This window comes from Gymnodraco acuticeps, unplaced genomic scaffold (assembly GCF_902827175.1).
Source record: "Gymnodraco acuticeps unplaced genomic scaffold, fGymAcu1.1, whole genome shotgun sequence".
Lineage (NCBI taxonomy): Eukaryota > Metazoa > Chordata > Actinopteri > Perciformes > Bathydraconidae > Gymnodraco > Gymnodraco acuticeps.
Genome location: NW_022989937.1, coordinates 1098386 through 1170474, shown reverse-complemented (window position 1 = coordinate 1170474; position 72089 = coordinate 1098386). Strand labels below are relative to the sequence as shown.

Here is a 72089-nt window from a genome sequence, read left to right as displayed (position 1 = left end):
TTCGCCCCATTTATTAAATGGTTATAACAGTGAATAATTTGGCATCTCTTTTGGTGGATCATGCTAAATGTTTGTTTGTTACATTTGTTGAATATTCTTTGGCAAAACTCAGTTAAAACTGCATATGATTTAATTATGTTTTGTGCTAGATCGGATTCTATGGAAAATAACGAGAACGTCCATATAAAGAAACTGAAGTCCTGAAACTCGACTATTTTCTTAGCACCTGGTGCCGTGCCTGCAAAATAATAGAACAGAGCCCAAATAGATGTTTGATAATTTATCCAAAAGTGTGTTTAGCGTCAACATTATCTTGGTAGTATGTGTGCATGTGTATCAACAGCTAATCTCACACATTACTGGACACATCAGCCAAATACCGGAAAAGCCTATTTGATAAGTTTGCGGTCTAGACATGATGGTTTGCATTCATTCAATCAAACAAAAGTGACCTTTTAAGACACATCTGGTGGGGATCTGCACTTAACTGGATGAATTATCAAAGTTCATTCAGATTTGATAGTTGTAAAACTACCCAATGACCAGAAAACGTTGATGTTTGATAATTCTTTAAATCCTTCAAATGTAAATGTAAATCTTCTTTCTTTCAAAGAGATCTGCAAACTCCAGAGGCTATTGTAAAGGTTAGAGAAAGTTAACGGTTTTGGCATAAAGATTATGGAACTAGGTTACGTGCTCATTCATCAAACCACCACATCCTTACGTTTGCTTTGAGCTCAAGAATTAACAGTGCATGATGAGAGTTTAGCAGTACACACATCATCCCTGTTGAAAAGAAAAACCTCTTCAGTATCTCAGCAAAACAGCTTTTGTTTTAGCTTGACCACCGTGCATGTTGGACTTCATCCAATGGCTTTGATAGGGTTTTATGCACCCAGAGGTCGCAAAATGTGTCATAAAACACAACACCACAACACAACACAAACATTCAGCCGGAAAAGGGTTCCATTGGCTATTTATTTGCAATGTGTGTTTGTCTATCCAGTGGAGTCAGTTCCCACATGTGTTTGACATTGACATGGTTTAATGATCACCCACCAAAACCGCAATCTAGTGACAGCATCACTTTGAATAATTTGTGAGGTCAAGTTTACTGTAATCACAACTGTGATTATGTTTCACCTTTGCTCGTTCCTGTTGAAGGAAAGCCATTACAATAAGGTGAAGAACTACTTAGTGAAGGTTATCGCGATGGCGACTTCAATCTTTTCATTTAGGCAACAGCTAAATAATAGATCCTAGATTTGAATACCCCATTCACCCAAGTACTGTATTAAAGGCTTGGAGCAAAATGTACATGTCATTTCCATGAAATTATCTATGTTGACATACCCTTCAATAAGAGAGGGGGCTGCACTGAGAGGAAGTAAAGTCAGAAACAATGAAATACATTACAGAAGATTCTTGATGATATCCTCTGGGGAACTATCTGTTGAATTAGTCAAGTAAAGACGTTTTTGGATGATTAGGCTATAAACCGGGTTTTCCGTGCCTATCTAAATCAAAGGAGGACTGCTCCTTGGTTGAAAATTCTGACAACAAATGCAAATGTTCATGTTTTTTCATGCAGATTTCAGGTTTTGATGAGCACATACCAACTGTGTATATATTAATTACGGTTGTTGATGGTGGAGGAAGCAGTGGTATGAATCATAAATGATTGTTTCAATCATCATTATATACTAATACTAGTAGTGTCAATTGATTCAAAAATATAATCAAGTTTGAAATACTAATACTAACTTATTAACGTGTACTTGATAAATCAAATAAGTCTGTAGTAATAAAGAAATGCTTAACAAACTGTTAAGAGAAACCAGAGGTTTTTTTTCCGTCTTATAACATGATTTCTGAATTATTTGTGTGAAGTTCGACAATTTCCTGACACCTAGTTAAATGTTGACAAAACTGCCACCATGGAGAGTCACTGTGATCACCCTTTGTGTAATGTGCACTACCCATTGTTCTTGCTGTCACTACCATATTGCGAGCACTATATATTCTTACGGTGGTGACCCTGTTTGCTATCTCCCGCTCCTGTGCAACTTCCAACAAAATGTCTTTCCTTCGTTTTTACCAAACCTAAAGCCAACGAGTGCAATGACAATTTATCATGGATTAGTCGTACCGTTACATCAAGATAGTGATGGTTCTTTATGATGTCCAGTGTCTCCAGTCAGTGCAATACATGTGCCAAAATTCTCTGCTTTCTTTGCTTTATCACTTCCATGCGTCTTATGGTAAAGAGCTGCGCTGTAATTATCCGAGATTGTTGGGTCAAACTTGGTAATTCCAATTAATTTATGTTATTTTTTCTTTAATGGTTTAAGGGTTCATACCTATCATTGTGTTTTTCTGAATCTAGTAAAATCATTGTTTACTGTTGTTACCGTAGTGAATGCTGTAGCCTGATCTGCCTCTACTAGTAGTATCGAAAAGATTCAAAAGATTACCAGCCATATAAAATAAACACAGTTATTTTTCACTGATGCAATAACTTGAAATGTCACCGCCAGAATTCAAGCGAAGGAGATGACAGTGTTCTATAATGAAACAAGAAAAAAAAAAGGAGAGGTGACAGACTATAATAGGCTATTTTAACATCTTATGAGTAGGACAGTAACTCAGTATGTGGAAGTTTAATACACTGTCAATTTCTCCTACGGTCCAACATATTCCCAATGAACCAGCCTGCCACAGGAGACGGTTCAGGAGAGTGAGAGATAGACTCAAACCAGAGAAGAGCATGCCATTATAAAGGGGCTTTGACCCAGCATGGCCCATAATCCCACATCTGGCTCTTGAACACACCTGATGGGATGTTGTGTGTACTCACAGTAAAACACAGTCCCTCACATCATGTGAATTTTGTTTGGCCAAAAAAAAAAAGGGAAGTTGCACATGCAAGTTAGACTTTCAACACTAAAATGAAAGCTAACTTGATTATGTATCCACTTCAAAACCTTACATGAATACAATATAGTTTGCATTGTCTACAATAACAGTTTTTCTCTGTATTTGTGCTCGAAATAAATTAATACTGCAACATATTGACAAATTAAAAGAGCTAGTGCTATTGTAGAACCCCCTGCCGTCTGACTTCACTATTGAGCTAGAGCTGCCTTCACAAGATCAGTTGTGAAACAGCTCTGCACTGATCTTATAATGGTAAGTTATTCAGGTATTCAAAAGTAAATAAATCAGCAGGCTAATATACAGTATATACACTCACCGGCCACTTTATTAGGTACACCTAGCAAGTACCGGGTTGGACCCACTTTTGTATTCAGAACTGCCTTAATTATTTGTGGCTTAGACTCAACAAGGTCCTGGAATCATTCCTTAGAGATTTTGGTCCATATTGACATGATAGCATCAAGCGGTTGCTGCATATTTTTCTGCTGCACATCCATGAAGCCAATCTCTCGTTCCAACACATGCCAAAGGTGCTCTATAGGATTTAGATCTGGTGACTGTGGAGGCCATTTGAGAACAGTGAACTCATTGTCATGTTCAAGTAACCAGTTGGAGATGACTTGAGCTTTGTGACATTGTGTGTTATCCTGCTGGAAGTAGCCATCAGAAGATGGGTACAATGTGGTCATAAAGGGATGGACATGGTCAGCAACAATACGTAGGCTGTGTAGTTTAAACAATCTTCTACATAATTGGAATACCTCCGCCACACGCACCCACATTCTAGTTTATGTAGTTTTGATGATTCATATTAGCAATTTGCTTGTTGTCTGAACACATATCTGCTGTTATTTGTTAAAACCCATTACATTCAACGTGTTTATAGGCTTGTTAGTTTACAGTAATGAATTAATTCCTACCCATTGTGTTATTAGTAGTAATAACTCGAGTTGTTAAGGAGTTATTTTTGTGTCTGCTCCTGAGGGTTTCCATATTTCATCATAATTAGGTCATTTTGGGAGACCTAAATTGTGCATTTGTTATTTCGGAAGCTGTACCATTGCAGAGGAATAATGAAAACATGTTAGCAGACTCTGGTCCAAGAGTCAAGATTATTAATTTGTCCCTAGGGAAATTTGTCTTGGACATAAACGCTGCTAAATAAAAAATAAATAAAGTTACAGTGCAGTAACTGACATCAATTGCATTACACCGACTGACATAAAGACCATTCGGATACGTGCCCCTCATTTCAAACCGGCCTTGTGTCTGGAATTGAGGATTGAAATGGAGGAATGAAAGATAATTATTTATTTTATACCTATTCAGGCATCTTCTCATGTATTTAATTGGAAGTCTATAATGTCTAGCTGATGGGAGCAGTTTGTATTCTGAATACAGAACATGGACTATAAGAGGATTGTTCATCAGGCCAATACTTCCATTGTTGTGCACCAGTCTGTTTATTTGTCACTTTTGCTTCACATACAAACTCAAGCTGGAATTCTGTACCGTAATACTTGTTATACATCATTACCTTTTGTCTAAGCCTTACCCCTGAGTCTGCGTAAAGTCACTGTCGGGTCCTAGTGCAGAAGTGTTTTCCAAGATAGATCAATTATCAAAGTAACAAAATGCTTCTTCTGCTTTCAAAGCTAAATACAATTTGTAGGTTTAGTATGTGACAGTGTCTAGGCTGGCATATAATCAATAATTTGTAGTGCCTGGTGGTAAAATGTTTAGTTATAGATGGTGATGCTTGAGCTCATAATACATATAATGTCAAGGTGTTCTAAAATAAAGTGAATTATGGGCAGTGTAGCGGCCAAAATCCTATAGAACTAAAACAGCCGCTGAGGCACTAGTTAGCGGATCTTACGCAGGGCAATGATCATCCAAGTCCAGACAAGAACCTCCATTTGTGCATTTTATTCCAATAACAAAGTACAATGAACAGGTTTCCTATATCTCTTTTCCTTTTAGCCGTTCCTATGGCTTTCCTTTGTGTGGCTTGAAACACCCTGGTAAAAAACAGTTTGCCTACTAGTGCTCTGGCTCCCACCACCCACCTGTCTCCGATATATACAATTACACCAGGTGCTCTAATCACAGTGCCCAAACATGCCTTCAAAATAAAAGCATAGAAACTACTTTAACTTATGACACTAACTAAGAATACATTTACAATAAACACTATAAACAGCAAGAGAATAAATGTTGAACTATTAAATAATATAAAGAGATATATAGCTATATATTTATGATCGCATCATTGAAGTAAACCAACAGAATTCCGCCACCAATGTCAGATAGTTCTCCAAAATATAAACTTAAAACCGCCTTGGACCTTTATTTTTAGACATTGTTTCATCTTCTGGGATTTAAGGAGCCTATATAAATTATTCAGATTCAGGTCAGACAACAACGAGGGGCAAATATACATTTCCTGGAAGAAAAGGCCAGGAGACCATGAGATCATGCAGTGGACCAAAGTCTCTAGTCTATATGAGTCCACCTTATAATTAATTTGCTCCTTCCACAGATGGTCTCAGTTGGTTTCAGTTCATGTCTGTAAGGCTGTTTACCATGTATGTTCTCTCACAACCACAATATGAGATGTGGTACATGGTATTCACATGTGCACATAACGCTGCTTGTAAGAATAGGGTACACGATAAATCTATTTATAGAAACATCCAGCAGTGTTTTAAGCTGTCAACATCATACAATGTTAATATGGAAAGTTGCAAGTCTTACCCTAAAACATACTAATTTTAATCTATGTACGTAACATACGTAATTTACCAAACGTACGTACATTACTTAAGTTAGGTACGCAACTCAAACTATGTAACGAATGTACTTACTGTAGTCCAAACCATACGCTTTTCCTAAACCTAGCCAAGTAGTGTTGTTTCCTTTACTTTGTTGGATAATCTTCCCTGCTTGACTGTCACAAATAGCGTGACCTGAGTAAATCAATCGGAGTAAATAAATTACATCTAATTACTTGTGTCCTCCTTGTTGTGGAATATTTTCCAAGGCCCATAACTTTGATCCAGTTTATCAGTTCAAACTGTCCTGACTGAGCACACGCACCTCGTAACCTTGGCTGCTGTGCTCTCAGTGTTCTGTCTCCCTGTTCCTGCCTGTTGGCGTCAGCTGATAGAGGTGTTATGATTCTATGTTCCTGCCTGTTGACGTCAGCTGATAGAGGTGTTGTGATTCTATGTTCCTGCATGTTGGCGTCAGCTGATAGAGGTGTTATGATTCTATGTTCCTGCCTGTTGACGTCAGCTGATAGAGGTGTTATGATTTTATCTTGTTATGCAGCAGTTTGATGATGCTCTCAGAACTAGTTAAATACATGGGTCTGAGGTAGAGTTCTTTAGAATTAACGTGGCAACTCTACCGTGAAGTCAGAACCTCTGGCTCTTGGACTTGTGATGTGAATTCTCCGGCCGTAACTCCAAATAAACCTCCAGTGTTTTGACATCAAAGCTACTGCTCCTACTGTGTCTCCTTCCTGAGTCGGTGACTCCCACTGCATTGCTACACAGAAGTTTCCTTTACACTCCTATTATTTGAGTAATCTTTCTTCAAAGGTTCTCTATACAGAACTGGAAGCATTTCTGATATTGAGGGGAAATGTCTACACAGCTCCCAATCAATCAATCAATCAATCAATGTTTATTTATATAGCCCAATATCACAAATGTTACATTTGTCTCAGTGGACTTTACAGTTTGTACAAAATATCAGTATGACAATACGACACCCTCTGTCCTTAGACCCTCACATCGTACAAGGAAAAACTTCCGGAGAAAACCCACAGTTTAAAGGGAAAAATGGGAGAAACCTCAGGGAGAGCAACAGAGGAGGGATCCCTCTCCCAGGACGGACAGACGTGCAATAGATGCCGTGTGTAAATTGAAAAGATAATACATTTGCAACATAGGTAGTCCAAATGTTTGGAAATGCATGTGTGTATAATAGTAAGATGAATCCACGAGGATATCCATCCAGGACCTATGATCCAGGACCACAGCCACGACTCAAGATCCAGGGCTCGCGATCCAGGACAGAGGAGCGCAGGATCATCCATGACTCCGGATCCCGGCGTATATAGACACCAAAAAGAAAGACATTTGGGGAAGCTGGGTTAATCGGAACATGAGAGTACACAGGTATAGACAGAGAGAAGGAAGAAGTAAGATGTCCCCCGACAAACTAAGCCTATATCAGCAAAACTAGGGGCTGGATCTAATCAGCCCTAACTATAAGCTTTATCAAAAAGGAAGGTCTTAAGCGCACTCTTAAAAACGGATAGGGTGTCTGCCGCCCGAACACAAACTGGAAGCTGATTCCACAAATGTGGAGCTTGATAAGAAAAGGCTCTGGCTCCCATTGTACTTTTAGAGACTCTAGGAACAACCAACAACCCTGCATTCTTGGAACGCAATGCCCTAGTAGGACAGTAGGGTATAATGAGTTCTTTAAGGTAAGATGGCGCCTGCCCATTAAGGGCTTTGTAGGCGAGAAGAAGAATTTTAAATTCTATCCTGTGTTCTATAGGGAGCCAGTGTAAGGCAGCCAGAACAGGAGTAATGTGGTCCCTTTTCCTAACTCTGGTTAGTACACGAGCCGCAGCATTTTGAATCAGCTGAAGCGACTTGACTGACTTCTTGGTACACCCTGATAATAAAGAGTTACAATAATCCAGCCTTGAAGTAACAAATGCATGGACTAGTTTCTCTGCATCGTTTTGAGGCAAGATATGCCTGATTTTTGCAATGTTACGTAGATGGAAGTAGGCGGTCCTTGAAATTGATTTTATGTGGGCGTTAAAGGATAAATCCTGATCAAATATAACACCAAGATTTCTTACAGTCTCACTGGAGGCCAAATTAATGCCATCCATAGTTAGTATATCCTTAGATAATTTGTTTCGTAGATTCTTCGGGCCAAGTACAATAACTTCAGTTTTGGTCGTGTTTAACATCAAAAAGTTTAAGGTCATCCACGTTTTTAAGTCCTTAAGGCAGTCTTGAATTTTATTTAGATGATTAATTTCATCAGGCTTGATTGATAAATATAGTTGAGTATCATCCGCATAACAATGAAAGTTTACAGAATGATTCCTTATAATATTGCCTAACGGAAGCATATATAATGTGAACAAAATAGGTCCGAGCACTGAGCCCTGTGGCACTCCATGGCTAACTTTGGTTTGCGTGGAAGATTCATCATTGACACGTACAAACTGAGAGCGTTCAGATAGATAGGACCTAAACCAGTCTAAAGCAGTTCCCTGTATGCCAACTAAGTGCTCTAGTCTTTGCAATAAGATATCATGGTCGATAGTATCAAATGCAGCACTGAGATCGAGCAAAACAAGAATAGAGACACGTCCCTTGTCAGAGGCTATTAGAATGTCATTTGTGACTTTAACCAGAGCTGTCTCTGTGCTATGATGTGTTCTAAAAGCCAGACTGAAAAGCTTCAAATAAATCATTGTTTTTTAAGTAATCACACAACTGTTTTGCGACCGCTTTCTCAAGAATTTTTGAGAGGAACGGAAGATTAGAAATAGGTCTATAGTTGGCTAAAACCTCTGGATCGAGGTTGTGCTTTTTAAGAAGCGGTTTTATCACTGCTACTTTGAATGATTGTGGAACATAGCCTGATAATAAAGACATATTCATAATATTTAATAAATAAGTGCTAATTAATGGAAAAACTTCCTTCAACAGCTTAGTTGGAATTGGGTCTAACATGCACGTTGATGGTTTAGAAGAGAGAATCATTGAATTTAATTGTTCAAGGTTTATGGCTGAAAAGCATTCTAATTTACTATCTAGTGTAATATTAGAACTTACGTTTCCGGGAGCTGTTGATAACACTATACTGGTCAAAGGCAAGAGGTCATTAATTTTGTTTCTAAGAGTAACAATTTTATCGTTAAAAAAGCACATAAAATCATTACTACTGAGTGCTATGGGAATAGAAGGCTCAATCGAGCTGTGGCTTTCTGTCAGCCTGGCTACAGTGCTGAAAAGAAATCTTGCATTATTTTTATTCTCATCTATTAATGAAGAGTAGTAAGCTGCTCTCGCTTTACGCAATGCTTTCTTATATTCATTGAGAGTAATATGCCAAATTAAACGAGATTCTTCAAGTTTAGTGGAACGCCATATCCTTTCAAGTTGTCTCGACTTTTGCTTTATTTTGCGGGTTTCGGCATTATGCCATGGAGCTAGTCTATGTTGTTTTATTTTCTTCTTTTTCAAAGGAGCAACAGAGTCTAATTTTATTCGCAGTGCATCTGTAGCACTATCAACAACATGATCAATTTGGGGTGGTGTACATTTTGTATACGTTTCCTCCCTTACATGCAGACATGCTATCGAGTTAAGTATTGGTGGAATCTCTTCCTTAAATTTGGCTATAGCACTAACAGATAGGTTTCTGCTGCAGGAGCTTTTGACTAATGCTTTGTAGTCTCGTAACAGTACTTCAAAAGTTACTAAGAAATGGTCGGATAAAGCAGGATTATGCGGTTCGACTAATAGTTGCTCAATTTCAATACCATAAGTCAGAACAAGGTCGAGAGTGTGATTATAGCAGTGGGTTGGTTTATTTACACTCTGACAAAAACCAACAGAATCTAATATAGAGTTAAATGCAACAGTAAGGCTATTTTTATCATCGTCAACATGAATATTAAAGTCACCTACGATAATTACTTTATCTGTTTTAAGAACCAAAGTTGATAAAAACTCAGAGAATTCAGATAAGAATTCTGAATAAGGACCTGGTGCACGGTACACTGTAACAAATAAGATTGGCTGCAAAGTTTTCCAGGTCGGATGCGTAAGACTAAAAACGAGACTTTCAAAGGAGGTATAATTTAATTTTGGTTTAGTATTGATAAGTAAACTTGAGTCAAAGATGGCTGCAACTCCACCTCCTCGGCCCGTGCCTCGGGCAATATGAGTATTGATATGGCTGGGTGGAGTGGCCTCATTTATGCTGACATATTCTTCATGTCTCAACCAAGTTTCAGTGAGACAGCATATATCAATATTATAATCTGATATTAAATCATTTACCAATATTGCTTTAGATGCTAGAGATCTTATGTTTAAGAGACCACATTTAATATTCCTGTTTTGTTGCACTGTAGTAGTTGTTACATTTACTTTGATTAGGTTATTATGTATGACACCTCTATTAGGTTTTACCTTAACTTGTCCTTGGGCAGACACACACACCGCTAATATTGGGTATTTTATTGGGTTCGGGATTCCTATGGATGACTGCCTAGGAGAGAGCGCAGAGAAGCGTGTAAGACTGCGACTCCGCCTCCTGGTCTCAACTCCAGTTTGTCATGGATTAAGTCCACAAAGCCCTGAAATGTTTGCCGAAATGAGATCGGCACCTTCCAAAGTAGGATGAATGCCGTCTCTCTTAATCAGACCAGGTTTTCCCCAGAAGGCTGTCCAATTATTTACGAAGCCCACATTGTTTGCTGGGCACCACCAAGACAACCAGCGCTGAAATGATGACATGCGGCTATACATGTCATCATTGATCAGATTGGGGAGGGGACCAGAGAAGATTACGGTGTCCGACATTGTTTTAGCATAACTACACACCGACTCCACATTAAGTTTGGTGCATTCTGATCGGCGTATACGAACATCATTACCACCGACGTGAATAACAATCCTACTGTATTTACGTTTATTTTTAGCCAGCAGGTTAAGATGCGCCTCAACGTCGCCCGCTCTGGCCCCCGGAATGCATGTGACTGTGGAGGCTTCGGTCTCTAATTTCACGTGTCTCATAATAGAGCTACCAATAACCAGAGTTGGCTTCTCAGCGGGTGTCTCGCTGAGTGGGGAATATCTGTTAGATACGTGAACGGGTTGGTGGGGACCTGCGGGTTTCGCGTTATGCCCCTTCTGAACAGTCACCCAGTCTCCCTGCTGCTCGGGAGTTGCCGGGGGACGGCTAATAGGAGCTACCTTTTGCCGGTCCGCACCGGCTAACATGGGCTTTACTGTAGCTGAGTTTCTTTCTAAGATGCGGAGCCGGGCTTCTATGGCTATGATTCCCGCCTCCAACCTAACAACTATACTACATTTAACACATGTACCGGTACCAGTAAAGGAGGCAGGGAAGTAACCAAACATGAGACAGTTAGAGCAGGAAATAGCACCCGAGGGTGGGGAAAGAGCCATGGCTAGCTATCAAGCTAAAGTAGCTACCGTTAGCAAACCCGAAAAGAGTGTAGGCAACTGTGGAGTTACAGTCGCTAAGAGAAGGAGAGTTGTGAGAGCTTAAGTTATAGTAACGTGTGATTACAACGTCAGGCAGTTGCCGTGATCAAGAGTTTTAAAACGATCGATTAAGTTAAGATAATAAGCTATCAGCAACAGAACGGGCACACGGGATACCCGGAGATGACAACAACCGGAAGTTACAACATGCTTACCGCAATAGTGGTCCAATGTTGCAATGGTTGTGCCGGGAGATAGCAGCTGGCAGTAGCAGCTAAAGGTAGCAGGCAACATTAGCTGGTAATGATGCCTAACAATTCTTTACATAGCAAATATTGGATTGCTGCTATATTAATGCTCTAAATTCTGTACATAGAACCTTAATATGTAAATGCAGTGAGAAGACTACTTGCAGATAGTGACACAATGGCTAAAACCCCAGCCTGATGTGTGTGCTTGATAAATAACCGCATATGTTTATTGGGTAGAATGTGTCCTATTGGTACCTGATCAAAATCAGTTAATCTGTCCCACAGTATTTCAACTTTGACCTTGATTACAGTTAACTTTTTGACAGGCAACCAATAAGATGACACCTGTATGTAGTACCTCAAGCTAGCATAGCATATTATGTCCTGCCTGTTTCCCTGACAAATAAAAGCATCCATGACCCACCAAAACATAATCTGTATCAATTGATCCTCTAAATGTATAATTTATTACCAGAATTTTAGATTCCAAAGTATTGTAAAGCGCTATAAAACCATGACATGCCAGGTCAAGCCCAGCAACAATTATGATGCAGGGTGAACTGTAGTGTATTTTTTGCAATATGCCCCCACCTTCAAGTCACATAACGAAAGAACAGGGTGTGTGTGTGTGTGTGTGTGTGTGTGTGGTGTGTGTGTGTGTGTGTGTGTGTGTGTGTGTGTGTGTGTGTGTGTGTGTGTGTGTGTGTGTGTGTGTGTGTGTGTGTGTGTGTGTGTGTGTTTCTCTTGAAGTCAAGAGTATTATCGACAGGCTGGATTTGGCTGCAAGGCAAAGACAACATTTTATAGGCTTTAGAGTCAAAGTGGTGGCCAGGGTGGGATTTAGGAGAGAGGGCTGATGGGAGGGTTGGAAAGAAAAAAGGATGGAGGATGGTTGGCTGGTGTTTTATACGTCATCTTTAGAGCTGTGGTCAATAGTCAGTCATGAGGACACGAAGAGCGAACACGGGTGAATGTTGGGACTTCTTCCCACATTTCTTGTTTTTCCCTTTGAAGTGGTGCAGGAATGAGTCCTAAAACCCAGATGAGTTAGCATTTTACAACTTACGTTTCCGTCATCTCGGTGTCAACGTTTTTTTAACGTGTTTTTGGTTAAATGCCTGAAATAAGATCTGTGGTTAACAGTGTTGGGCAAGTTACTTCCAAAATGTAATATATTACATATTACTGTCTTTTGAAAGTAATAAGTTACATTACAATATTAATGTCTCTGAAATGTAATGAGTTACACTACTTTGTAGTTACTTTTGAGTGACTTTCACCAAAATAACCGCAAAAGAATGGCTAGGTATTTTAAATTCTAAAATGTAGTTTAGTGCAGCTCATTATACACCCAGTGAAGGGCAATGTGGTATAGCATAACAACTGTGTAGGCCCTTAAGGCTACTAACAACTTGTATTACACAGCTTAGTTGAATACTTGATTCTGATTGTAAACTCTTAACATGTGACACGTTGTTAATACAGCAGTACAGACCACTGTCAAGGACTATAATGAAGGTTGCTAAGGAGGATCAAGAAAGAGAAAGGAAAAGAGGTTAAAAGATGGAGCGCTGGACGTCAGATAGATCACCAGAAGAACGCAGACAGGAAGTAAACAATAACAGGACATGGAATGGGCTCTGTAGTGTGTTTAGTATATGGCCGTGTACAGGCCCGGTTCCAGAACAAAATGACTCAGGGTGCCTCTGAGATTACAGGGGGCGCAGCAGTAGTAGGTTTACATGAGCAATAGTGGCCGGCAACAGCAATGAAAAATAGCATTGATGGTCCCCAATGAACAGATTATGGCATTTGTTATGTTTTGAAACCAAGCAAGTGAGAACATTTCAAGTGAGTTAAAAGTGCAATCCTGAAATATTTCATATAGTCCAAAGTGGACTATGGCAAGGAAAAGCACAAAAGCTTCAAAGCTGTACTGATAAAACAAATGAGAACATATTGTAAATCAAGGCAAATATGATTTGAACCAGCTCATGGTTTGAAATGGCAAACATTGAAAAGCAAAAGTATTATTAAAACCGTGTACTAAATCATCACCTTGGTCCCATCATATACTCTGGGAAGAGAATATTTACTGTGCTTGAAAACTGGTATCACATCATCATGTGAGGTTGACTTTGTGACCTGGAGAACATTTCAGCTGCAACATTAGCTTGTTGATAAACTTGGGATATGAGATCTTTTTGTAGCCATTCGTGGTGAAGGCATCTGTGCTATTGTATGCATTATTTTTGACCCAACATTTCTACAGGCATGGCAGAATATGGCACTATTTTCACATGAATATTCTAGCCATTGTCTATTTTTATGCCACGAGCTGCAAAATGACCGCCTAACCCCACTGTACAGGCGGGTACTTGTTTAGATATACCTGGGCAGGCTCTGTTTTGCCGTGGTATCCTGGCACCTGCGGGCCACAGAGGGGCGGCGCAGTTTCGGGCGACGAAGACTGCTGCTCCGGGGGCGAGGGCGGCGAGTCAGGCGGGAGTAAGCTAGTGTCCACAACGGAGGGTAACGTGATGTCCCCATCTGACCTGTTGCTACTGTCTGCAGTAGATGCAGTGTTACTTGCGTTTAGTGATGGTTGCTTTAACCATTTTCGTATAAATGATTATCCACAGATGGGTGTCACAGCTGTGGAAGCACTTTGGAAATGATGCACGCGCAGCGGAGCAGATCACGCGCACCTGACACAATTTGTTGTTTGTATTTTTCGCTCCGTTCTCTTTTTTTAACAGAGGGTGCATAACATTCAACTGCCCCGAAGATCCCGACGCGAAGCCTGAAGGGTAAACACAACAGGTTTACTAATCTACCAATTTGTCTGGTGTCGGAATGTCTCGCTATGTTAGTACATTCTTAAAAAAAAAAACACCATTTAATTTCGGGTTGAAATGTGTTGTAACTGCGTTACTGAGCATTGAAACGGGTAATATATTACCCACATTTCATTAGTAATGCGTTATATTATTTCGTTACAGCAAAAAGTAATATATTACTGTAACTCCGTTACTTTTGTAACGCGTTACACCCAACACTGGTGGTTAACACAAGCTCACGTTATTTTGTACGACATGAACTACGTCATTTTACTGGTACTAAGCTTCTGTGTCATAAAATCAGTGTGACAGCGATGTATTTATTGTATAGCCTTACATTAAGGAGCTTTTAACTTTTGGCTGTTGCATATAGGGTAAAATGTGGATATTACCCTACTAAACAAAACATGTAGGTATCGTTAACATGTGTTTGCCACAAACCTTATTTTCTGCACTATTCCGAGATCCAATGGATAAAACACCACTGCTTTTAGTCAAGGGACCTTACCTCCAGGTCAGCATACCAAAAAACGTCAACAATGCATGCACCACTCTGTTAAAGCGCTCCATCTCAGCTGCTTCTACCTACAGTATGAACCTCTCGCCCACTACTACTGGGAACTTTGCTTCTTTTGAATATGTAGCCCTTCAGCTGAAATGCTCCTCTCGAGCTCTGTTCCTAAATATCTATAGACCACCCAAATACTGTGCAAGCTTTTTTGATGATTTTACCGAACTGCTGTCTATAGTGTGTATTGACTTTGACCGTCTAGTCATTGTTGGTGATTTTAACATCCATGTTGACAACCCCCAGGACAGAGGGTCAAAAGAACTGTTTTGTGTTCTTGATAGCTATGGACTGACTCAGCATGTGATGGAGCCCACGCACAATAAGGGGCACACTCTGGACTTAATTATCTCAAAGGGTCTGAATATCTCTAAGGTTGTGGTGATTGATGTTGCACTCTGACTATTCCTGTGTTTTCTTTGAGAGCTCTATTTCTGTTCACAAAAATGTTCAAAAAGAGGTAACCACAAAGCGATATTTAACTGAAAATACTAGGGAAATGTTTACTCAGAATTTTTCTTCCACACTTGCCCCTGCTAACATCTCAGTAAATGAGCTAGTAGATCATTTTAATTCAAAAATTAAAAATGTTATAGATGCCATTGCTCCAACTAAGGTAAAGGAAGTGTCTGGCAAGAAAATATCTCCATGGAGAAAGGCCATGACCGTGAAAACAGAAAAAAAAAGAGAATGTCGAAAAGCTGAACGCAGGTGGCGAAAAACAAATCTCCAGATTCACTTTGAAATCCATAAAGAGAGACTTGGCCTTTATAATTTGGAATTGAAAAACGCACGACAATCGTTCTTCTCTGACATCATTACCAAAAACAAAAACAACGCACGTGCCTTGTTTGCTACCGTCGACAGACTAACTAACCCCCCAGTGTCAGTGAGCAGTCAGTGCCTCTGCATCAGGAACAGCAAATGTGTTGTCTCTGTGTCCACTTAACATCAATTCAAACACCATGACACAATTCCATCAGATTAATGATAAAACCTAGAGGACATTATACAACTTCTGAAGTCCTCCTCCTGCTGCCTTGATATTATTCCAACAGGATTTTTCAAAGATGTTTTGCCTTGCATGGCCTCAGATCTACTTCATATAGTAAACAAATCTCTTCACTCAGGTATTTTTCCACAGGCCCTGAAAACTGCAGTCATTAAACCGCTCTTAAAAAATAATAATCTAGATGCTTCAGTAATGAACAATTACAGGCCCATATCAAACCTCCCATTTCTAGGTAAAATCATTGAAAAAGTTGTTTTTCAACAGTTGAGTAATTTCTTGCATTTAAATGATTGTTTCGATGTGTTCCAGTCAGGATTTCGTCCAAACCACAGCACTGAGACTGCTCTTGTAAAGGTCTTTCATGACATCCACATAAACACAGACAGTGGCAGAACTTCAGTGTTAGTATTATTAGATCTCAGTGCTGCGTTTGACACTGTTGACCACAGCATATTACTAGACCGACTGGAAAACTGGGTGGGACTTTCGGAAGCAGTTCTAAATTGGTTTGAATCCTACTTAAAGGACAGAAACAACTTTGTTTCTATAGGTAAATACACATCTGAGTTGACAAATATGACATGTGGGGTACCTCAAGGCTCCATCTTGGGGCCTCTTCTCTTTAACGTCTACATGCTACCACTGGCTCAGATAATGAAGAACAACAAAATAAGTTACCATAGCTATGCAGATGACACACACATTTACGTAACAATTTCACCAGGAGACTATGCTCCAATTCAAACACTGAGTAAGTGCATTGAACAAATCAATGACTGGATGTGTCAGAACTTTCTCCAATTAAACAAAGATAAAATTGAGGTAATGGTTTTTGGAGCCAAGGCAGAACGTATAAAAGTTAGCGCTGAGCTTTAGTCTGCAATGTTCAAAACAACAGATAAAGCCAGAAATCTAGGTGTAGTCATGGACTCTGACCTGAGTTTCAACAGTCACATTAAAACTGTTACTAAATCAGCCTACTATCACCTAAAGAATATATCTAGGATTAAAAGACTAATGTCACAGCAGGATTTGGAAAAACTTGTCCATGCTTTTATCTTCAGTAGACCCAACTACTGCATTTGGTGTCTTCACAGGTCTCACTAAAAAATCTATTAGAAAGCTGCAGCTAATTCAGAACGCTGCTGCTCGAGTCCTCACTAACACTAAGAAAGTGGATCACATCACTCCTGTTCTGAAGTCTTTACACTGGCTTCTTGTGTCAAAGAATATATTTCAAAATACTGCTGCTGGTTTATAAAGCACTGAATGGTTTAGGCCCAAAATACATTTCTGACCTCCTGCTAAATTATGAACCATCCCGATATCTCAGGTCTTCAGGGACTGGTCAGCTTTCTGTCCCCAGAGTCAGAACTAAACATGGTAAAGCATCGTTCAGTTATTATGCTCCAAATATCTGGAACAAACTCCCAGAAACCTGCAGGTCCGCTGCAACTCTGACTACTTTTAAATCCAGGCTGAAGACTTTTCTTTTTGTCGCTGCTTTTAATTGAACTATTCATATCTTAGACTGCACTGTAACCTTTATCCATGTATTTTTTCTCTTAATGTTTATTTTATTAGCTTTTCTTTTTAATGACTGATTTTAAATGCCATTTTCTTAATGTCTTTCATTTTTGTAAAGCACTTTGAATTGCCTTCTGTTGAAAAGTGCTATATAAATAAACTTGCCTTGCCTTGCCTTACTTCAGTATCCATCTGTGGTGTGTCAGTGGGGGGTGGAGGAATGGGTTGTGATTGAGGTCTACCTGCTGTTGCTTTCTTAGCTGCAAAACAAAGCCTCGACATGAAAAATATCACTCCTTGACACCGGTATATTCCCAGGATAAAATGTCATGTTGGATGTGTGAATCGTCTGATTGAAGTACAAAGTATAAAGGTTGAAAAACTCTCTCTAACTTCCTCCTGTTGGAAACACACACACAAACATACACACAATCCTGCCTCTCCCACACAGCAACTCTTTGTGATACTTTTAGAATGTTGGTGCGGGAGAAGTATGAAATTACTGGGACATAAATGAATGATGAAGCACAAACATTGTGTATGACATTAATGTCTTATACAACTGAAATATTTGGTAGATGCCCCACCCCAAAATAATGTATAAAAGAGTCCGTGATTCTATTCCATGTGTGCTTAATTTGTCATTGTTTGAGTCAGAATTTAAAAATATTTAATGGTAGGCTCTGAAGTTTCCTAAAATGTATTTTAGAGGAATTGTTCTAGTAAGGTTACTGTAAGGGTTCCATGTTTATGTGTGGTCATACCTGGTACATGTGGGATTCTGCAGTACTGCATCATCCTAAACAACATAGTACAGTATGTTCTTTGTGACTGCCCTTAGAGGAAATCCATATTAGCATTATGAAATCGGCAATGCCTAATGTCAGTGTCATAGGTAAGTGACAGAAAAAAATCATTGGTGATTATTATGTTATTTTCTGATCTTCCACCATCATGTTAAGGTGAGAGTACATCACGGTTCAAGGGCTACTTGGTTAAGTTAAGAAAAGTTGGCTTATTATCCTAATAATATCACACTTATAAAGTGGTGGAGAAACCAATCTGAACCTCTTAAGTATGTAAGAAGCTTCCTCCACCCTGTTATATTTGGTTAAGCCAGATAATTATGCTATGGGATACGATGTGCATTCCTGGATTCAAACCATCTTGGCCGCTCCCTTTCATAACAAAAAAAACAAGTGAGACAAATGGTCAAATGTAAACAAGTCAACTTAAAATACCGATTTGTATTGTTCTACCCCCCAAAAAATACTGTATATGGCTTGTAAAAAATAAATCCCCAAAAAAGTGCTCTCCCTCACGGTTTGAGTGGCAGTTAGTACTTGTAAAGTAAATGGATTAGAAAAATGAAGGAGAATGCACTATTCTACTGTAGATGTATTTCACAGGCCAGTTAACTCATTCTCTCCTCCACGGTGCCAGTTTTTAAGGTATGTGTGATGAAAATGAAAACGTCTGGTAGGCCATAGCATCAAGAGGCGCGTTCACACCGCAGTACTTTTCCCACTTTAGTTCCGATATAGTTCCGAAATGTTGCGTTCACACCAAAAAGAGCCGGAACTAAAATTAGTTCATGAGAACCTTTTCACCCCCTTTTCCGGGGAGAAAAAGGTTCCTATGTCTGATTGGCTGGGCGGATTGCAAACCACGCCCCGTCAAACTCCCAAAAAGTTTTGTGAAGCCGCCATTTTATTATCCTAGCATTAGCATTAGCCCAGCGCAGAAACGCAGAGAGACTAATTTATGGCACAAAAACATGGGAGCGGTGGAAATGAGGAGGTGTCGGCCTTCTGGCGATTTACCCGGAAGCAGGGACGTGCACAAACATTTGGAGGGGCTATTGCTCTAAACTGGAAAAAGGGCCTCCCCCCGGAAAAAAACATAATACCTTTTGAAAATTGTAACTTGTTTTTAACTTGTAAAGGAAACCAAACGATTATTACATCAACTAAATTGAACAGTAATTCACATCTCATAACAAAATAAGCTAAGGTGACTACTTGCATTCGGTGACTTGATTTTTAAAATGTTTTGTGGTCCATATCTCATTAAAATATCTAATGTTAGTAACTATTAAAGACAAAATGGGGACAATTCTGTTCTAATAGTTTGACCATTGTAACTGCTGTGCAGACATACTGATAAAATAGGGCATCTAACTAATTACCTTAAATAAACTCACTAATTAATGAAACCAGTTCAATACGCATTATTCTTATCATTCTTTATGAGCGCAGTAACGGTAAGGTATCTAATTACTTATTTATTTAGTATTCCATAACTTAGTAACAGAGATGGTCAAACTAAAGTGGTAGAGACATGGCATAAATCCTACAATGAAGCAGGACATTAGGCGCATTCACACCGCAGTACTTTTCCCACAAAGGTTCATGAGAACTCTTTTGTCGCGTTCACACCAAAAAGAGCCGGTACTAAAATTAGTTCATGAGAACCTTTTTACCCCCACGAAAGTCCCTGCTAGAGAGCAGGGACTTTCGTGCGGCTCTCTTGTGAGAAAATAGCTATATTTCTGATTGGCATGGGCGGATTGCAAACCACGCCCCGTAAAACTCCCAAAAAGTTTTGTGAAGCCGCCATTTTATTATCCTCGCATTAGCATTATTAGCATTAGCATTAGCCCAGTGCAGAAACGCAGAGAGACTAACTTATGGCAACACAAAATAAAACATGGGAGCGGTGGAGATGAGGAGGTGTCGGCGTTCTGGCGATTTACTCGGAAGGCTTCAGTAGAAGCTGCTGGGAGTCCCAGCAGCTTCTACTGAAGCCAGTCCCCAACTCCGGGGACTTCCGGCCGGGGACTTCCGGCCGGGGACTTTGGGCGGCAGTATACGGCGTGAAGTGGTTTGCGGCCTGCCAGTAAACCCAAAGCAGAAGAAGAAGAAGTGACGTCAGCGGCTTCATTTGCATAATCCTCCCCCAGGGACTTATTCCGGTGTGAACGCGATCTGTACTTAGTTCATGAGAACTAAAGAGTTCTCATGAACCTTTGTGGGAAAAGTACTGCGGTGTGAATGCGCCTAATGTCCATTGGTTCCAGCCCAGTCAAATGTGTTCACCGGTTCAATGACATTACAGGGTGTCCGCGTGGTCTTAAAAAGTATTAAAAGTTGATAAATCAATTTAGCAAAGATTAAGGCTATTAAAAAGTATTAAAAAGTATTAAACGGCATTTTCCAAGGTATTAAGAAGGTCCACAGCAACGACAACATGAAACACCCTTTACTTTACTGAAACAACATGTCAGGAAACCCCCTCAAGGTGGCCGCATGCATAGCGTGCGGCTGCGTGCCATAAAATGCTGCTTCTTATTTTAAGTTCCGTTGCCTTGCTCCGCTCTGTGGAGGGGGGGTTATCTGCTGGTGGACTACCTGAGAGATATACAGCAGGAGAACACGCCGTCCACCGCGGAGAATAAACAGAAGGACAACCATGACAACCATGCTCCGGGGTCTTCTTCGCTGCTTTTGGTGTATTTTGTGGCGGCAGCAGAGCCACTTACAGGCCTGGCATATGTACTACAGCGTTTCCAGCATTTCCAGCGGTCTAGTGTGAACGGACACGTTAATGAATCGAATGCGTGTGAACGGAAGACTTTTTTGCGTTTGCGTATGCGTTTTACTGTATGCGTCCTCGTGGGGCCGGGGTCTAAGCCAAACTATATCCAGTCACAGATATCTGCTAATTTAAAGTAAGGTCAACACATATTGACCCTAAATATAGTCTATATTAAGAACGAGAAAAGTCTTAACATATTAGGGCTTAACGATATACTGTGTCATGGCGATAACCGCGATATGCGCATGTGCGATATTCACATCGCAGGGACGTGCGGTTTTATTCATTTAAAAAAAAAAAAATGCTAACGCACTTTAGCACAGAATTCAAAATAAAGATAGGCCTACCCTTATTACTTATCGAAACTGCACATTGTAGTGCCAGGAAAAGGGAGTCGGAGGCGGTGTATTAAGAACAGAGTTCCAATCTTTATTAGCCATTAATAACAGAGAGGTTATCGCATGAACTGCTCTGCTTGACGAGCTAGCAGGAATGGAAGCTAACGCTACAGGTGTTCCCACTAAAGGGTCCGTGTGGCAACACAATACGAGAGGTGAATTATGTCCAATAACGTGTCACCACACAAGCCCCCCCAGAATTCACGTGTAAACAAAATCCGTATGGCGGGGAGGAACAATCCGCCTGCCCCCACGAGACCTGCGCACCGGAGTCGGTACAGCGACCTCCGCCCGTGCGGCCCCTGACAGAGGAGGGACCGGAACAACAGGTCCACACTCCCTGACAGGAATCAAAGCCGGGGAACGGCCCCGTCTCGGCGGCCGAGCTAGCACCACCGGCCGGTCCACGTCCAAGTGAGCAGCCTTCACCCGGTCAACCGAGACGTGCTCAGCCTTACCGCCCATGTCAACCACCAGGTGTTTTTCACCGTGTTCCAAAACCCGGAAAGGTCCATCGTAAGAGGGCTGCAGGGGGCCTCTGTGTGCGTTGTGACGAATGAAGACGTGCCCAGCCGAGCGTAGCTCCGCAGGAACTTGAGACCCTGGCGCACCGTGCTGAGTAGTCGGGACTGGAGTGAAAGCCTCTGCCGCGTCACGCAGAAAAACTCGCTGGGCCATGGCAGACCAGGGAGCTGATCTGAACACTGCAGATCTTCCTTAGGTGCGGTCCTCAGGCCCAGCATCACCCAGGGCAGCTTGTCGACCTAGTTACCGTCCGTAAGGCCGGCCTTGAGGGCCGCCTTCATGGAGCGATGAAAGCGCTCGCAGAGGCCATTAGCCTGAGGGTGGTAAGCAGTAGTCCTGTGCAGCTTAACCCCCAAACCGCCTGCCACAGCGTTCCAGAGCTCGGACGTGAACTGAGAGCCCCTGTCTGAGGAAATGTCTGACGGGGTGCCAAAACGACACACCCACGTTGCAATGAAGGCCCGGGCAACGTCTGCGGCTGATGTCGAAACGAGCGGAACCGCCTCAGGCCAACGGGTCGTTCTGTCCACCATGGTGAGGAGGTAGGAAAACCCCTGAGACGAAGGCAACGGACCAACCAGGTCAATGTTGACGTGATCAAACCTCCTCTCAGGCACCAGGAAACGCTCCAACGGGGCCTTTGTGTGGTGGTGCACCTTAGCGCGTTGACAAGCCACGCACTCCCTGGCCCAAGTCCTCACGTCCCTTTTCAGTCCTTGCCAAACGAACTTCGCCGCTACCAAACGCACCGAAGGTTTAACGCCGGGGTGTGACAGGCCGTGCACAGCCTGGAACACAGGACGCCTCCAGCTTGCAGGGACGACAGGCCGCGCCAGGCCCGTAGAGACGTCACACAGGAGAGTAATGCCCACGTCGCCGAACACCACGTCCTCCAAGCGCAGCCCCGCGCTCTCCACCTTCAGAGCCTGGACGCCGGGATCTGTGACCTGGTCCGCCGCCATGCGAGTATAGTCCAGGCCCAACTGGACGGCACCGATGACGACCCTGGAGAGGCAATCAGCAACCAGGTTCGACTTGCCAGCCACGTGCTTAATGTCCGTAGTGAACTCCGATATGTAGGACAGCTGCCGCTGCTGACGTGCCGACCAAGGCTCCGCCACTTTTGACATGGCGAAGGTGAGCGGCTTGTGGTCGACAAACGCCGTAAATTCACGGCCTGCCAGCATGAAACGGAAGTGCCGCACGGCCAAATAAAGTCCGAGGAGCTCCCGGTCAAAGGCGCTGTATTTGCGTTCTCTAGGTGTCAGCTGGCGGCTGAAAAAGGCGAGCGGCTGCCAAGCGCCCTCCACCCACTGCTCGTGCACTGCGCCGACCGCGTAGTCCGACGCGTCCGTGGTGATGGAGATGGGAGCCGTAGATGATGGGTGTGCCAGCAAAGCCGCCTGAGCCAACGCGGTCTTGACCTCAGCAAAAGCGTCGTCCGCCTCTGCTGTCCAGTCGATCTCCTGGACGGGGGTCTTGCCTTTCAACGCTTCATACAGCGGCCGCATGATGTGTGTGGCCCGGGCGATGAAACGGTGGTAGAAAGTCACCATCCCCAGAAACTCACGGAGCGACCGGGCTGTGAGCGGGCGAGGAAAAGCCGCAACAGCCTTCACCTTCGCTGGCAGAGGTGTCGCACCGCCCTTGGTGACGCGGTGCCCCAGGAATTCGATGTCCGACACCCCGAACTGGCACTTTGCAGGATTGATGATTCATCCGTGTTCGTTGAGCCGTGTGAAAAGGGCTCGGAGGTGGGATAGGTGCTCTTGCACTGAAGTACTGGCGACGAGTATGTCGTTGAGGTAGACAAACACAAACGGTAGGTCCCGCAGCACCGAATCCATCAGGCGCTGGAACGTCTGAGCGGCATTCTTGAGTCCAAAAGGCATCCGCAGGAACTCAAAAAGTCCAAAAGGCGTTATCACTGCTGTCTTGGGAATGTCCAGGGGGTGCATGGGCACCTGGTGGTATCCACGCACCAGGTCCACCTTGGAAAACACCCCCGTACCGGCCAGATGCGCCGAAAAGTCCTGAATGTGCGGCACCGGATAGCGGTCAGGCATAGTGGCGTCGTTGAGTCGGCGGTAATCCCCACACGGGCGGAACCCGCCGTTCGGTTTGGGAACGACGTGCAGGGGGGAAGCCCAAGGACTGTCGGAGCGGCGGACAATGCCCAGGCGCCCCATGGTTGCGAACTCCGCCCTCGCTACAGCCAGCTTAGAAGGGTTCAACCGCCGGACCCTGGCATAGACAGGAGGCCCCCCGGTAGTGACGTGGTGTTCCACGCCATGCTTAGTGGTAAGCGCAGAGAAGGTGGGTAGCGACAGGTCTGGAAACTCGGCCAACAGTCTGAGAAACGTGTCTGCCCCTGACAGCGAGCCTGACAGCCCGTCATACGCTGCGCTGCCAAGTGTGCACACGAGGGAAGAAAACGTTAAGGCATCAACCAAACGCCTATTCTTAACGTCCACTAAGAGTCCATGAGCACACAAAAAATCCGCTCCGAGGAGGGGAAAATAAATGTCCGCTGTCACGAAATCCCAGCTGAAACGCTGTCCTCCGATGCACAGACACATAGGCCTCACGCTGTATGTGCGAATGGGACGGCCGTTAGCCGTCGTCAATCGCGGTCCGTGCCCCCCACGGGCGACGTCTTCACTCGACGCTGGAACTACGCTCCGTTGAGCGCCCGTGTCACACAGAAACAGGCTCCCCGAAACGCTGTCGCTGACGAAGAGGAGCCTGCACGTGCCGCCGACGCTCAGAGCCACTACTGAGCGCCGGCCCCTCCGTTTCCCGGGGGTTTGTAGCTGCACGGAGCGATGCATCTCTTCGCCCTTGTCCCGAAACGTGCGTGTTAAACGCACTCTCCGGCGTCTCCACGCCGGCTCGCCACAGCCGTGTCCGGCCTCCGCCACGCTTTCTTGACTGCAGGTGGGCCGCTGAGCGTCGCGGCTAACGTTTCTGCACCGGGCTGTTGTGTAGCCAGGAAAAAACGATCCGCTTCCTCAGCCAAAGCACGGGGCTCCGTGACAGGCGTGTTGGCCAACGCCGTCTGTACCCGGGGAGGCAAGTGACGCAGGAAAATCTCGGTGAATAAAATCCGGGGATCTTCCCCCCCTAGCAGATTTAGCATTTTCTCCATTAGCTGGGATGGCTTGCTGTCTCCTAGGCCTTGAATGTCAAGTATCTGGCGGGCCCTCTCCTTAGCAGATAAGCTAAATGTCTTAAGGAGAAGGGCCTTAATCGCCTCATATTTGCCATGATGTGGGGGGGCTGCGATGAATCCCACCAACCTGGACGACGCAGAGCTGCCCAGCGCTGCTACCACATGGTAGTATTTCAGGTCCCCATCACGGACCTGTCGGCAGGCGAAGTGCGCCTCCACATGTGCGAACCATGCCTCCGCGGCGTGCTCCCAGAATTCCGGCAGCTTTACGAACACATCGCGTTCAGCCATGCTCGTTAATTTCCCGGAAACTTTCTCGGAAAAGTCAAGGTCACCAGTGTAGTGCCAGGAAAAGGGAGTCGGAGGTGGTGTATTAAGAACAGAGTTCCAATCTTTATTAGCCATTAATAACAGAGAGGTTATCGCATGAACTGCTCTGCTTGACGAGCTAGCAGGAATGGAAGCTAACGCTACAGGTGTTCCCACTAAAGGGTCCGTGTGGCAACACAATACGAGAGGTGAATTATGTCCAATAACGTGTCACCACAACATACAATATATCCGATTAAAGCTGAGACTCCACAGATTATTTAAGTATAGTATCTAAGCGATCCGATCTCGCAACAGGGGAAGCAAACACAGACATCACAACACGTACCTTTTACGGAGCTTTTACGGGAGATCGTCTCACCGTAGCTGTCAATCTGATCAAAAGACGTGTTCAATGGCATTAAAACGAGAAAAAACGCGGCTGAATCGGTTGATCCATAGGTTGATAATGTATCTGTGGCTTTGAAGCAATTGTTTATAATCCATAATATATTTTTATGTAAAAATCGGACCACAAAAGTTAGCTGCTAATGGTAGTCACCAGAGTGTATGCAGCTTCCGGTTTTGGCTACGCGTCACTCTCACTCCTTATTTGGTAATGTGTGTGTGTTAGACTGCGCTGGACTGCCGCATAGCCAAGACTAGGGCTGCAACAAACGACTAATTTGATAATCGATTAATCTATCGATTAATTAAACGATTAATCGATTAATCGGATCGTTAAGGTTTTAACTGTACTACTACTTATATCGGTACTGCTTATCGATCCGGTCCTTTTAACGATAGTAGGCTATTAACGGTTCTTTTGACAAGAAATAAGGTAAACTAACTAAACAAATTGTGAACAAAACTAACATTGCTTTTTATTTTAATTAAATGCATAATATTTCACATCAAAAGAAACAACAATGTTTTAACAAATTATATTAAATAATGTGATGACAGAACTGTAAACAGAATAGCTGAAACTTTAACAAAATAAATAACTCTGTTACCTCTAATCATTAACCCATGTTTTTATAACTGAGTTAACTCTGTGTGTTGCTGCTAGCATACATAACACCTGACGTGGAAACGTTACCCTTACATGATAAACTGTTATTGCACTTTTGGTAACGAGCATTGTCCACATCGAGACGGCTAAAGTTTAACCACACTTCGGAGCGCGTTCTCTCCGCCATCTCCTCCGTGTGTGTGTGTTGCAAGTATGGAAAGCCTAAAGTGCCACTATTCGCCCGTTTAAAACGCGCGATTTTTGTAAAAAAACACGGGTTTTACGCGCGTTCTTGACATGTAAAAAAACGCGCGTTTTTTTAATATGATAATGAGCCTCACCTTCTGTTTTGCATAGCCAGTACTTTTAAAGTGTGTGCAACCAATCAGTGAAGAGTTAAGCCAGACTAAAGCAATCTGTTGATGAAAAGTTCCTGTAACCTACCCCATTGTGAGATTTAGATAGAAAGAATAATCACAATAATTAAATCTAAATTAAACATTTACAGTAAATAATATAAAGTATAAACATATCTACAGTCACAATTTCATTATTGTTATTCATACTTTCTGTTATGTAGTTTATTAATGTTCCCGTGCTTTCAGTTTCCATCCAGTAATATAATCACAATGCTATTTTGAAGGTGGGTTCAAAACAATCTATGTAATGCAACTTGCTGTACGTACTGCTACACCTACTATTGGGGAATCTGATGTATGTTGTAATGTTTGTGCCAGAGCCGCTTCATCCAAAACAGTACTCCGGTTAGAGAGATGACACCTGACGGGAAATACAGTCTCAATTGGTACACACTGTGATTATGAGTGGGAAAAATGAGTGTAATAAATGCTTTTTAGACAATAAGAAATATAAAGTTAACTCAACTAGTTGCTCAGTATTTTTGTATTATCAATACGATTACTGCATAACTAATATCTCACATCTGAAGGTTTAAAGAAAAGGCACCTTAAAATAAAGATTGGTCTTTCAATACATTAGCTGGTTGATTTTGTCTTTTCAATTGTTTATCTAAAATCAAGTAGCTATAACTGGTACTTATCGTTTGAAGATAGTCTGGTTATAATGCTGTTTGAAGGAGGCACACAGGTAAGAGCACTAACTAGCTAATGTATCTTAGCTTGAATTAAATGTATTTAACGTATAATGAAGTGACTGCAAATAAATGTATCACACTTTATAAAAACTTTTATTTCAGTCCACAAATACACAGAATAAAGAATACATTCAGGTCAATGTAGAAAAATAAGAAATACTTTAGTCCCCTCGGTCTTCCTCTCATCAGTAGAGGAAAAGTGTGTGTGTACAAGATAGATATTAACTTTACTCCACAATTTCCTACCGTATTATTAAATAAGTCTGCACAGCTGAGGGGACACCTGTAACTCAATTCATGTGATTTTTGGGTGATTTATTCAATAAAAACCTCTGTATTTTCAGAGTTAATCAAATGACAGCCACATTGTTATCTAAAGTGTCTCAAACACGTTTAAGGAGTGCAATGCAACTGAAAGGTACACTAATAAAAGTAAAACTTTGTACCAACAAAAAAATATTAGAGTAATCAATCACACGAAATATTTTACATTGACTCAATGAAAGTCCATTTCTTCAGATCAATCTGTATATTTTAACACCAGAGCACATTTATTTGAATGAAAACCAAGTTGTTCACACAACCAGCTTTGGCCTCTGAGGCAGCCATTACCTGATCTTAGACATGTTAATAAGTACCACAGTTAAAATGCAGTAATATGTGGGCCGCTTCCAAACATCAAACTCTTAGAAAAAAGACTTGTCCTTATTATCCACTGCACACTTTTTTAAAGCAACACTGACAACTTGCGCCTGTGAGACATGTAATCTCTGAAAATGATTAGACATGCATAACTTCTACAGTGAAAATCGGTCATACTGTAAGTGCAACTTCTGAACACAACACTTTTTCGCAAATGTTTTACAATGCATAATTATTATAAAACCTTGGTTTTAGAAACCTTACCATGTAACAATGGTAACTGTGAGTGAGTGCAACAAAGTGTCTAACAGCTGGGTTCTCAGTCTATTCACTTTTGGGCTCATCTTTTTCCCCTCCATCAGGACTTTTTGCACAACTTCAAAAGTGGATTGCAGTTATTTCTGATATCTTAAGTTCAGTCAGACAACTCACGTGTTCCTTTAACATGTTTATTAGAAGCAGCATATAGTTGAGTTTGGCGACTAGGCTCGGGCCTCATCACTCCATAGATATACATAGCACGATGAGTGATGATCAAATAACTAACCCCCGAGCCTACAGGTGGAAGCTGGGGTGGTGGTGGGGAAGCGAGCAGCAGCGACGTAGAGGTAGCTGCGGCAATAGCAGCAGCAAGCAATGCATAGAGAGAGATCTGGCAGGTTAAATAGAGCGGCTTATTAAGGAGACTCTGTTTGGTTGGTTGTAGAGTGGCAAGGGGGCGTTATGTATGAATGCAGCATAAGTGCTCGAGTTGACTGCCTGAACTAGCTCGCAGGCTTCGCCCCATTTCAGTGCGTAATATGAGCCCGAAGAGCATGGCAAAAGCTGTCGCAACCGAGGGCAAGCCGCTGAGGACCTCTGTTCCTTCGATGAGAACCTTGACGTCTTTGGGTCGATGAAACTGATCCTCTTTCCCAGTGACAAAGGTTTCCATTGTTGCCTGCTCCAGTTCTCCAGCCTCAGCGTCCTGCAGATCATGCAAAAAAAAGGGGAATGGATGAGGACCACAGAGTGTAGTTCAACAGGCCTGAGGCGTCAGTTCAGTCGGCCCAAGAGGAAAGCTCAGGAGGTCATCACAAATGACTATCTTTCTAACCAAGCAGTTATTTGCATGCAGTACAAATATGTTTTCTTTTATGAACAAACTTCTTGTGAGTGGGAGGTCTTACCTGGAATTCTTTGATGAGATGGTCAACAGGTTCACCCAGGTAGATCATTAGAGATTTGAGGATGCATTCTCTTCTGATGGCGATGTCCACAGTCTGAGTAAGAACAGAGATATATATATATAATAAATCAAATTTTAAAAAAAAGGACGATTCAGCCACTGATCCCACAGATAAAAAACTCATTCATAGATACCTCATCCAAAACCTGCAAGATCCCGGTGGTCTTCTGTTTCACAACTCCTCCCCTGCTCCTGATGACCTGCAGTAGTTTGGTGGAGTGTTTGTCCAACTGCGCCAAGAACTTTGTCTCCAATGGAAATGTTGTTATGCGCATGAACTCAGCATTTACCTAGAAAATATAAGCAGCATAGAAAACAAAAAATACTGAGAATTTATAATACACATGTTTTTTATAAAGAGCCAACGGTTTGATTAAAAGTACTCCAAGTCAGCTTGTATGAATGTATTATTTAAATTAATTAATCCACATATTTATTGAAAACCACCACCAAATAAAGACACTAAGAGTAATAGATGTAAAGCTTATATTGTGATATATATTAAAAAATAAACGTCAACATATTTGCCTAGGCTGTCTATAGTTGTTAGTAAGTTGGGCCCTCAATTCTTCTCCACTACAGGCTTACAATCAAGGGTTTCATCAAAAATAATTACCTCTTCCATGTGAAAAAGTGCAGGCCACCGCTCCAAGAGGCCTTCAATGCTTGGCCTCTGATGCACTATTTCTTGTCTTCGGTATCCAAACGCCTTCGCCATCTTTTCTTTTATTGATTGCCGATTGTTTATTTTCTGTTGTTCTGCCAAAAGGGAAATTGTCTCTTGCTCCATGCTTTCTGGAGTCTCACCAATCGGCAAGGATGGAAAATGGTTGGCCTCAGCTCGCCTGGCTCTCTTTAAAATTCTTCGCAGGGTAGGACTCTTCTTGAGACTTGGTCTTCAACGAGTTCACAGCAAGCTCTGCAGATGATTTGAGCTTGGTGTCAGTCTAGATTGGTTCTTTGTGTACTCTGCATTTCCTCTCTGTAATTGACATTCTGTGTCATAGGAGAAGACCGGGATTGGAAACACTTTAGGCCACTGCTGTGTTCTTAATGATTCTGAGGAAGAGCCGCTAAGTAGTACTGTGTCATCTGTATTCACAGATCCAGAGGAGTCTTCACTGTACAGTCCACTTGTAAGGGTACTATTTAATGGTATCTCAACTGGGTACAAGACCACAGTTGTAGAATCGGGGTCTAATTCGACAACTTTGATCACTGTTAAATCTTTAATCGCATGTGTAGATGTAAGATTAACAAATGTGTTCCAAAAATCAGTGTCTTTATACTGTAGCCTTATGTAACCTTCTAATCCACATGAATTCTTGACCTCCTCAATGAGCTCTTCCATTGAGTTGGGAATCCCATTTCGAAGCTCCAGTCTGACGCTGTTGTGGTCGTTCAAGATGATCAGCAATCGAATAGGTGGTTCAATATCAGCCATGGCGCTCTAAGAGAAAGAGAGAAATAGAGATGTGAAGAGGGAATTAATGAAATGCAGGTGTACACTCAATACATTCTTTCTTTTCAAATTGCATTGTGTTGTACTTTACAAAGTATTACATACAAAGTTGATATATATATATATATATATATTAGGGCTGTCAAACGATTACATTTTTTAAATCAGATTAATCACAGCTTAAAAATGAATTAATCATGATTAATCACCATTCGAACTATGTCCAAAATATGCCATTTATTTATGTATATTGTTGTGGGAATGGAAAGATAAATGAAAGAAGGCGGATATATCCATTTAACATACAGTATGTATGTTTATTATAACATTGTTCTGTGTGTCAAAATGAAAGACAGCCCACTAAAATTCGTTACTCAAAGCCTATACTTTATTTTAGGACAGTGGTCAACATTTTGGTGATGTAAAAATATATAACACGATGTTGTAAACTAAAGTTACATTTACAATATCTTTATCAATTGAACTTGAAAATTAAAATATAAGTCGCTCGTCAATATGAAAGAAACACATTACTCTGTCCTTAAATTGACGTTTAACACCAGAATTTCTACTCTGGTAATAAATACAAATTCATAGTCTTATCTATTTATTTACAATAGAAAACACGCAGCCCGCCTGTTCATACTGTTTACAGGCCACCAAGCCTCAGTTAAGAAAAGGTAAAGTTAATATACTTAATGTTTGTCTGAATATATTTACCGTTGAATCTGGCCATGACTCATGCTGGTAGACCGCTAACGCTAGCATGCTTTATTCAGACATTGACTTTAGCCTGTAGTCGAATTGGAGTCATGGGTGGGTAGTGTTTTTACAGTCCACTAGCTCAGTTAAGAACATTTAACGTTACAGTTAATGTTGTGTTGAGAAATATATGCTCTGCGGAGTGTTCTTCACTGGATAATGCGTGGTCTGAATAAAGCATGCTAAACGTTAGCGCATGCTAAACATTAGCACAAGCTAAACGTTAGCGCATGCTAAACATTAGCGCAAGCTTTTACGGCCTACTCAGTCAGAGTCACGGCCAGACACACGTAGGCTAACGTTTTCCATAAATAACGTTACATTTTCTTAAATGAGCTACCGGACTGTAGTAACGTTAGCCACCCATAAATCCAAGCGCGCTAAAGGCTAATGTCTGAATAAAGCATGCTAGCGTTAGCTTATAAGGGCTATCAACAGCCGGTAAGACCCACAGCCAGAGTCAACGGAAGATATACTCAGACAAGCGTTAACGTTTCGGTATGTGAAATTATATTAATATATATATATATATATATATATATATATATTAACATTAGTTTATCCTTACCAGTATCACATGTGCTCGTTTTCCAAGTGTCAAAGACTGGATAGAGGCGGATGAAGACTGCTGGTTACGACGATTACCTCTGTCACTACCGATCTGCCCACATGATCTGCCCGATCTGTCTTCTTCTTCTTCTTCTTCAATTTAATGGTGAATCGCTTCCACTTGGAGCATATATCGCCACCTACTGTTGAGTTATTAAATGTTCATATTAAATCCTTGTCCTCAAACCAGTGCTTTTGAGGAATTTGAAGATCAGCTTGTTTGCTTCATTTCTTGATTTACTTTCATATATTGATTTGAAATCCATGTCCTTGATGTTGAGTTGTTCCAGTGCAGTTTTCAGAATGAGTCTTTGCCTTGTATATTCCGGGCAGCTAAAAAATACATGATGTATTGTCTCTGGTTGTTGGCAACCATCACAATTGCCATTTGGATGTTTCCCAATCAGATGCAGTGATGAGTTTAATCCAGAGTGTCCCAATTTTATCCTGCTGTTAATGCTCTGTTCTCTTCTACTACTCCCCCAAGTGCTTCCTGTTCCTACTTCCCTTTGTATCTGGTATAAATGTCTTCCTTTGATGTTACTGTCCCATAGTTGTTGCCATTGTTGCTTGATAACCACTTTTGTAACAGATTTGACTTCTGATCGACTGATGGGTACAATTATATCAATCTGGTTTGCTTTCAAACCACATTTTGCCAGTTGATCCACTACTTCATTCCCTCTAATACCCACATGCGCTGGAACCCACACAAATTGAACAACAATTCCCAGATGAACTAACCTAAACATGATGTGTAAAATTTCATGTAAAATATCCTGACGACATTCTGAAGAGAAGTTGTTTATGCTCTCCAGAGCTGCACTGGAGTCAGAGCAAATGACCACTCGCATTGGCTGTATTTCCTCTACCCACTGAAGTGCTAGTGAGATAGCCATCATCTCTACTGTATATACTGCAATGTGATCACTCGTACGCTTTCCCACTTTTACTTTTAATTCAGGAACATAAAATGCACAACTAGTTTGACCATTTTCTGGATCTTTGGATCCATCAGTAAATATTTGTATAAACTGCCCATATTGTTCATGTAGAACAGTGTTCACATAAGCCTGTACATTGATTTTGTTTTTCATTGAATGTAATCGTTTCAATAGTGATACATCTACTATAGGTTGAGGTAGCAACCATGGTGGAACAGCTGATAACACCACCGTCGGACTAATACTCCATTCTTTAACTTTGAATTCCTTACATATTTCCGAAACACAAACACAAAAACTTTCTTTTTTTATTTTGTTACTTTCCCAACTTGTTTGTACAGTTTGTTTGGTAGGGTGAGTATCTTTATGGCCCTGAAGATTTGCCCAGTAATGAACAATTAACTGTTTTCTCCTCAAAGAAATTGGTATTTCTCCGACCTCTACCTGAAGTGCAGACACTGGTGTAGATCTGACTGCCCCACAGCATATCCTTAGTGCTTGTGCCTGGACTCTATCTAATTTTTGAAGAGAAGAATATGCAGCTGAACCATACACTATTAGTCCGTATTCTATGACTGATCTAATTAAGGCTGTGTATACGTTCCTCAAAGCAGCTTTATCAGCCCCCCACTTAGTGCCTGCCAAGCACCTCATAACATTTAAAACCCTTTTACATTTATCCACTACTTTATCAATGTGCGTACTCCATGTGACTCTCTCGTCCAACCATATTCCCAGAAATTTAAATGTCTTCACTTTCTTTAGATCTTGTCCATAAAGTTTTAACCTAACCTCCTCACTTATCCTTTTCCTCGTAAAAAATAAAGTTTCAGTTTTTTCCACCGACAATCTAAACCCCCATGTCAGAGACCAGCTTTCAATTTCCGTAATGGCTTCCTGAATCTTAGCTACAATATATTTTACATTTCTGCCCCTTTTCCAAATAGCTCCATCATCTGCAAAAAGTGACTTACCAATATCAGATCCTACTTGTGTGTATATATCATTTATCATGATAGAAAACAAAAGAGGACTAATTACACTCCCCTGCGGGGTTCCATTTTCAACGTCATGCCTTCGAGAATATGAATTGCCAACTCGGACTCTGATGGCACGGCCAAACAAAAAATCCATAATCCAATTACCTCCCAGACCCATAATGTCCAGTTTTATTAATAATCCTTCCTTCCACATCATATCGTAAGCTTTTTCCACATCAAAGAATACGGCTACAACACACTCCTTATTCGCTTGTGCTTTCCTGACTTCAGACTCCAGGCACAGCAATGGATCTAAAGTACTCCGCCCTCTTCTAAACCCACTCTGATAAGGAGTCATTAGTTCATTTTTCTCAATGTAGTATGTCAGCCTTTCTGTTATCATTCTTTCCATAACTTTACACAAGTGCGATGTCAGAGCTATAGGTCTATAACTGCCTGGACTGGTTGGATCTTTCCCAGGTTTTCTAATAGGAATAATGACAGACTCTTTCCATATTATTGGCAGCTTCCCTTTCTCCCAAATCTTATTGTACATCTCCAGCAGCTTTTCTAATGCAAAATCACTTAATTTGGTCAACATTATATAGCATACATTATATTTCCCAGGAGCAGTCATTTTACACTTACTTAATGCTCTTCTCACCTCTTGAATAGAAAAAGGTATATTTACAACACTCTGCGACGAATGTCTATCTTCATATACATTAGGATGTTCATCTAACACTTCCTGCCTCCTGATCTTACCTTCTTCTGTCAAATTTTCCGAAGAATGAACTTTGACAAAATTCTTAGCTAGAATTTCTGCCTTCTCCATAGCACCGGTGGCAATTTCCCCTCCATTCTCTAACACTGGCAGGTTACTCTGCTGTCTTATTCCCCTCATCTTCTTAACCATTCCCCATACTTTATCTAATGGTGTAGTTCTCCCAATACTTGAACAGAATCCTCTCCAACACTCCCTTTTTGCTCTTTTAACAATGTTCCTTACCTGAGCCTGTGCCTTTTTATATTCTAATAAATTGTGTAATGAATGTGTCTTTCTTAGCTTTCCAAACAGCCTGATTTTGTTTCGAATTGCATCATTACATTCTTTGTTCCACCACGGTACCATCTTAACACATTTACTAAGTTTACCAGTTTTATTCCCAATAGTTTGATTAGCGCTTTTAATTATATTTGAAGTAAATTGTTCATTTATTTCATCAATACTTCCTGCCATATCAATCTGATCAAATTCTTTATCACACAATTTAGCAAACATCTCCCAATTTGCTTTAGAAAAGGTCCATCTCATGATACCATCTAGCTCAACCACATTACTAATATCAAACTTGATTATAATCGGAAGATGATCACTCCCAATACTGTTATTTGCCAATACTTCCCAACTGCTACCCGAAGCTAATTCACTTGTTACAAGAGTTAGGTCGATCGCAGACTCTGTTCCATCTCTAAAATTGAGTCTTGTACCTTGCCCATTATTTAAACAAACAAATTCCTTTGCCTCCATTAAGTCTTCCACCACCTGTCCGTTGTAATCTGTTGATCTCCCTCCCCACATTGTATTATGTGCATTAAAATCACCACACCATATTATTTCATTTCCTTGGCAAAGACTGTCTAATTCCTCTATTTTGAGTTTATTACATGGATTATAAAAATTCAGGACACTAATTTTCCTTTTATTAATCCAAACTTCTACACCCACTATTTCTAAATCATGACTGTTCTTAAATATTAGCCTACTATAAGACATTACTTCTCTGATAAAGATTGCACATCCCCCTCCCTGGCCATCATTTCTATCTTGTCTTATAGCAGTATATCCCCCAATTATGAAGTCCAAATGAGTCTTCAGCCATGTTTCTTGAATACAAATAACATCTGGTTTTTCTTTTAACTGATATATATAAGTCTTGAATTCTTGTCCATTTGCAATAAGGCTTCTAGCATTCCACTGAAGAATGAGAAAAACCATTCATCTACTCACTAATCTGTGAATCATCATTATTGGGGGCTAGCATATCATGCATCATTTCAACGGTTATATCCTTTATCCCCAAAAATTCACCTGCTGCTTCCACTATTGTTTTCAGTCTTGACCTCTTTTTTGTTTGTTGCAAAGCAACATTCACCACTTTCCCAATAAAGGCCACACATTTGTACTTATTAACAATCAATGCATCCTCTCCTATCACACATTTATGTGAACACTTTGTGAAGCTTTCCTTTGCCTGTGTGAGTTTGGGAAAATCTTTTGAAGAGAATATACTTGCTGCTACTTGGGATTTCCTAGCTATGTTTAGGGAAACCTTTTCTGTTGCTTCAGCATATGAGACTTTATTTTGCACTTTGAATCTCTGCACCTCCTTGGCCTTTTTCTGCACTTCGCAGCCCTGATACGCAGCACTATGTTCCCCACCACAGTTACAACATTTCACCTTAGCACCTGCAGCACAACTACCATATTCATGTTCCCCCGCACATGTTGGACACCTGGGCTTAGTTGCTTTGCACTTGTCTGCCACATGCCCAAACCTTTGGCATTTAAAGCACCGCAGAAGTTTAGGGATGAATTCTCTTACTGGAAAGCTCATGCAACCGATCATTATCTTCTGTTGAATTGTTTCTTCAAACTGAAGAAGAACAGACAAACTATCCACTATCTTACCCTGATACCTAGTAGGAAGACGCTTAACTACAGACACTTTCCCCCCTTTAATTTCTTTCTTGAGCTCTTCTATGCCGATTTCTATGGGAACTCCACTGATAACTCCAAGTATTTTCCGATTTGCTCCAGGAACATGGCATTTAATTCGAACTTCATTCAGGGTCTTCATTTTCAGTAACTTTTCCTGTTGTTTTGCATTCATCAATTCAATCAACATCCGTCCTTTGCTCAGGAATCTTGCTTGCTTTATCGATCCAATTTCTTTGTGAATTGCTTTAGTCAGGGCCACTGGATGTAGCTTAGCTGCGGTTTGCTCACCAAACTCCACAATCACTTTCCAATCTTCATTCTCATTCTTTTTCTTTACTCTCTTCAACTCATTCCGTGAATCAGATTCACTAAGACTGTCACTTGACATGTCTATCTTCTTTCTTGAAGTCTTTTTCCTTACTTCACTCCATCCTCCTTCTCCTTCAGATGCACTTTCCATATCCTCTTCTCCAGGACTCAAAGACGCCATTCCACTCCGTCGCACGACTATCCTATCCAGTGACTTGCTCTCCTGGTGAAGGTCCCTGGTTTTTGCACTTTTTAAATGAAGTTGTTGACCTGGTCCTGGTGAAGGTCCCTGGTTTTTGCACTTTTTAAATGAAGTTGTTGAGCTGCCCGATCTGTACTGCGCATGTGCGAGATGGTCTGCTCCATACGGCAACCCAAATGGGACCCTTGACACAGTGGTCTTTGGCAAAGCAGAAAAAGAACACCCGACAATATTAATCTGAACGAGAGAGATTAGTTAGTTAGTTAGATTAGTTATTGTTATTACAACGTGACTTCATATTACAACGTGACTTCTCTATTATTTAACAACTCTTTTTATTGGGTTCTTTTATTTTGGGTTAAGTAGATTGTCAGAATAAGTGAGAAATGGATTTAACTTCTGTGAGACAGCTATCATACTGAATAAATATTTACTGTGAATGTATGCAAACATATATGGCATTAATAATGTATAAACTAATTACATTAACTGTGAATGTTTCATTTTATTTAAAATGAAATAAAATTACATGAAAAAGTTGATTCAAGAACAAATCTGTTATTAGATCAGTACTTTTCTTATATGACTATTATTGCTACATTTGAAAGGTCTTTACCAGCTTTGGAATTATATATATATAGCACCTTCTTCCATCCCATCTCTACTGACAATCATTAACACTTAGATTTTATATATATATTCACTGTTGGATGCTGGACCTAAGATTTTCAACGACATAATTACTCTGTTGCTATAGTTTGACAATAAAGAACCTTGAACCTTGTGATATCGTCACCCTTTTCAGTGATTGACTTGAACACTGAGAATGTTTTTATGAACTTTAGACATTTTCAAATACAAATGTGATCATACACCAACACACTTTTTAGGGATCTACATTTTTCACACACAACACACAACCATTTACTAAATTACACCAAATCCCATCATAATACGAGCAAATAAAAAGGCACAATAAATATGTGTGTGTGTGTGTGTGTGTGTGTGTGTGTGTGTGTGTGTGTGTGTGTGTGTGTGTGTGTGCGTGTAGGGCAGCACTAGCCAGCGTCCAGCCACAAGAGAGTGTGTGTGTGTGCGTGCGTGTGTGTGTAGGGCGGCACTAGCCAGCGTCCAGCCATGATAGCGTGTGTGTGTGTGTGTGCGTGTAGGGCGGCACTAGCCAGCGTCCAGCCACAAGAGAGTGTGTGTGTGTGTGCGTGTGTGTGTAGGGCGGCACTAGCCAGCGTCCAGCCATGATAGCGTGTATGTGTGTGTGTGCGTGTAGGGCGGCACTAGCCAGCGTCCAGCCACAAGAGAGGGTGCATGTGTGTGTGTGTGTGTGTGTGTGTGTGTGTGTGTAGGGCGGCACTAGCCAGCGTCCAGCCACAAATGTGTAAATGGATGGAGAAGATGACATATAGACATGTCTTAGAACAAAGAGGGTTGCTGAGTAATTTCCAGACTGGTTTTCACAAAGGAAGATCCACAATGCTTTGGTTAGAGTGATCAATGAGGTGGGAATACAGTGAAGACACTGAAAATGAAAGAGGTTATGGCAATAGTATATATTGACATTGATAAGGCTTATGACTCTATGTGGAGGGATGGGTTACTCATCAAATTAAGTGACAGGTGACAGTAACAGGTAACAGTAACAGGATCATGGCTCAGACAGGAAATTCAGAGTTCAAGTAGGGGCAGAGGTTTCGAAAGACTTCAATATAGAAAATGGTATTCCCCAAGGGAGTTCAATCAGCCTGATATTATTTAACATTATGATAAATGACATATTGACTAAGTTGGACGGATGCATCAAATCTGCGTTGTATGCAGATGACGGGGACATATGGATAAGGGGAAGAAATGTTCCAGAAGTGGTCATACAACTGGGGTTTCAAACTGTCAGCAAGCACATCTTGCTTCATGACATTTACAAATAAACGCAAGATGGAGACTGAGAAGCTTACATCATATGGAAAGCCGATGAATGAGGTCAATGCATTTAAATATCTATATGGTTAGATAGTAAATGTACATGGAAAACCCATATTAAACATTTGGAAACAAAATCCCAAAAAGTTGTTAACCTATTAAGAGCAGTGGCTGGATGAGACTGGGGGCAGACAAACAGGCACTAATTGACATCTATAGGGCAATTATGAGGACAACTCTGGATTACGGGTGTATAATATATATGCAGCAGCAGCAAAAATGTCATTACTAAAAATGGATAGATTACAATATAAAGCGTTACGGTTGTGTATAGGTGCAATCAACAATTAATCAATCATTATCACAATTACCTCAAAATATACACAGATAGATTCAACTTATTGTCATTACACAGTACAGGTACCGTGTAACGAAACGGTTTCTCTGCATTTGACCCATCCTAGTGTTAGGAGCAGTGGGCTGCCATTATGTACGGCGCCCGGGGAGCAGTGTGGAACGGTGCTTTGCTCAGGGACAACTCGGTAGCACTTGGTCTTTCCGGGACTTGAACTGGTGACCTTCCAGTTGCCAAGCCAAGTCCCTATGGACTTCGCCACCACCGCCCGATGGTTCTAAGAACAAGGAAGAGTGTCTTGGAGTTGGTATATATATCCCAGACTTTAAAATATCAATTTCAAAAAGAGCGTCAGATCAATTATCAGTGTGCAACAGAAATGCTGGCTGTAATAATAGGATTACAGTGGGTTGAAGAGGTCAGACCAGATAGGGTGGTGATATGCACAGATTCATTATCCATTTTAAAAAGTATACAGTCAACAACAACTGTCAGAGAAGAATTACTCATAGAACTTAATCTAGGAAATCATGATAGCTAGACTCAGACTGGATCACACAGCATTGAATGTTACTCTATGTCATAGGAACTGTGGAGTTAAAGAAAATGTGGAACATTTCATATTACACTGCAACATGTACAAAACAGAGAAGGAAAAACTAAGAGACAGGGAGAGTGGAACCTGATGGGGATACTGGGAACAGAAGGTGAGGGGGTAAGAGCTACCAGGAAGGCCATTCTTAAGTATTTGAGTGAAAAAGGATTGATTGGAAGAATTGAAAACAACGTAAACACAGTGGTATAATTCCACAAGTGCTGACAGGATGATATGTTGATACACGCTCTTGTACAGTAGGGGGCGGTATGCACCTTAAAGTTGTTTGCAATCCGCCAAAAAAACCGAGAGAAGAAGAAGAACGATTATACATCCATGGAACGACCAGACACATGGCAGCAACGTTCCCATCTGCTTCATTAATTTCTCCTGTTCAACAGGTTAGTAGTGTGGACACAGATTATGTCATATTTCGATCAAAGAAGTGTGTTTGAAACTGTTTTATGTGTAGTTTAATGTCATTCTGTGAGCTACGCCACTAGCGTGTGGCTAATGGCGTCCGCTTGCTTCTTTAGCGCAGGCTGTTGCTCCCTGAATAATGTAGGGCTCTACCATGTTACCATGTGTATGACTCCCTTGCACTAGTTTGGCTTACATTTCAAGTTTATTCTGTTTGTATAAATATGTGAAATGCTGGTCTGAGGTCATAATTGTTCATATTATTTAAATGCTAAAGCGCTAATGCTATGCTAATAGTGTGCCTGTACAACATAGCAATGTTAAAGTGAGTACAGTCGACCGGGTTGTGTGTGTTATCTGTAATCACTGTATTATATACTGTAAATGAAAAGGGCTTTAATCCTTCATCAAAGTCATAATATGGCATCTGGATTTATGTCCATTTTTGATTAGAGACACATATGTCATACGGTTATTTTGATTTGCTAAATGTATGTTTACATTCTCAGTTAGCTTCAGGCCTCACTGAGGCGAAGTATTGAGGTAGAAAGCTGGTGAAGCCATTTCCTGCTGTCATTATATTCTGTTTGCACAGATAATAAACCTGGTTGACAAGAAGGAAGTCGTTTTCATTCGACACAACGCAGAGATACATGTGGCGTCAATCCAGACCGGTTACACAAAGAATGATTTAGATAAATAGAGAAAACAGATATAATTTGTAAGTGAATTTATTAATTTGTTTAATACATTCTGGCTAGAACGACCACACAAACGGCAGCAACTTTCCCTCTGCTTCATTCTTTTCTCCTGATCAACAGGCTTATTATCTGATTACCAGCTCTGCACAGCGGACTTGTAACACTAGCAGCAGTGGAGATGGAGCATCAGAACCTGGAGGCTTCTACTCTCCTGAAGAAGAAGAATACAGCAACAAGGATCCATTTGAAGATAGGTAAATATTACAGTAATAGTGTACTTGCATTGTGTGGGTGTAAGGGTGTAACTTTGGTTTGAGAAGTGGGGGGGACACAAAACAGGGGGCAATGAAACATTTTCTCAATTTAATTCCATTTCCTGCCTTTCTACAAATATATTAGGGACTATAGTGTTAACAAATCCAAGAAAAATGTGTAGTGTATATAATGAGTGTGCACACTTATCTAGTATCCTATCCATGTGAACCTGTTTTATTTGTGATGACCTCACATCCTCTAGGGGGGTACTAGTATATATTTCAATCATTAAAAATCCTGCTTGCTCACAAGCAATAACACATATTTGATCAACTCCTCTCTCCTATCTTTATTTTACCTAGTCTGCATTCTTTCTTTTTATTTATGCATATTTTACTAATCACTCCCCTTTCAAATTGTATTTTTTATTTTGTACTGACCTATTGCACACAGTGGAATGATTTATTAACTCATTTTATATACAACTAATATTACATAGATGGAAATGATGACCAAATCCCTGAGCTGACGTTATCTCTCTCAGTCCCACATGAGAGCTCTCCCTCTCCTTATTGTTGAAACGGCTTCTAATCTCCGTTAGCTCCGAGCTAGCACCAAATACTAACAACGTCTCTCTTTCTATCTCTCACACGCTCCTCCTCCTCCTCCTCCTCCTCCTCCTGAGAGAGAATTTTATTTTGAGTTGTGCATTGTTATTTGTGCTTGAGAAACATTCCACTTGAACTTTATTTTAACAAACTTAGTAGTAATTATTGTCCTATATTTTTTTTCAGATTTCACAGCTGTCTGGGCCTAGCAGCAAGAACCTCCATCTGTCCCTGCCCCCAGGTCAAGATCTACCGTGGCTCAAGGGCCTTCACCGCCAAGGACCAGAGGACCATCATCACTACAGTGGCCTCCATCTCCATCTGCCACAAGATTAAGATACACCTCGGGACAAAGGCCTCCACCACAGCCATCACGATCAACCCAGCCAGCAAAGAAGTCTCGCCTAGCAGACGTACCTCCCACACGGCCACCAGCATCAACCTGGGACAATCACACCTACCTCCCTCCGACACAGCCACCAGAAGCCCATGCACCATCACCTACACAGCAGCCAGACCCCTTGTCCTGGAAGACAGACAAAGACCATGACACTGCTCCAAAAAATAGATGAGATGAGTAAATGTGTTTTCACAAGAGTTTTGAGGTTTTCCAAAAATCGGATTTCTCATTTGCAGCTAAGTATCTCATAAGACAGTGCTCTAAGGTGAGTGACTTGCATCTCTAGCAAGACCAGAGTGTCCTGAATATTTTCATAAGTAACATATGGGGTGCTATGTTATACACTCTTAAAACTACTGGGTTAAAAAATAACCCAATCATAACCCAGCTGCTGAGTCACTATAGGACAGAACACGCGCTGGGTTGTCTTAACCCATATGCTGGGCTGGATCATTTTAACCCATACATTGGGTTGTTTATTTGACCCAAGCTAGTGATTGAAATTAACTACATCACTGGGTTAAATTAATATAAACCATATATTGGGTTGTTTATTTGACCCAAGCTAGTGATTGAAATTAACTATATTGTTGGGCTAAATATAATATAATAATAATGTATAATAGTGTAATGAATAATCTCCAAACACACCGTATATATATATAAAAATGCATTTATTCATAATTTGAACATCTTTGGCAAATCGTCAACATTCAGGCCACTATAAAAGAACAATGCAAACAATACAAATTCAACCCCCCCCCCCCCAAAAAAACAAAGAACCTTAAAACAAATGATATATTACAAAGTGCTGTTATCTGGACCAACTTCTCTTTCAGGTTTAAATAACATGAACATGTTTAAATATAGAGATAAAACATTTCTCTGCCCAGCAGAAACTATATACAGACACAAACATTACAAGGTAAATACATAAATGAAGTAAATTAAATAAGTAAATAATAAGTAAATTAAATCACGTAAAGTAAGAATGAATTAACAGGAATAGTAGGTACTGTAAACGCAGGTCAATGTTTTGACACCATTTAAGTGTGTGCCTACTGTCTTCTGCAATCATGTTTTGTGTCAATCATATTTTTAGAGAGCAGCTGTCAACTTGTTTGACACACATCACTAAAAGGCTACTTCTCTCTGTGTACCTTTAGGCCAAAGCTACAATTGATGTCCTCATAAATTTGACATTTGAGGATTCATGTCCATCAATGTTATATGCTGCCTGTTGGATAAACTCCCAGGTGGGGAGACACTGCTTTGTGTAATTGAGGTCAAACACAAAGAAAGCCTTAAAACAAAGATCTACTGCACCCAGCAAAGTGTCCGTTTCAATGGCGTTGTCTGACACAATGGTGAAGGTCTGGCATGTTGTCATGTCATCACCAAGACACAAGATGTGCGGGAAGGGTTGAGTTCTCTCTGCTGTCTGTAGGTACTGTACCATGTTGGTGCCCACCTGTTAATTACACAACAGTTACTTGCAATATAACCTGCCATTTAAGTTAAGCATGTTGTTTTTATTATCTTTTTTATTGAAGTATGAAAATGCTAGTATATAAACACAGAAACACCCACCATTATTGAAGTAGAAAAACAAAAGTAAAACTTACTGGTTGGATATTAATGAAGGACTTGCAGGACTCCTCTATGGTGGGTCTGTGGACTTTTCCTCCAATCCTGTAGACCGATGGAGGAAGCAGAATCGGCAGGACTTTCAAAGCTCGGTCTACGCAATATAAGAAAAATACATATTAACATCAACATTTAAATAGTATATAAAGATTGATATTTCTGAACCAATATTGACTTTTCTGCCCTGGTGTTGAATGGTAAAAACAAGGCGTGAATTGTATAGCCTATTATAATCACAGGAAGTGTTGTGACATCTTATCAGAATCTGAATCGTTATTGTCACATCACAGGTTTACAGGTGTAAAACAGTGGGTGACATTTGTTTTTGTGCAAGCTCCATCGTTTTGATTGTTTCCAGAAAGAGAAAGAAAAGGAAGGGGGGGAGCAGGAATCACAGAAAGACAAAAGGTATCTAATGAAGTGGTTCACAAACTTGTTCATGTATTTGTCAACAGACTCCCATCCGAAAACATGTTGTGCAAGGGACCCCATACAGATGATTGTTAAAATATAAAAAAAATTGCAGATCCACAAGCTCACAACGAGTCTCATTGGGACGCAATACAAGCATGTAGATCTGCTATTTTCAAAGAACCGGTGTGTGTGTGTGTGTGTTGCATAGTAAGAAATAGCTTACCTGGTGTCATGTCATCAAACACCAAGGGCAGTTTTCCCTCTCGCTGGGCATATGTAAGGATTTGGTCACTCATAGTAGCCCAGTTCTGAAACAGTTTTCCTACTGCCTCTGGATGAAGCTGCTGGAAGTCTTGTGATATCTGATACATTTTGAAAATAAACAATAGAACAGTGTTTAAAGAAATGATATGGGCTTGTAGTACCTGTTAGGAAAAGGGTTAGGGGACAATTTGACAGCCAGTGTCACTTCAACAGGTAAATTATTACAAAGTATATACTGTAGGGTCTAAGTGGTTAAACATAAACTTGTAGTGCATTGCAGAGTATCAGTCAAATTGTCACGATCTGTCTGTGTTGTGTTTTGTCTTGTCTAGATCTGTTTTTGGTTTCCTGTTTTATTTTGAAAAGTGTTCACCCCCCCCTGTCTTGTCTGTTGCTTCCTGTCTCTGTGTTCCCTCCTGCCTGATAACCCAATTGTGTTCACCTTGTGCCCCTGTGTTTTCTCCTCCCTCCTCACCTGTGTCTTTTCTTCCTTCCTGTGTTTTCCCTCCTGTGTCTGATTGTGTTCACCTATTGCCTTTGTGTTTCTGCATTCCCTCCCTGTGTCTTGCCCTGTGATTACCCCTCTTTGTATTTAGTCAATCAATCAATCTATCAATGAATGTTTATTTATATAGCCCAATATCACAAATGTTACATTTGTCTCAGTGGACTTCACAATTTGTACAAAATATCAGTATGACAATACAATTTAGTCTCGTCTTCCCCTGTGTTCCTTGTCGGTTCATTGTCTTTCCTGTCACCCTCCATGTTTGTCACTGTCGTTTTTGGCTGGATGCTACCTTGTGCTACCTGTTTATGGATTCATGGTTTTGTTTTGTTTTTTCATTGTCAACAACCTTTTGTAATTAAAGCTCGCCTTTTGTTACACTTTGAAACCCGCTTTTCCTCAATCTGCATTTGGGCCCTGCCTTACCTCAAATCCTAACACAAATAGAGTATCATTCAAATAGACAAAACCGCAATAGAAAAATAATTTCTTACCATGCCAGGATTGTCTAAAAGCCTAGGGAACTCAGTCAAGATTTCCGGGAGGCTTTTAGATCCATTGCTGCGAATCCACTTGCCTCTATGTAGAGCTGTTTGATTCATGTAGTCCTCAACTTGGGACACTGGATACCGATTGACCTTCATCCATTCAACCATTTCTAGAAGTTTTTCAGGAGGCACATCATATTCTGTTGAATGATAAGTACAGAGGTCCTCAGATTCATTATAGCTGATTTCAAACATTTGGGGTTCTGGCCTACTTGGAGAGTGTGTGAAAAGTCGCCAATCGGTCCAGCGGTGCCTGAGACTAGCTTTTAGAAGATGGATGGACAGAAGAGTCATGGGACCTAAAATATAATCCCTTGCATTTGTCTATTCTAGCCTGGCGGGGATAATTAATATTGGTTATTAGTATTACCTGGTGTACTAGGGACGGTCTGTTCCTTCTGTTGTTCTTGGTGGCGTGGTCGTTTCAGCATTCTCATGCGCTTCCTGACGTTCCTCAAGCGCTCCTCCAGGAAACCTGTAGCAGGTTTGTGATTTCGGCCAGGTGTGTACCAAGCTCCCTGTAAAAGAGAAAATTAGATTCAGATTAAATTGGCCTGGCGTAAACCATGAAGATGGTTACATGGGATTTTAAGGAGCAATCCAAAAATGTGCGTGTGACTGTGCACTAGGAAAAACGTTTGAGCACATTTCTTTTAGGTGTGTGTGTATGGAGTGTTCTCCTTTATGTGTTGATTGATTAACTTACATAGCCACTGCCTGTACCATCCAAAAGGCAAGGGAATTCATACACCAATGCCACGGCAAGGGCTTTCTTTGTGTCTGTGGATGGCCTGTTAAAATAGACAGTAGTAGTTTGTCAAAGAACGATGAGATGAGACAGTAATCATTGTTACAAATATATGACGATTCAAATCCATGAATTAAACACTGAATTGTGATGCGGTTTTAAAGTGCATTTGAGTTCTGCTGTTCACCGCATGCACTCCTTGGTTGTTGTTGAAGGTGTGTGATAGCCAGTGTTGGACAGCAACATCGTACATTTACTTTACTGACATTTCTTATCTCATCTGTTTGAAAGTGTATGTTCACAGAATAATTCATATGCGGCTCACTCACGTTTCACCATTGGTTTCCAGCAGGTGAGATACACGTAGTCTTACAAGTTGCTTTCTCTGCTTGCTGATGATGGAGCACTTTTCTTCTAAACTCTGTACTATTTCTTTCCCCTGAGTAGTGCCTTGAAGAATCTGGCGAATTGCCTATAAAACATAGAATGAATCACAATGAAAAACTGACACAACTTTGGGAGGACATTTTTCCCTCAAATGTTTAGGTTCGTTGGTTCAGGATTTGTAGTGCCAGTTATTACACTGGCCAGGGGCGCAGTCCGCAGAAAGAGAAAAGAAAGATGAGAGAAAAGACAGAACTCAAGTCACACTGTCAGTCAGTCACAACAGGAGGGAGTAGAAACTAAACACACACAACCCACGAACACAAAAACAGCAAGTGAGCCTAGGAGTATGTTTTAGTACAAAACATCTCATCAAATAACTTGACAATTGTGTAAATACATGTTAAATTAACAAATCGTTGAATACATTAAAATTCAGTATCATTAGGATTGCATTTTCACTTGGATTTCTTTAGTCAATACTTACAAATGATGGTTGCAGGTTCAAAGTCTCAGTCAGGAGATTACTTGATGTGGATTCCTCCATTGAAGTGTCTACAGAACTTGGAGAACCCACTGCAAAACTTGGTGCGTTAGTGGCAATGGCAGTCTGTAGAGAATCGGTTAAGGGATGATTCCAAAGACTTCTTAAACCATATAGATGATAGAACGGTCAACTTCAGAATTCTGTCAACTGTATTTACAGAGACGGGATCAGGCAATGCCATCACAAATGTCCTAAATCAATCCTACCCATATGTGAGCAGCTAATCATCAGCACAGCTGGACCGATAAGTGTGAAACTTTGCACGCACACTCCCAGTAGGCTAAGGAAGAACCTCTGCCCCACACTTTTCAAATCGCCTCATGGTGGCAACAGCCCACTTCCATGTTTTGGCCTATAACTCTTGAACCCTTGGTCGTACAGGCTCATGACTCAACTCCCCATATAAGTCATGACCATTTGTGCTGGACTATATTTTCCACCAGTGTGCATTTTCTCCAAAACACACTTTTTGCTGCTACTTCTACAGATTTTGAACAAAACTCATACAAATGGTACACATCTCTGCAGCCATGTGATCAAGATGTATCATTCAGATTTATCATATTCCATTCCAGTTGACTCTAATTTCCTTTTAAGTTCCTACCGTGGAAGAACTTGTTAGTGATCCCACGTGATCAGTCTGGCAATGCCAGGCTAAGCCAATCTGGCCTGGCGGAGATCATTTCTAATTTCTCTCTACACCAAATATCTTTGCAGCCAATAGCCAATCTACAAGCTCTCAATGCTTTGTGTTGCTTTTTTTGGCAAATATCCCCCCCCCCCAGAATTTGGATGCAGTGGTTAAAATACTCTGTATCTAAGTGAAACGTATGAGTAATTGTCATCATCTCTGTAGGACTTCACTGCATGGAGACCGTGATAGTCCTGGAGGTAACTCTGATCAACAGCAAACACATTAGTGGTTGCCTCAACACCATAGGCAAAACAAATGCCTATCCAATCCTACTGTATCCCACTTTTGGACAACAAGCTTGACTGAGTGATCCAAGACTAGAATATTTTTCACTAGGCCAAACTGGGGGTCTCCATCAGCAGCGTAAGACAGAAATACTGTCACGCCAGGTCTGTATTGTGTACCATTAACCTTTACCCAAGTTGGCAAAAAGGTTTCAGTAGAGGGTGGGATATCTTCAAGACCACTTTGTACCTCACCAAAACCATCCATTACAGCCAGCAGGGTGCTGTGACCTGGACCAATTTCAGTTTCCGGTTTGAATACATCACCAGCGAGGAGGGAGTAGCACAGAGTCATCTGATGCCTAAATGCCATTGTCTTGCAAATATTTCTGAAGTTGCAGGTGATGTGGCAGATGCGTTTAAAAAAGGCATGTTTCGCTTCAAAACGCATTGCCCAGAACTGAATCAGGGGTCCCAACTTCAGTATTGCACCTGGATAGTGCACCATTAAGTGATGCTTTGGAATAAGGTGCTTGTGGGGGTACAGCTCAAGGAACAGAGAGTGGTGCTCTTCAATGATGGCGGCTAAATAAACGGTAACTTCTGGTGTCAGAGATGGAGAGAAAACAATTTCCATGCATTCCAGAAGGAGGAGCAAGAGCTCCCAGTGTTTATTCTCTTCCGGTATGAGGTCCCCAATCATACACGGAACATGCCTGAGAAGACACCATGTTTGGGATGCAGACTGACGCATTGCCCTTTCTGGAATTTTAAGTTCCTGCTTCCCAATCACAGTTGGCTTGTTCTTGACATCAGAAAAGCCATAATCAAAACTGGTGATTCTGAAGTTGAGCATGTCAAGGGTAAGGTGTTTGTCCTCAATCAAGGAGGCGAGAACCAACTTCAGTTCAAATGGACCTACCCCTTCCAACAAGTCATGCATAATATCCAAAACCTTGTTGTGTGTCACATTAAAGTTGGATAAATTATTCAGAATACTGTCTCTCTTGACACCAGTATCTGACAGGCTATTACGACTAACAACTGCAGCATAATTTGCCACATTTCTGATCAGGGATGCATCCTCTTTTGTCTGTGTCTTTGTTGTGGTCTTGTGTGCCTTGCAGATGCGACAAAAATAATTACTGGAGAAGCACTCAGTAAATCCAAGAATGGCATTCAAGCCGAGATTGTCCCCACACAACTGGGCAACTGAAAATCTCATTTCACCCTTAAAGTGAGGTGTGTCGAGAGAGATCCCATTGACCTCAAGATCCTTCAGTTCCTCTATGACTGGGCGCAGAACACTATCAATCCCATAGGTTTTGGCATCATCCACTTTGTAAACTGCCACCAGAAAGTGTGATGAGAGTTTTGATAAAAACGCTGGGGGCAAACTCTTGATGACCAAGTAAATGAACCCCAACTTGTGCACTGCAACCTTTGATCCCAGTGGGTTGACTGTTTCACAGTCATCGTTGTACAACAGAAGTGGAACAGACACTTCCCTGGAGAAGAGAGGATGCTGCTTACAGTATTCCCCATCATAGAAGTCTGAAAGGACTCCATCTTCTCTTTGCTGCCAGGCAAAGATGGCATCCAAAATGCCAGGGATCTCAAGCACTTTAAGCAAGAGAGGTTTCAGGGGGACACGATAAAACGTATCTTGCATTAAAACCTGTCTAACTGTCCCAGTAGCAGAGGCCCTTCTCTGCACAAAGGACTCTCCAGTGAACGCCTCCTCTACAGGATCAATGAAGTTGCCTGACTTGACAAAATACTGCATCTGTTTGAATTCTGATTCAAACCCTTCGAATGGATTAGCTGCTGCCTCAAAATCATGGGCCAGTTCCTTTACCCCGGGTTCATCACTATGACCAAATTTCTCAAACAGATACATTGTCTTCCTCTGGAGTGAACTGACAATGTCCGAAACCAAACTAGATGTTTGTTGCACAACAAAACGTACTGTACTGTAGGTCTGTGCCGATTTAGCCTTAAGGGTTGCCAAAAACAGAGCTATTCGCTCGGTTATGGTTTCTGGTTCCAAGTCATCCCAGTAACCATCATGTTCATTTTGGACCTCTACAGGATTAGAATTGTCTACATTCATGGGAACTGAAATGGATGGTCTTGAGGCCCCCCTGGAATGCTGTTCAGTGCCATGATAATGGTCTGGGACATAATGCTGCACAAGGTGTCTTCTGAAAGACCGCACATACCCAAAAGAACGCCTGCAACCATGTTCGTGGCACTGCCAGAATGTTGAAGCACTATTCATGCCATGCACTGCCCTCAAATGAACAAACAGACCCTTAGCTTCACCGGGTATCACTTGTCTGCAGCGGAAGCATGTATATGCCATCATTAACTACTGTAGCTGACACTTCTTAAAGGGCAAGGCAAGGTGTGAAACAAATAAGTGGATGGAGCAGAGAAGAAAACTTATCTGCCACTTCAGATAAAAACAAACCCTTTACTCACAAGTTCCTTGTGACATTTCTGGAATTTGACACGGTGTCCAATTTTCGGTATTAGCGAGGCAATGGCAATGGCATCCAGCAGGCGGAAACTTTCCTCATCAACTTCCTGGTCTGAAATTCAAAAATGAAAATCATAAAGATTGTAAATGTGGTTACAATTGTGGGACCAGATGTAGGCCAGATTGATGCTTTTAACTTCAATATTTAAAAAAAAAATCTTCCCGGGGGTACATGCCCCCGGACCCCCCTAGAGGAGGTGAGGTCCCCCCCCCACTTAAATCATGTTCACATGGATAGGATACTAAATACATTTGGATTGGTTGCTTTTTCTTTGCACAGCATGAAAGAAAGGCCAAATGAATGGGCTGTGATTTTAGTTTTTTTAAGCAAAGGTTGAGTTCAATAATTTGTACGGCCCTCGGAGGATGTTGTAAAAATTTAAAGGAAAAAGGTTCCCCACCCCTGCTGTAAATAATAATAAAAGCCCTTGATTTTTAACTTAACATCTCTGTCTCCTATTGATCTGAGTATATTATAAAGAATAGCCAGTTAATTGAAGCATTATAGCACAGGCCTTTGTCAGATGGTATATTACGCTGTTTTTTTCCTGCTTCGAATAGTTCTCTCTTTTTTCACCACCTGTGTTTGCATCACTGTAACCAATGAGCACCTACGTATGAGAATGGCCCTGACTCCATTTCAGCCCAGATTTACAAACTCCTGGCAGGACAAGCTCCAGCTCAATTCTCGCACTGAATTTAAAAAAAGTGAGTGAGGGACTGCAATATAAGAGGGAAAGAAAAAGAAACTTTAAAACTGTTCTATTGTTATGATGTGTAAAGACTGATATTGTTCTATAATCGGCTGAAACTGTTAAGTCATGATGTGAAACGGTTAACAAAGAAAAAGAGAAACTCAAGCTGCTGCTACACTTTATTTTATTTATCTAAAATTAAGCACTTTAAGATGCACATATTTTCAAAAGCTATTTTATTTATTAGAGGAAACTGAGTTATTTAGTTTGTTAAAGTTTCACCTATTCTGTTTACAGTTCTGTCATCACATTATTTAATACCATTTGTTAAAACACTGTTGTTTCTTTTGATGTGAAATATTATTTATTTAATTTAAATTAAAAGCAATGTTAATTTTGTTCAAAATGTGTTTAGTTAATTTAATAATATATGTATTTTTGAATCAAGTATTCATCTTTATTGTCTTGTTAGTTTCCACATGCCTAAAACAAGCTCAAGCTACATCTAAAAGTTGATGGCTAAATAAGAGCGTTTGAAAAATTGTGCAAAGCATACAGTAATAGTCCGAATAGTCGATTAATCGTTGAATTAATCGATAGATTAATCGATTATCAAATTAGTTGTTTGTTGCAGCCCTACCTTGCTCTTTTTAATATATAACAAAAATATTTAATAGTAACATCTCAACATTGTCTCAATAAAAATTAACTTACCTTTAAATGTGTCAATCAAGTTCTCAAGCTGCCATGCAGTCAACGTCTCTGTGACAAAACGTGTCCATGGTGAAACCCTCTACTAGAATCAAATCAGATTAAGTACATTAGAATTTCACAAAACTGTGCAATGTTTTAACATTTATTGTAAGGTACCAAGCTACTAATGTACAGTTACTACAGGGGGTCTGCCAAATCTCTCCATGAAGACATTTTAATCATTCACGAATTATTATTATTTGCCCCTGACACGACCTAGCTAGCTAGCTGGTTGGTGTGCTATGCTAAGCTAAGCTAACCTATGGTAACACGTCGATGGCAGGGAACTAAAATGTTACATTATGTGGTTCGGTGACTCCGGTCACTCACTCCTAAAAATAACTTCAAAAGTTGCTAACTTTAATGATTAATGTAATTAATAAATAACTCTAGTAACCTAAACTTACCTACATCAATGAGCTTCTTTGTCGTCTGTCTGTCCGTGTGTGTGAAAGCCCGCGCCCGAGCTGCATGCTGGGAAAGAGAGTTGTGACGTAAAAGCCATCTGATTTATACTGCCTTATTGTACATCTAATACTTTTGCACACAAATCCAAAGCTATAGTTCAGACCCATTTATAGCTACTAGTAGAACACACGTCACACATAATAATTCATAGCATCACAACGTAAATTCAAGGCTCTTTCACTCATTGACAGAAATGTAAAACATTTGTAGCCGACGTTAACTGCTAATGTTCTTTGCACAGTCTGTTAAATGCCTAAAGATCCCTATTGAACTGTTATCACAACTCATTAAAAAAATATAGGTTACAGAATTGTATAATTATATAAATATAGGTAAAATATAGGTTACATACCTTGTGTTTTGAAAAAGATGATTCCAGAATGATTCAGAAGTGGGAAAATGAATAAAGCAACCTCTGGGTTAAAAATAACCCAGGCGGGTGTTCAACTGCAATTGAAGCCCTAATAACCCCTTTGACCCAGCATGAACAACCCACCAGTGTGTTTACAGTACCCAAATAACCCATAATTATGACCCAGCCAAATCAACCCAGCAATGTGTTTATAGAAATAACCCAGCATTTTTAAGAGTGTAAGAAGTACATTTAAAAGTTGATTTAAGGAGAGAGAAAATATCCTTATACTCCAGAGGGTTAAGGAAAAGGGTAAGGCAATTGTATTTTTTATATATATATTTTATATTGTTTGATTTATTGATTATATTCAAAGGAAAATTCATACTTGGTCCCCTGAATCTGGAATAATAATTTAATAATAATAATATACAAAGCCTAAAAATGTCAGGAACTTTTCATCTACAAATTGCTTTGGTCTGGCTTTACTCTTCACTGATTGGTTAAAGACACTTTAAACTTAGTGGCTATGGAAATCAGAAGGAGGGGCTCATTATCATATTAAAAAACGCAAGTTTTGTATGCGTCAAGAACGCGCGAAAAACACGCGTTTTAAACGGGCGAATAGTGGCACTTTAGGCTTTCCATATGCATGCAGTAGCAGCTGCGTGTGTGTAAACTGCCCCGCCCCCTCGCAAGCAGGCGGGGGAGAGATCTCTCGTCTGAATTGGGAAGATCGAAAATACATTATAGACGCATTTTGTAGTCATATTGCATATTAGAAACGGAGTTGGCGACACTAAGACTGCGATATAATGTTTATGTAGCAATAATACATATGACATATGTTTTAAATGTCTCCTGTATCGATAAAAAAGAGCGATAACGTTGGAGTTTAACGGGGTGTAGAACACATGTGATGACGTCACCAACGAATCGACGACTGAATTAGTTGCCAACTAATTTGGTAATCGATTTTTATCTTGAGGGTACTTTTATCTTGAGTTCTGTGCCAAAGTGCGTAAGCATTTTTCGCTCAGGGGTCATTTATGGCGCGTTTCCACTGCAGCAGGGTAGCACCGTTTAAGCGTCCCTAAGCGTCCTCGCTCTGGCCTCGGGCTGCCTCGCTGGCCGGCCCAGGCCGTGGCGCATTTCCATTACAGTTTAGGACCTGGGGTAGCAACGCAGTGTAGGCGGGGCGATCGGCTTTGTTTTTGTTCACATTTCGAGTTGTTCCGTCGAGCTCCCGCTGGATTTGATCATCCCCAATGAGATGTAGGAACGTCGTCACCTCCTCGGTCGACCACGATGTGCTTTTCTTAGAAGTAGCCATTTTTGTAGCTCCTCCGTTTACAAAATGCCGTGTATAAAAATGCTGCAAGCTTGCTTCTAGATATATATGCGACGCTAGGGATGAACTCGCGCGCAATCTTGTGACGATTCTCTCTGACCAATCAGCAGTCGAGAGTGTTGACGTCACTAGTTCAGCCCTGGCCCTGGTCTGAGGGAACCACGATTTTATGAGGCCGGAAAAAGTACCCGCTGGCCGGTACTAGGCTATATGGAAACGCCACCAAAAACCGGCCTGGCCGCTTGAGGACGGTTAAGGACGCTTAAACGGGGCTACCCGCTGCAGTGGAAACGCGCCATTAGATGCTTCTTATGAGACTTGAGTTTTGTTTTGGTAAAAATGGTTTGTATCGTCAGTTAGCTGAGATTATTTCCGTTAATCTGGTATAACACATTAATATGTTCTTAAATATTAAGATCCCCTGAGACACAGTGTCGTGAAAAAAAAAAGTAAAGTACCCGCCGGGACTTTGGGGCTTAACAGGTTAAAAAAACGCATTATATACCGCAGGGGGCGGAAAAATCACGATGTCAGTTTTTTCCAATATCGTGCAGCCCTAATATATATCGTTTTTTGTAAACATATGACAAATGTGTGAGGGTGATGACGTCAGAGCATCGTCCTATGTGCCGGGCTATAGCCCCGGACAGCCCCAGCCCAATTTAACCCCTGGGTATTTGTGAGGGAGCTCCTATATGGCATTACCCTGCTGAAGCTCACCAAAGTTTAATATATTTCATAGTTCAAAGTTTTGTCAATTGTTTTGTTTATTGGTCAAATACTGGTTTCTAATGGTTTCTGAGGAGTTTTACTGGAATGAAATAGCACAGAGTACAGAAGCAACAAAGCAGCATACTGCATAACCTGACCTTCACATGCGGCTTTCACACCAGCGCTTTTCCCTTTCTAGCTCCGAGCTAGAGCTTTTCTGGTTCAGCTCCGGTTTCCCTTTTCTGCACCCGCTCTGTTCACACCGCCCAGAGCCCGACTGGTGCTGCCGCTGCTGCGTCATGACGTCACCGTCAACAGAGTTACGGCGCTCACAACAACAACGGGGAACTGCGTCGGGTCGATGATCGTGTTGCTTTTAATCACACGAAGCCAGATTAAATTAAATAACGACTTCTCCAACCTTATGCTTTTCTCCAGAGTGCCGTGGTTCATTGTTTATTAATGTGTTTCTGCGGCATTTACCGACCGCTGCAGTGTTGGCTGCTCTTCCACGGGAGTTTATTCTCCCGTTAGCTCCCGGTTAGCTCACACTGCTGCGGCCGCTCTAAAGTATTCACTGTCCGACTCACACAAGCAGCTGATACATATCCCCAGTTCCCCTTAGCCTAAGTGAATGTGTGTCAGTCTGAATTGACGCTGTTTGGCATCACAACGCTGTTATGAAAGTTTCTCTGGTATAAAATGGGTGATGTTAGCATAGCAACCGAAGCTAAACTGACTACTCGCTATTGCTATCCTATTGTGGCAGTGGCGAGCCGTCAGGGCCCTCTAGGCCCTCTGTGAGGGCCTAAGATATTCTAAAAAATAATATTTGAAAACATTAAAAAAAAAAACATTGTCTTTTAAATATAATTTTTTATATTTTTTTGTTGTTACATTTTTCATTAGTTTTACCAAAATAACTTGATTTAATTGTATTTAAAATAATATTTCCAAAGAAATAAATCCTTCGAATCTGCCTGTTCAGTTTCTGTTAGAATGTGAAGCGTTAAATGCCGTCTCTGCGAGTTACTGTGAAGACGGGAGAGCTTGTTGGTCCCTCTCTACATTCGCAGAGGGCCAGCTATAGTAACTCAACGAGAGAGTAATGTCAAATGACAGTACAATTGACCAATCATATCTTCCCTCTAAATGGGCGGGCTTTATTTTCGCGGACTTTATGACAAGTTCCGCCCGCTGTGAGGTCTATGCAAGTGGTGCAGTGACGCGTCCTAAAACACGGAAGTAAGCTTCGCTCGGGTTCCCTCGACAGAAAACAGTGAGATTTCTCCATAGGATTTTGGAAAAGAGCTCGAAATAAGGTCTGTGGAAAACGAACCTGTTAGATAAATGCATGTTTTTGTTCAGCCGGATAATACCCTACTTTTATTATTTTCGAATCATAAATCTAATCGATAGATTTATGATGGATAGATTTATGATCGATAGATTTATGATTAGCATAAGTTCGTTCATGATGGCTCACTAAAGTGATAGTGATGACATCGTTGCGAAATTATTAACCGAGTCATTTTCAAGATTGAGTTACAATGATAAACTGGAGTGGCAAAGGATCAGCTGCATGACCCGCCATCAAGTGCTTCATCCAAAAGGACAGGAGGATGGACTTTGTGTTTCAGTGATTTGATCATCAAAGGTAGGCCTAAGTCATTTTCAATGCGGGCCGCCGTGCCGACTTAATTCATTTGTAATTGTTACTTGGCTGTGGGTGCCCTGTCATGATAGGTGTTTATATAAATGGTGTTGTTTTGTGTGGTAGAGGGTCGCTGTCAATGTGTTTTGCACCCCGGGCGGCTGTTTTGATATTCCGCAGAAGTATACGCTGTGACGTGATCTTCTTTTGTTTCGAGGGAAGGGCCCGTCAGAGGGAAGGGCCCGTCAGAGGGCCTAGGTATAAAAGTCACGGCTCGCCACTGTATTGTGGCATAAACCGTTTTCTACAAGCACATTTTACCGGCGTATTTTTATTATGATTCTACTTGTGATAGTCGGACACGACAACCTGTGCAGCCCATGTATTGATTCCATCCGATAGCTGCTATAATACAAAACAAAACGTCTGCCTCTCCACAATGATCAATAACAGTGAACGGATGGTCAAAGTAAGGTACAAATAAACAGAATCACACAAGCCTGATTAGTGTTGCCTGACTTTATAAAGTGTGTTTATAAGGACTACTGCTTGTAGGCAGGCATGACAGTCGACCCATGTTCAGGGGAGGTGGGTTTAGTATCCTGCACGCCTCGACGTAAGGGAGACGTAAGCGACGCCACCTCTTGGCTCCGAAGCTCTTGCCTCTAGGCCGACAATTTTTTGGAGCTGGAAGTGAACCGGATTCCGGAGCTAAGAGGCGGCGCCGCTGCGGTATGAACAGGAAAAACGGGCACTTTTCAGGCTCCGGCTCCGAGCCGGAGCTGAAAACGCGTTGGTGTGAAAGGGGCAACAGAGAGGTAGAAGTTAATGTGGAGAGGAGGCTTCAGTAGTCTGTCTGCACTCTGTTTAGTTGTGCTATCTTACAATCAATATAGTAAATGTGAGGTAAAGTGTGTCGCCAATGTAACCGGTTAGAACTCGAAGTTGCGATGAGGTCTTAAAATGTATGGAAAGGGTCTTAAAAGGTATTAAATTTGACTTCAGGATTCCTGCATATACCCTGCATTAGCGTGCCTCACACAAACCCAATAGTGTGCCATAATGGCTACCAGCTAAAGGGTGTAAATAAGCCGCCTTTCCATTTAGGAAACTTTGCACATAATGTCTTAGTTCAGATGAGCTGTGATTCTAAGAAGGGGTTCTGTGTCAAGTCATGGCCTTTCAGTCATTCAAGGGTTGTCAGGTTCATAGAGTTCCAAACATGGATGTATAAAGAGAACTGGATATAGCATTGAAGGCGGATTACAGTTCATTCCTATGACAGTTGCTCAGTGGCACATAAAGCCAAAATGGCTTAACTCCCAAGTACAAAAATAACAAGTTCAGTCACGACTCTTCAGATGATTGGATCCATAGAGCATGTGCACTTGAATTTCCTTAAGCCCCGTCTCCAATCCGATGCGTCGTACGGTCCCACCTCATTCTATTTTATGGATGGCTATTCAACAGTTAATACTGGGTAAAAAACAAAACAATTATCCGCTTATTTACAGTCTATTTACCAATGAAGGTCAATGGGAAAAAGTATTTTTGGGCCACAAACTGACACTGAAGTTGTAGTACCACCGTTTGTGTGGTCAAAACATGTCTAGACGTGTTCCTTCACTTGCCTAAATGTATAGCCAAGGTAAGTGTAGGACCGATTTATGCTGTCTCCCATGTTAAAATGACTAAATTGTTAATTATTGCTTATTGTTCATTTGTGGTTATTAAGTTAGTTCATTATTATTTGGCAATAACCTGATGTTTTGGCCTTTGGCCAATAGAGGGCAGCATAATCCAGCTATTTGTGCCAGTTCTTTATGAATCTTATTTACAGTGGGTAACATTATTACTGGCCATCCCACTACAATAAATCCATATTGATGTTCTACTTTGTCTTTAAATTACAGATACCACTCACATTCCTATTCTATGTTTAAAGTCAATAAAGTGTGTAAAGGGTGGAACAGTCTGAGGGAAGCCGTCACCTACACCTTCTTACAGAGGATAGGGAAATCTAGCTGCAGCACCATGAGTATTTACACACGCCATGTCCTCAACAGTTTGACAACTACGAAAATGTGCTTTAATGCCAAGCAAACTTCCTGGGGGTTTGACTCCAAATATGATGACATATAAATGTAAAAGAAACAGTCTTTATCATTTATTTGATATACTTTGTTTGTTTTTAACCTTTACTTGATGAAAAATATCCCTCTGAGTATTGAGGTGAGGCACAGATATGTGATGAGAGGATGTTTTGGTCCTCAAAGCCTCGCTAACAAAGTGGAGTGTCTGTTCTGACTGTTGCTGTGGTGAGGATCATATATCTTCACAATCAGAGCTTGAACATGAAGAGAATTTGAACAAAGTCCAGACAGGTCTGGTCTCATTTGTTCATGAGAGTGCTTCTGTTTTCCGATGAGTGTGTTATTGATTTTCTACACAGAAAGATGGACGGAAAGGGAAGCAAACGGAATCCAAAAAGAGCGAGAGATAGAATGACACAAATGGAAAATGAATAAGAGAGCCAGCAGCAGACAGAGAGAGAGATAAAACACAAAGAATAAAAAGAGAAAATAGAAAGGACACAGAAGAGGATGTCGCAGGCTACGCTTTAAGTTTTAAGTAAATTTCCTGTCTAGATTTTATACTTCTTGTCTGTGGGCTGGACAACAACTAATAGATAACACACACTCACACACAGGATAAACGTGGGTATGAGCTGTGCCTCTGATTAGTCCTGGCTTCAGGCAGGACCTGGCCTCAACTCGACTACACCATTAATAATAATAATAATAATGACTTGTATTTATATAGCGCCTTTCATAACCTCAAGGTCGCTTTACAAAGAAACATACAAGGACAAGATATAAAACATAAAAAAACATAAAACAGGAGGCAGAAATGGAAGTGTAAGTGGGGGGGGGGGGGGAAGTGAGTTATTGTTGGAAGGCGATGTTGAACAGATGAGTTTTAAGGTTTGATGTGAAGATGTTGAGAGAAGGGGCGTTGCGGATTTCTGCAGGGAGGGAGTTCCAGAGGGTGGATAAACCCAATGCACACATACACTTTTCTGTACCAGAGTTGTGCAAAAATATCTGAAGGCTTTTATAACTTCCTCATCCTCAAATATTTGATATTTTTGCTATATCAGCCTGTTTCTCGTCAAGCGAAGTAATACCTGTTAATGCAAAATTGATGTATGCTGTATTTTACATTATAAATGGAGGATATTTCATCAACTTTTTCTCTTTTAAGGGAGATAATATATATATATATATATATATATATGAAGAGTTTGGTTCCAAAACGCTATAAATCCATGTTGATTAATTTGAGTAAAAATGTATTTTCTTTACCAAGAAAAGTGGCAAGTGAAAACCACTATTTTCTGTTTCAAACTTTCACATAGCATCTTGAGGTTATAATAACATTACAAATTAAAATCCAGAATTAGATTTTCAAAGATTTATTTTAAAAACTGATCATTTTTTCCCCAAAATGCAATAAATCCATGACACGTTTTTTTTCCCTCCAAAATGCAATAGATCCATTTTATTTTTCATATTGAAACTGTGCAAAAATACATAACAGTAAGTCAGTTGATACATATGAAAACCTCTGAACTTGGTCAATACTAAACTTATATATGGGCACTGGGCCAAAAATACATCAATCATCGCTCCCAAAATGTATTTAACGGGTCATCTTGTTAATGCTACACATTCATTACAACAATAAAACATTACATGTGAGGAAAATGTATCATGAACAAGAACAACAATATCACATTAGACCACAGAAATTCCAAAATCACATTCATCTTTGCCATGTTACATTCATATTAGTGCTGTACGTTGTACGATTGTCTTGTGCATACTATAAATCCATTGCATTCATATAACTATATATGTGTAAAGAACTGTAAAGAAGATTGAAAACTGATTTGCACAAGTCTTGTGCAAACTATAAATCCATTGCATTCATATAACTATATCTGTGTAAAGAATTTGTGCCCAAGCAATACATCAGACAGCTCTAGGCTAAGTGATACTAATTCCTTAAGTAGGCTACATTTTAACATGAAAACAAACGAAAAAATAGCAAGAAACTTAAACATTAAAGATTCAACAGAAAAGCTTAATTGTGCCTTCACTTCATGATATAACCTAGGCTACACATCAGGCTGCATTGAAAAGCCAGTGATGTGCTTGTTGTGAATTAAGCTGTCATTATCTAGCCTGTGTCCAGCCTATCACATCCACATAGCGTCGTTTAATGATCCACACGTTTTAAGAGCAGGCAGTCCTGTATGAATAATATAATTCGTAAATCAAAATTAAACTCACCCAAAACGCTGCAAAAGGTGGCCTTGCAGACAGGAATTTTTGTGGGATGATCTTCGGTCAGCAAATTATATTCATTAGTGACCTCCCTATCCTTCTGCATATCGCTGTTGACAACCTTTGGACGTCTCCGCTGAACTTTTTTGACAGTGATCAGCTGCAAAAGGACTTGATCCTGCTCGATTTTAGTAGATCCAGAGTAAAAACACTGAAAGTTTTTTAATAGATGCCCTGGGGTAAATGTGTCTGCGTGACAGAAGATTGCTTTTGTATGAGAATGATAACAAGCGACAGCCGGCATTTTTCCCCCTCCCGAGTGTCTCATTTTCTTAATCTCCTCACGTACATGATTACATTTCGATGGCTTGCGTTTCTTCCCCACCGCAGAAACCACCACAGGTTCATCAATGCCGTCAAAATTATTCATGTTTTTATTGTTTGTTGAAGTAGATAATGACGAAAGCCGGTACATTCAGGGTGCCGCCATTATTGTTTACACTGCGTGGAATGCTCTGTGATTGGTTGAGGTGCGTGGAATGGTGCGCTGTGATTGGTTGAGCGGATGTATCGCATTCTGTAGAGAAGGGAGACTGGCGTTTGTCGCTGTTTGGAAAGAAAGTGAGAAAACTGGGGTTACGTATTGTAACCCAGCTTCTATGAGTATAGGCGCAGCCCTCTAAGGCTATCGCTATTGGGTAATCCCACTGCACGTGTGCAGCACTGACAGACTTAATCCACGCCCACCTAGGACGTGGGCCCCACCTAGGACGTGGGCCCCACCTTCGGCCTCCCTTCCGTATAAATAGGAAGTAGGCCCGTCCAACTGCTCCCACACAAACAGCTTTTCTTCAGCTATTCGTGGAGCCAGTGGGGCCCGAACCTTAGAGGGCTGCGCCTATACTCATAGAAGCTGGGTTACAATACGTAACCCCAGTTCTATTTCGTATAAGGCTTCGCCCTCTAAGGCTATCGCTATTGGGTTAGGGGCGAAGCAGGATTTAGTCCACGCCCCACTGGTCTGTCCGTTACCAGAAGCACAGAAACACCTCTACTCAATTAATAACCCATGCGAAAAGAAAAGGAGCATCACAGTCCCTGGAAATATAGCATTATTCCAAATGAATATTCTCTTAAAGGGAATGAAGGTGAATACCCGTCGTTTAAAAAGTAGAGATAACAATCCCACTTGTTAAAACAATAAAAGAGGGAAAAAAAGGGGCAGCTCTCTAAATGCCAATAGGCAGGAGAGAGGGCACGCCGTTTATTCCCTGACATTTACTCAATCTGACAGAACACTCAGTACTGAATGTGTCAGAGATAATTGGGAGACATCCCTCAAATAAAAACGAATAAAAGAACAGGGGGAAGACCACGATGCAGCATTGCAAATGTCTTCTACCGTCATTCCTCCGTGCAACGCCCTAGAGGTTGAAATTCCTCTGGTGCTGTGCGCTTTGATGTTTTCTGGGGGATCCAACCCAGAGGAAACATACACCTGTGACACAGCTTCACACAACCAGTGTGACAGGCGCTGTGCCGACAGAGGCTGCCCTATTGAGCGCTCTCTGTAATGCACAAACAGGCGCTGGGACCTGCGCAACGTGGCTGTGCGTGCAATATAGCATGACAGCGCACATACGGGACATAGGAGATGAGATGGCTTCTTCCTCCGATGTGTGAGGAGGAGGGAAGAAACCATCCAAAGTGATCACTCTCGATCTAAAAGAGCTTGTGATCACCTTTGGCATAAAAGCCGGGTTAGGGCGCAAAACAGCTGAGCTACCATCTCCTTGTATTCGTATACATGACGGAGCCACAGATAGAGCAGACAATTCACTCACCCTTTTTGCTGATGTCAGCGCCAAGAGCAGAGCCACTTTGGCTGACAAAAACTTTAGGGGAACCTGATCCAAAGGTTCGAATGGAGCTTTACTTAGTGCGCATAACACCAACGCCAAATCCCATTGAGGCGCCAAAGTGCGTGACACCGGTCTGAGTCTCTGTACTCCCCGTATAAACCGTGTTGTCAGAGGGTGACTAAACACCGTGCTGACACCAAACCCTTCGTGGCAAGATGATATGGCAGCCGCGTACGTTTTTATCGTGCTATAAGCCAATTTTCTGTCCAGTAATGTCTGGAGGAACGACAGTATGTGAGACAGGCTTTTCCCTACACACCAGCGCTGCTGTCCATTTGACTGTGTAGGATGCCCTGGTGGACGCCGCCCTTGAACCCTGAATGGTACTGATAACATTTTTAGAGAGGCCCAGCCCCTCTAAATGTTCCCGTTCAGGGGCCATGCCCACAAACGTTGGCCCAATACTGGGTGACTGCTGATCGCTCCCTCCACCTGGGAGAGAGCGTCCCTGCGCCACGGTATTTCCCACGGTCTCCCTGACAGCATCCGCCGTAGGCATGGAACCCAGGACGCTCCCGTGCGTTCCGGTGCTATTAAAATTGCTGTCAGTCTCTCCTCCTGCACTCGGTCCAGGAACCGAGGAATCAGAGGGACTGGTGGGAAAGCGTATAACAACCCCTTGGGCCACGGCCTGTGTGCGAACGCGTCCACGCCCAGGGGGGGGTGGTCCTGCGTTCTCATGGAGAACCAGAGGGCACACTGTGCGTTCTCGCGGGCAGCGAACAGATCCACCTCCGCTCTCCCGAACCTGCTCCATACCTGGGAGACCAGTTCGGGGTGGAGGCTCCAATCCCCTTGGTAAGGACCTCCTCTGGACATTAGGTCCGCCCCTCTGTTCAACACGCCGGGGATATACACCGCTCTGATAGAGAGTACGTGTGTTTGTGCCCAACACAGCAGCCGTCTGGCTGTGTTCAGCAGCTGCGCTGATCGTACGCCTCCCTGGCGATTTATATATGCTGCCGCTGCTTTGTTGTCTGTCCGAATCAACACATGCTGATTGAAGAGCAACGGGGCCAAGTGGTGTTGGATTACTCTCCATACGGAGATTAACTCCAGCACGTTTATGTGGCGGGACATGTGAGCCGGCCACTGTCCTCCCACTGCCTGGGACCTGCACGTTCCCCCCCAGCCTGTGAGAGAAGCGTGTGCCCCACTGTATATATGAAGAGTTTGGTTCCAAAACGCGATAAACGCCACTTTTGAAAAAAATGAGTTCCCGCCGAAATCAGTATTGTATTTCGTCGGTATTGAAAAGTCAACATTCAATTTTCCGCAAAACGCGATATCCGCAGTGTTATTCTGTCCTGTTTTCTCACTTTCTTTCCAAACAGCGACAAACGCCAGTCTCCCTTCTCTACAGAATGCGATACATCCGCTCAACCAATCACAGCGCACCATTCCACGCACCTCAACCAATCACAGAGCATTCCACGCAGTGTAAACAATAATGGCGGCACCCTGAATGTACCGGCTTTCGTCATTATCTACTTCAACAAACAATAAAAACATGAATAATTTTGACGGCATTGATGAACCTGTGGTGGTTTCTGCGGTGGGGAAGAAACGCAAGCCATCGAAATGTAATCATGTACGTGAGGAGATTAAGAAAATGAGACACTCGGGAGGAGGAAAAATGCCGGCTGTCGCTTGTTATCATTCTCATACAAAAGCAAACTTCTGTCACGCAGACACATTGACCCCAGGGGATCTATTAAAAAACTTTCAGTGTTTTTACTCTGGATCTACTAAAATCGAGCAGGATCAAGTCCTTTTGCAGCTGATCACTGTCAAAAAAGTTCAGCGGAGACCAGTGGCGGCTATTGGAAAATATTTTTGGTGGGGCTGTTGATATAGTGAGTAAAACATTTTTTTTTGGGAGAAATTACCCCTTAAATTAGGACTTCTGGTGATGTAATGGCGTGTTTCCAGTGCAGCGCGGAGCTCGCTTTAAGCATGCCGAGCCGTGCGGGGCCCGTTTTTGGTTGCGTTTCCACTTGGCCTAGTACCGGCTAGCGGGTCCTAATTCACAGTTTTTCTGGCCCCATAAAATCGTGGTTCTAGGGCCAGGAACAACCAGGCTGAGTCGGGCTGAGTATGCTAAACTAGAGAGAGAATCGCTGGCAAGGGGGCTACAACTACAACCAGATGAACATATTTTACCGTGATTTAATTGTAATACACGTTTCAAAATGATGCCGAATTAACAACATACTGATACCGGTTAGTAAAAACCATGAATTAACGTTTTGACAAGTCTGCAGACAGACGGCAGGCAAAAACCCTTTTAAAATGCGTGTTTTCTAAATGGAGCTTGGTTAAGCTAACGCAGTATATGCTCCGACCGTCCACACTCACAACAACGGCCTATACAGACATAAATAAACCAGCGACTGTATTCTCCATGACACAGAGAGTCTGTGGTTTGTACTTGTTTAACTTTTGTCTAGTTTCTGAAAAGATCGTATCTGTCCCCGGCTGTTTGAAGAGCAAGCATGGGAAACAAAAGACAGCATTTACCTGTTTGCATCCAGCTAGCCATGCCTTTCTGATGTACCAGCTACGTGAGAAGCCTCGTTGATACGTTTTGTCTTTTTCACGAGCTTGCTGCGATATATACAAATCGGGTTGGTCCGGTCCAAGGTCTTTATGCAACAGTTTATCTCCCAAACTTCTCCTTTCGAAAGGATTGGAGATTAGCTCTTGAACGGAATTGGGCGGGGACTCCACCTGCACATGAAGCCATCCTCATCAACTACTGCCGTACTGCGTCACCCCACCGGATACGAGTCACTAGTGTCCAAACTACTCACAGACTGGACCGGGCGCTGACATTGGCGCCCGGTGATCATCAGATTTGACTACGCTGATTGGCTGAAATTATGTTTCAGCATCATAGTTTACAGATAGCAACAGTCAGCTGCTAGTGGCTGCTGCTGCACTGGTTGAGGGCTCCTTTCTTACCGCCCAGACGAGAGAGGGTAATGACCATAGAGACTGTATATATATAAAGGTAATGACACATGGGCATGTGACTTATCAGTAACTTTAGACATCGTCGTAACACAATTTTAAACGAGATTTTATTGTAGATTATACATTTTACTGATACCAATTATATAATATTTACCTTGTTTATTAAAAATAAAAATAAAATAAAAAAATATATTTTTTAAATATATATTTTTTTATTTTTTTTATTTTGTATGTGGGAAGAGGTGGGGCGGCGCCACTGGCGGAGACGTCCAAAGGTTGTCAACAGCGATATGCAGAAGGATAGGGAGGTCACTAATGAATATAATTTGCTGACCGAAGATCATCCCACAAAAATTCCTGTCTGCAAGGCCACCTTTTGCAGCGTTTTGGGTGAGTTTAATTTTGATTTACGAATTATATTATTCATTCACGACTGCCTTCTCTTAAAACGTGTGGATCATTAAACGACGCTATGTTGATGTGATAGGCTGGACTACACAGGCTAGATAATGACAGCTTAATTCACAACAAGCACATCACTGGCTTTTAAATGCAGCCTGATGTGTAGCCTAGGTTATATCATGAAGTGAACAAGGCACAATTAAGCTTTTCTGTTGAATCTTTAATGTTTAAGTTTCTTGCTATTTTTTCTTTTTTTTTCATGTTAAAATGTAGCCTACTTAAGGAATTAGTATCACTTAGCCTATAGCTGTCTGATGTATTGCTTGGACACAAATGTCCTAGCCTAGTTGGCTGGTCATCTGCCATTGTTATTTGATAAATATGCCTACTGCAAGATTAATTAATGTAGAAAAGTAGGCAGTAGCCTAAGTAGGTACTTACACACACAATACATAGGCTACATAAATAGGACTAGCAGGCTATAGGTTTGCATTTAAAATGTATGAATAACTGCTATTTAGTTGTCTGATGCACTGCTTAATCACAAATGCCCTTCTTGGCCATGTCATCTGTCATTGTGAATGGATACTGTGAATTAATAAATGAAGCAATGGATGACTTAATTAATTAATTAATAGATAGATAAATAAATATATAGATGAATACATAAATACATACATACACACATACATACTACAAACACACCTACATACATACAAACAAAATGTCCTTTTTCTGTCATTGCAGGTATTGGCAAGGATCGTGTGTCTCGAGTGGCAAGGTATTATGCACTCAACGCTACAGCCAGACCAGAACTCAGGGGTGGTGCTCGTAAGGTGGCAGAAAATGATGCCAAGAAGCAGCATGTGATGGATCACATCAAAACGTTTACATGTAGGGCTAGCCATTATGGAAGAAGGGGAGCACCTGGCCGGAAATACCTACCCTGTGACCTCAGTGTGAAAAGAATGCACAAGCTATTCGACCAACAAAACCATGATGTAGTCAGCTACTCCCTGTATTACACTGTTTTTCGACAGCACTTCAACCTTGGATTCGGGCATCCTGCCACAGATGCCTGTTCTTCATGTGCCAGGTTTCAACTGAGAGTCAAGGACCCCAGCTTGACTGAAGAAGAGAAACGCAGTGAGTCTGCATCCTACATCCTACACAGGAGACGAGCACGGGTGTTCTATGATTTGCTGGGGCAGGTAGATCATGATGCAGTGACCCTTTGCTTTGACATGATGCATAATTTGGTACTCCCTAAAACCGCCATAGGTCAGGCATACTATTCCAGACAGCTCTACATGTATCTCTTTGGTGTCGTTATTCACCATGGGACGGGAAGTAAGCAAGCTGTGGATGATGTTCATCTGTACACATGGATGGAGCATGAGAATAGAAAAGGTAGCAATATGACTGCTTCAGCTCTGGACCACTGTTTACGTCAACAGTTCAGTGGTGCTCTTCACCACGCTCAGAGGCTGCGATTGTTCAGCGATTCTTGTTTTGGTCAGAACAAAAATATTAACCTGCTGTCCATGCTGTTTTCCTTTATGAAGGAGGCCTTTCCAAGAATCAGTGCTGAGTATGTGTTTCCTATAAGGGGGCACAGTTTTCTGCCCGTGGATCGTGTGTTTGGGAGGATTGAGCAACAGGTTCGAAAGAAGGACACCATTCTTATGCCAGAGGAATACTACCAGATTTTGCGCAGTCATGGCAATGTACACGTCTATGATCAAGACTGGGAGGCTTATGATTTTAAGACAGAAACACAGGCTTTTGTAAAGTCACAGAAGTCATTTAAGCTAAGTGAAGCAAGAATGCTGGAATTCAGGAAGGAGAAACTAGGATTCAAGGCTGTGTATAGCGGTGAATACTGCTACCACTCAGTGCTGAAGAGAGGAAAGAAGTGGGCAAACTTCAAGCCAAGTCAGCTTCCCAAAAAAAGCACAGTGAAAGAAGCAAAAAGGAAGGATGTCCTGAACTTGCTCTCTGAAATTGGTGTGAGTGACAATGTGCGTGCCTTCTATGATGATGCACTCTCAGTCATAGATGAATGAGGTTGACTGTGACAGTCATGAAGAGTAGCTGCCCATTGTGCCAGCCTTTTGAGAGTGGCCATTCCACTCTTAATGAATGATAAGTTATTGAATGTTTTACACAGAAATATAGTTATATTAATTAAATGGATTTATAGTATGCACAAGACTTGTGCAAATCAGTTTTCAATCTTCTTTACAGTTATTTACACAGATATAGTTATATGAATGCAATGGATTTATAGTATGCACAAGACAATCGTACAACGTACAGCACTAATATGAATGTAACATGGCAAAGATGAATGTGATTTTGGAATTTCTGTGGTCTAATGTGATATTGTTGTTCTTGTTCATGATACATTTTCCTCACATGTAATGTTTTATTGTTGTAATGAATGTGTAGCATTAACAAGATGACCCGTTAAATACATTTTGGGAGCGATGATTGATGTATTTTTGGCCCAGTGCCCATATATAAGTTTAGTATTGACCAAGTTCAGAGGTTTTCATATGTATCAACTGACTTACTGTTATGTATTTTTGCACAGTTTCAATATGAAAAATAAAATGGATCTATTGCATTTTGGAGGGAAAAAACCGTGTCATGGATTTATTGCATTTTGGGGAAAAAATTATCAGTTTTTAAAATAAATCTTTGAAAATCTAATTCTGGATTTTAATTTGTAATGTTATTATAACCTCAAGATGCTATGTGAAAGTTTGAAACAGAAAATAGTGGTTTTCACTTGCCACTTTTCTTGGTAAAGAAAATACATTTTTACTCAAATTAATCAACATGGATTTATAGCGTTTTGGAACCAAACTCTTCATATATATATATATAATATAAAACTCACAAAAACTCAACTCTTCAATCTGGCTTTTAATGTGTGATTGTTGTTATATTGCTTGATTTTAATTTGACTTCAACTATATTTATTTGTTGTTCTTTTCACTATCTCGGTAAAGCGACTTTGAGCACATGTAAAAGCGCTTACAAAATAAATCTATTATTATTATTATAATATCATACACAATGTGATGTTTTCAGTTGTTATGACATTTCAACCATGATTGCATTGCTGGAAATATAATTCACATTATAAATTAGATATATATTCTTTCACACCTTTTTCAGGATGTTCTTGTGATTGTTGTACTAAAACAAATTTCAGTTATAACATTTCCATCTTTATAATAAATATATTATCACTCAATTGATTAAAGAATTATGAACTCTCCGTTACAAATATTATGTGAATGTTTCAAATTGTTCCAATAACTACAGACTTACAAGGGACTTAACAGTGCAGGTTATTTCAACAACAAAACAAGGTTGACACCAATGGTGCATCTTTTGTTCATTTTCATGGAGAAATATCTGTTTCATTAAAAAGAAAAGATACAATGTTATGTACCATGTATTTCAGTAGCTGCAGGGTCATAAAGAAAATAAATCACGGTCATCCTCTATGTAGTCTGCTTCTGGCAATACCAAACATTTGTTGCAACCATGCCTGGTGCTAAATAAGGGTGAGCACCTCTGACACATGTTAGAAGACGAGGGCATGTGTGAACAGATGTGTGTGGGGTTATCACATGAGCTTATTGTTTTCTCACTTGTATTGTATTAATCCTGTAGCAGCCCCAGGGTGTTGAACATTATACTCTTCAGAACTGCTTCTATAACTACAGTCATCCAACCCAGAAGCATTCACTTACTGCCGTTTGCATTGTTTGTATTTTTTCCATCAAAGCATGCAAATAACCTGTTTTCGATGTCTAGCAACCATACAGTAACCTTTTGTGTAAGGATTGATATCTGAGAACCATGCTTAAATTACATTACATTACATGTAATGTTGTTAGACGCTTTTATCCAAAGCGACTTACATACTCAGTACTGTGGGCAATCCCCACAGGAGCAATTTGGGGTGAAGTGTCTCAGGGACACAACGGCATGCTGACTGCCGTGGGGTTTGAACCTGTGACCCCCTCATCCAAACACCAACGCACAACCCACTGTGCCACACACCTACAAAATGTGTACCAGTACCTGGCAAGCAATAGTGCAATGGTCGCTGATATCATTAGGAAAAACACCAACAGATACATACTTGGGAGCTGCATTTGTTAGAATGACATCTATAAGGGTATCGTTATTGGGTTTGGCAGGGTTTATTCTAGTGTGACTATCAATAAACTGAGTTAAATTTAAAGAATCACAAACCTGCTTAAACTGTGAAGATTTATAGGTGCATTGCGGCTAAAACATCCAATCTCCGAGCTTAAACCATAGCTGAGGATCTTGGGTGATCAGTTCAGTGGGTGTGTATCGCAAGGATGCTCGAAATGTCCCTTATAGGCCTACGTCTGTTTCCGGTGACTTTATTTTGAAATTCAGTTCCTGAGAAACGGCTAAAAAGCCAGAGATTATAGAATTAAACGAATAAATAAAAACAAGGATAATTGTGTGTTATTGTTGAGTAAATAACAATGTGTTATTTAGAAAAGAACAACCAATTAGAAGGAAAAAAATATTTTTTTAAAATACTGATTTTAGTATTCTGAGCGGCTGAGCCCCATTTATTTTCCTCGCTGACGGCAAAAAAAGTCCAACATTATACGATTTAAAATGAAAACAATAATCGTGGCTTGATATTGAGTAAGAAAATGTTTTTATGAACCCCACAGCTTCCGGTCTTCCAAGACCCGACCGCAGAAAAAGACATGCTGCAGGCACGAAACATACTACCAATAGAAATACATTGCTTTTAAAATCGTTCTGTGTGACACGAAAAAAAGGGGAAAATCGTGTTGGTGAAAACGAATCAATAGATTAAATGTCGTGACTATAACACGAAATGCCGTGAGACTGGGTTGATATGTAGGGTAAATACTCCACAGGGCACCTTATTTCATACAAATCTATATACATTGCCAGGAGTTATAGTTAAGTCTTTGACTCCATTCGTCTTTTTAACACTCTATGTTAATCCCAGGACTGAAGAACTATGCCTTGGAGCTCCATCTGGCATTGACATGAATCATGAATGAGTGGATTATGAGCCATAGTGCCATTGATGAAGCATAATATGTGCTTCTCAAGATGGCATTTATGATCATACTCATTCTGGAGGTGGTAAACAAATATTACGAGATGACAGTTACAAAAAGAGTAACATGTGAAATTAAACAGAGATTAGGCCTGG

The 72089-nt window shown here is 41.2% G+C and overlaps 3 protein-coding genes and 1 long non-coding RNA gene across 4 annotated transcripts; 1 reads left to right on the top strand and 3 right to left on the bottom strand.

The window, feature by feature from the left end:
* Positions 1–27840: 27840 nt before the first annotated feature.
* On the bottom strand, positions 27841–32336 carry LOC117542407. Its single transcript, XM_034210064.1, has 5 exons — positions 32213–32336; positions 30037–30870; positions 29555–29710; positions 29362–29454; positions 27841–29159 (listed from the first exon to the last, which is right to left on the bottom strand). The coding sequence occupies exons 2-5, from the start codon at positions 30208–30210 to the stop codon at positions 28914–28916; spliced, it is 669 nt and encodes a 222-aa protein (XP_034065955.1). The 5' UTR covers positions 30211–30870; positions 32213–32336; the 3' UTR covers positions 27841–28913.
* A 2987-nt stretch (positions 32337–35323) lies between these two features.
* On the bottom strand, positions 35324–37392 carry LOC117542404. Its single transcript, XM_034210061.1, has 2 exons — positions 36530–37392; positions 35324–36320 (listed from the first exon to the last, which is right to left on the bottom strand). The coding sequence occupies exons 1-2, from the start codon at positions 37387–37389 to the stop codon at positions 36266–36268; spliced, it is 915 nt and encodes a 304-aa protein (XP_034065952.1). The 5' UTR covers positions 37390–37392; the 3' UTR covers positions 35324–36265.
* Positions 37393–41400: 4008 nt separating this feature from the next.
* Positions 41401–43318, top strand: LOC117542412. The gene is made up of 3 exons (XR_004568434.1): positions 41401–41433; positions 41534–41667; positions 42463–43318. It is a non-coding gene; the product is annotated as an uncharacterized LOC117542412 (long non-coding RNA).
* A 518-nt stretch (positions 43319–43836) lies between these two features.
* On the bottom strand, positions 43837–46850 carry LOC117542405. Its single transcript, XM_034210062.1, has 6 exons — positions 46764–46850; positions 46428–46575; positions 46004–46197; positions 44961–45099; positions 44302–44417; positions 43837–44147 (listed from the first exon to the last, which is right to left on the bottom strand). The coding sequence occupies exons 2-6, from the start codon at positions 46492–46494 to the stop codon at positions 43839–43841; spliced, it is 825 nt and encodes a 274-aa protein (XP_034065953.1). The 5' UTR covers positions 46495–46575; positions 46764–46850; the 3' UTR covers positions 43837–43838.
* Positions 46851–72089: the final 25239 nt, after the last annotated feature.

Bases quoted from the DNA above. Each gene is read 5' to 3' on its own strand.
- LOC117542405 (XM_034210062.1), bottom strand. From the start codon at position 46,494: ATGAGAATGCTGAAACGACCACGCCACCAAGAACAACAGAAGGAACAG. The intron at 46,198-46,427 runs GTAATACTAATA...ATCATTCAACAG, and splicing joins GACCGTCCCTAGTACACCAG to AATATGATGTGCCTCCTGAA. The intron at 45,100-46,003 runs GTAAGAAATTAT...AAAATGTATCAG, and splicing joins TTTTAGACAATCCTGGCATG to ATATCACAAGACTTCCAGCA.
- LOC117542404 (XM_034210061.1), bottom strand. From the start codon at position 37,389: ATGGCGTCTTTGAGTCCTGGAGAAGAGGATATGGAAAGTGCATCTGAA. The intron at 36,321-36,529 runs TGCTGAAGCAAC...TGAATGTTGCTT, and splicing joins GTGCAAAATAAAGTCTCATA to TGCAACAAACAAAAAAGAGG.
- LOC117542407 (XM_034210064.1), bottom strand. From the start codon at position 30,210: ATGGAGCAAGAGACAATTTCCCTTTTGGCAGAACAACAGAAAATAAAC. The intron at 29,455-29,554 runs GTATCTATGAAT...GTTCTTACTCAG, and splicing joins TCTTGCAGGTTTTGGATGAG to ACTGTGGACATCGCCATCAG. The intron at 29,160-29,361 runs GTAAGACCTCCC...CATGATCTGCAG, and splicing joins ATCTCATCAAAGAATTCCAG to GACGCTGAGGCTGGAGAACT.